Source organism: Canis aureus, chromosome X (assembly GCF_053574225.1).
Source record: "Canis aureus isolate CA01 chromosome X, VMU_Caureus_v.1.0, whole genome shotgun sequence".
Lineage (NCBI taxonomy): Eukaryota > Metazoa > Chordata > Mammalia > Carnivora > Canidae > Canis > Canis aureus.
This window is the reverse complement of record NC_135649.1, coordinates 63,633,754-63,705,842: the sequence shown is the minus strand read 5'-3', so window position 1 is coordinate 63,705,842 and position 72,089 is coordinate 63,633,754. Positions and strand designations below refer to the sequence as shown.

The 72,089-nt window shown below is 39.9% G+C and overlaps 1 protein-coding gene across 2 annotated transcripts; it reads right to left on the bottom strand.

The window, feature by feature from the left end:
• Positions 1 to 19,430: 19,430 nt before the first annotated feature.
• Positions 19,431 to 70,622, bottom strand: CYSLTR1 (cysteinyl leukotriene receptor 1). 2 transcript variants are annotated; one of them, XM_077887857.1, is made up of 4 exons: positions 70,320 to 70,622; positions 35,097 to 35,218; positions 31,600 to 31,676; positions 19,431 to 21,720 (listed from the first exon to the last, which is right to left on the bottom strand). In XM_077887857.1, exon 4 carries the CDS (start codon positions 21,689 to 21,691, stop codon positions 20,669 to 20,671), a length of 1,023 nt encoding a protein of 340 aa, XP_077743983.1. In that variant the 5' UTR covers positions 21,692 to 21,720; positions 31,600 to 31,676; positions 35,097 to 35,218; positions 70,320 to 70,622; the 3' UTR covers positions 19,431 to 20,668. The 2 variants fall into 2 exon arrangements, with proteins under 2 accessions (XP_077743983.1, XP_077743982.1); XM_077887856.1 differs by lacking the exon at positions 35,097 to 35,218.
• Positions 70,623 to 72,089: the final 1,467 nt, after the last annotated feature.

The window sequence follows — 72,089 nt, the reverse complement described above, 5'->3', positions numbered from 1 at the left end:
AAAAAAGGGGGTGGGGGAAGGAAACAAATCAAAAAGCAAAACAAAACAAAAACAAAAACAAAAACAAAAACAAACAAACAAACAAAGAACCACCGGGGAGTATCTTCTGATTCTGTGTTCTTTAAGTCCCTTGGCTTCTCCTGGAAGTTGTCCGTCTAGCTGGTGTTCTGGGGGAGGGGCCTGTTGTGCTGATTTTCAGGTGTTAGCAGTTGGGGGAGCTGCTGTGCCCCTGCCTGGTGCAGGGCTCGGTGGGGGTTGTTTACCCCGTGAGGCCGCAGGAGGAACAGCCCCAGTGGCGGGGCAGCTCTGGAAACCTGGATTCAGCTCCGGCAGGAACTCCGTCTGCAGGGCCTGGAGGCTCCGGGGCGGGGCCGCTGATGTGCTCAGCTGGGGCAGGGGCGTCCTCGCTGTCCTGGGCCCTCCCGGCCTCTGCCTGTCCCGGGGGAGGTGGGATCCTGGGCTGTGTCCCGGCGCCCTGTGCTCCGGAGCCTGCGCTGCTGGATTCGCGCTCCCGGGCCGCGCAGCCCCCTCCGCGGAGCCGCCGCCCAAGTCCCTCCGAGCTGCTCCTGGAACCGCGCAGCCCCCTCCGCACGGAGCCTCTTCCTCTGCCCGAGCCCCTCCGAGCTGCTCCCGGGGCCGCGCAGCCCCCTCCGCGGAGCCGCCGCCCGAGCCCCTTCAGCTGCTCCGGGTCCCGCCGGGTCCCGCCGTGCGCGCTGCAGCCCTTAGGGAGCTCGGCGCACTCTCCTGGGCGCGCAGTTGCTGTTACTGTCCCGGGGAGCCCGAGGGCATCCTCGCCCTCCTAGTTCCTGCTCCAACCCCCTGCGAGCCCCTTTCCCCCGGGAAGGTCGGTGCAGCTCCTGCTCCTCCGGGACGGGGCTCTCCTGTCCTGGGGACACTCGCCCCGGCCTCAGCCCGGCTCCTCGTGGCCCCTCCCCTTGGAGGCCTTTGTTCCTTTATTTCTTTTTCCCCGTCTTCCTACCTTGATAGAAGCGCGAACTCTTCTCACTGTAGCATTCCAGCTGGTCTCTCTTTAAATCTCAGGCCGAATTCATAGATTTTCAGGATAATTTGAAGGTTTTCTAGGTAGTTTGGTGGAGACAGGTGATTTGGAGACCCTACTCCTCCGCCATCTTGCTCCTCCCTCAAGTCAACTCATTCTTGATTGATTTTTGTATATGGTGTAAGATAGTGGTTCAGTTTCATTCTTTTACACATGGCTGTCGAGTTTACCATTTAGAAGAGATAAGCTATTTCCTCTTGTATATTCTTGGCTCCTTTGATATAAATTAATTGACCATATGTCCTGTTTATTTCTGGGATCTTTATTCTGTTCTATTGATTTATATATTGGTTTCTGTGCTAATACCATAGTGTTTAGATTACTATAGCTTTTAATACAGTTTGAAAGGTGGAAGTGTGATGTCTCTCCTTTTTTGTTTGTCAGGATCTTTGGTTATTTGGAGTCTTTTGTGGTTCCATAGAAATTTTTAGAATTGTTTGTTTTATTAATATGACAAATGTTACTAGTATAGATTCCATTATTGTTATAGCTATTCTTTTTTTTTAATTTATTTTTTATTGGTGTTCAATTTACTAACATACAGAATAACACCCAGTGCCCGTCACCCATTCACTCCCACCCCCCGCCCTCCTCCCCTTCTACCACCCCTAGTTCGTTTCCCAGAGTTAGCAGTCTTTACGTTCTGTCTCCCTTTCTGATATTTCCCACACATTTCTTCTCCCTTCCCTTATAGCTATTCTAATGTTAATTCTTCTAATCCATGAGCACAGAATATTTTTCCATTTATTTGTGTCTTCCTCAGTTTCTTTCAAGAATGTCTTAAAGTTTCAGTAAACAGATCCTTCACCTTGGTTAAATTTATTCCTAAGTATTTTATTTTATTATTTTATTTTTAAATATTTATTTATTCATGAGAGACACAGATTGAGAGAGAGAGGCAGAGACATAGGCAGAGGGAGAAGCAGACTCCTTGCAGGGAGCCCGAAGTGGGAATCAATCCCGGATTCCGGGATCATGACCTGAACTCAAGGCAAGCGCCCAACCACTGAGCCACCCAGGCGTCCCATCCTAAGTATTTTAGTTTTGAGATGCAGTCATAAATGGGATTGTCTACTTAGTTCCACTTGTAGATTGTTATTAGTGTATAGAAGCACAAATTATTTATTTAAGATTTATTTATTTATTTGAGGAAGGGTTAGAGAGAGAGAGAGAACACCAAGCAGACTCCCCAATGAACAAAGTGCAAAACAGAGCTCAATCCCATGACTGAGATCATAACCTGAACCAAAACCAAGAGTTAGATGCTCAATGGATTGAGCCAGAGAGGTGCCCTACAAAACTTAATTTTGCGTATTGATTTTGTTTGCTGTAACTTTACTGAACTCAGTGATTTCTAACAATTTTTTTTAGTGGAGTCTTTAGAAGGTTCTACATATAATGTATCATCTGAAAATAGGGGTTATTTTACTTCTTTTTTTTCCTTTGTTTTTATGGAGGTTCGATTTGCCAACATATAGTATAACACCCAGTGCTCATCCTATCAAGTGCCCTCCTCAGTGTCTGTCACCCAGTTACCCCAACCCCCTGCCCACTTACCCTTCTGCAACCCTTTGTTCATTTCCCAGAGTTAGGATTCTCTCATGGTTTGTCTCCATCTCTAATTTTTCCACTCAGTTCCTCTGCTTTCCCTTATAATCCCTTTCATTATTTTTTATATTCCCCGTATGAGTGAAACTATTTGAAGATTGTCGATCTCCAATTGACTGACTTCACTCAGCATAATACCCTCCAGTTTCACCCATGTCAAAGCAAATGGTGAATATTTGTCCTTTCTGATGGCTGAGGAACATTCCATTGCATATATATATATATATATATATATATATATATATATACCACGTGTTCTTTATCCATTCATCTGTCAAAGGACATCATGGCTCCTTCCAAAGTTAGGCTATTGTGACCATTGCTGCTATAAACATCGGGGTGCAGGTGTTACGGCATTTCACTACATCAATATTTTTCAGGTAAATACCCAGTAGTGTAATTGTTGGTCATAGGGTAGCTCTATTTTTAACTCTTTGAGGTACCTCCACACAGTTTTCCAGAATTGCTGCACCAGCTCGCACTCTCACCAACAGTGCAAGAGGGTTCGCCCTTCTCCACACCCTCTTCAACATTTGTGGTTTCCTGCATTGTTAATTTTCACCATTCTCACTGGTGTGAGATAGTATCTCATTGTGGTTTGGATTTGTATTTCCTTGACGGCAAGTGATGTGGAGCATTTTCTCATGTGCTTGCTAGTCATGTCTATGTCTTCCTCTGTGAAATTTCTGTTCATGTCTTTTGCCCATTTCATGATTGGATTTTTGGTTTCTTAGGTGTTGAGTTTAATAAGTTCTTTATGGATCTTGGATACTAGCCCTTTATCTGAGAGGTCATTTGCAAATATCTTCTCCCATTCTGTAGGTTGTCTTTAGTTTTGTTTCTTTTGCTGTGCAGAAGCTTTTTATCTTGATGAAGTCCCAATAGTTCATTTTTACTTTTGTTTCCTTTGCCTTCACGGTGGTATCTTGCAAGAAGTTGCTGTGGCCAAGTTCAAAAAGGGTGTTGCCTCTGTTCTCCTCTAGGATTTTGATGGATTCTGTCTCACATTTAGATCTTTCATCCATTTTGAGTCTATATTTGTGTATGGTGTAAGAGAATGGTCTAGTTTCATCCTTCTGCATGTGGCTGTCCAATTTTCCCAGCACCATTTATTTTTTATTGGTGTTCAATTTACCAACATACAGAATAACCCCCAGTGCCCGTCACCCATTCACTCCCACCCCCCGCCCTCCTTCCCTTCTACCACCCCTAGTTCGTAACCCAGAGTTAGCAGTCTTTACGTTCTGTCTCCCTTTCTGATATTTCCCACACATTTCTTCTCCCATCCCTTATATTCCCTCTCACTATTATTTATATTCCCCAAATGAATGAGAACATAGAATGTTTGTACTTCTCCGATTGACTTACTTCACTCAGCATAATACCCTCCAGTTTCATCCACTTTGAAGCAAATGGTGGGTATTTGTCATTTCTAATAGCTGAGTAATATTCCATTATATACATAAACCACATCTTTTTTATCCACTCATCTTTCAATGGACACCGAGGCTCCTTCCACAGCTTGGCTATTGTGGCCATTGCTGCTAGAAACATTGGGGTGCAGGTGTCCCTGTGTTTCATTGCATCTGAATCTTTGGGGTAAATCCCCAACAGTGCAATTGCTGGGTCATAGGGCAGGTCTATTTTTAACTCTTTGAGGAACCTCCACACAGTTTTCCAGAGTGGCTGCACCAGTTCACATTCCCACCAACAGTGTAAGAGATTTCCCTTTTCTCCGCATCCTCTCCAACATGTGTTGTTTCCTGCCTTGTTAATTTTCCCCATCCTCACTGGTGTGAGATGCTATCTCATCGTGGTTTTGATTTGTATTTCCCTGATGGCAAGTGATGCAGAGCATTTTCTCATGTGCATGTTGGCCATGTCTATGTCTTCCTCTGTGAGATTTCTCTTCATGTCTTTTGCCCATTTCATGATTGGATTGTTTGTTTCTTTTTTTTTTTTTTGGATTGTTTGTTTCTTTGGTGTTGAGTTTAAGAAGTTCTTTTTATTTTTAATTTTTTTTTTAATTTTTATTTTTTTTATGATAGTCACAGAGAGAGAGAGAGAGGCAGAGACACAGGCAGAGGGAGAAGCAGGCTCCATGCACCGGGAGCCTGACGTGGGATTCGATCCCGGGTCTCCAGGATCGCGCCCTGGGTCAAAGGCAGGCGCTAAACCACTGCGCCACCCAGGGATCCCGAGTTTAAGAAGTTCCTTATAGATCTTGGAAACTAGCCCTTTATCTTATATGTCATTTGCAATTATCTTCTCTCATTATGTAGGTTGTATTTTAGTTTTGTTGACTGTATCCTTTGCTGTGCAAAAGCTTCTTATCTTGATGAAGTCCCAATAGCTCATTTTTGCTTTTGTTTCTTTTGCCTTCGTGGATGTATCTTGCAAGAAGTTACTGTGGCAAGTTCAAAAAGGGTGTTGCCTGTATTCTTCTCTAGGATTTTGATGGAATCTTGTCTCACATTTAGATCTTTCATCCATTTTGAGTTTATCTTTGTGTATGGTGAAAGAGAGTGGTCTAGTTTCATTCTTCTGCATGTGGATGTCCAATTTTCCCAGCACCATTGATTGAAGAGATTGTCTTTCTTCCAATGGATAGTCTTTCCTCCTTTATCGAATATTAGTTGACCATAAAGTTCAGGGTCCACTTCTGAGTTCTCTATTCTGTTCCATTGATCTATGTGTCTGTTTCTGTGCCCGTACCACACTGTCTAGATGATCACAGCTTTGTAGTACAACCTGAAATCTGGCATTGTGATGCCCCCAGATATGGTTTTCTTTTTTAAAATTCCCCTGGCTATTCGGGGTCTTTTCTGATTCCAAACAAATCTTAAAATAATTTGTTCTAACTCTCTGAAGAAAGTCCATGGTATTTTGATAGGGATTGCATTAAACGTGTATATTGCCCTGGGTAACATTGACATTTTCACAGTATTAATTCTGCCAATACATGACCATGAAATATTTTTCCATCTCTTTGTGTCTTCCTCAAATTCTTTCAGAAGTGTTCTATAGTTTTGAGGGTATAGATCCTTTACCTCTTTGGTGAGGTTTATTCCTAGGTATCTTATGCTTTTGGGTGCAATTGTAAATGGGATTGACTCCTTAATTTCTCTTTCTTCAGTCTCATTGTTAGTGTATAGAAATGCCACTGATTTCTGGGCATTGATTTTGTATCCTGCCACGCTACTAAATTGCTGTATGAGTTCTAGCAATCTTGGGGTGGAGACTTTTGGGTTTTTATGTAGAGTATCATGTCATCGGCGAAGAGGGAGAGTTTGACTTCTTCTTTGCCAATTTGAATGCCTTTAATGTCTTTTTGTTGTCTGATTGCTGAGGCTAGGACTTCCAGTACTATGTTGAATAGTAGTGGTGAGAGTGAACATCCCTGTCTTGTTCCTGATCTTAGGGGAAAGGCTCCCAGTGCTTCCCTATTGAGAATGATATTTGCTGTGGGCTTTTCGTAGATGGCTTTTAAGATGTCGAGGAATGTTCCCTCTATCCCTACACTCTGAAGAGTTTTTTTTTTTTTATTTATGATAGTCACAGAGAGAGAGAGAGAGGCAGAGACATAGGCAGAGGGAGAAGCAGGCACCATGCACCGGGAGCCCGACGTGGGATTCGATCCCGGGTCTCCAGGATCGCACCCTGGGCCAAAGGCAGGCGCCAAACCGCTGCGCCACCAAGGGATCCCTAGTTTTGATCAGAAATGGATGCTGTATTTTGTCAAATGCTTTCTCTGCATCTAATGAGAGGATCATATGGTTCTTGGTTTTTCTCTTGCTGATATGATGAATCACATTGATTGTTTACGGGTGTTGAACCAGCCGTGTGTCCCAGGGATAAATCCTACTTGGTCATGGTGAATAATTTTCTTAATGTACTGTTGGATCCTATTGGCCAGTATCTTGTTGAGAATTTTTGCATCCATGTTCATCAAGGATATTGGTCTGTAATTCTCCTTTTTGGTGGGGTCTTTGTCTTGTTTTGGAATTAAGGTGATGCTGGCCTCATAGAACGAATTTGGAAGTACTCCATCTCTTTCTATCTTTCCATACAGCTTTAGGAGAATAGGTATGGTTTCTTCTTTAAACGTTTGATAAAATTCCCCTGGGAAGCCATCTGGCCCTGGACTCTTGTGTCTTGGGAGGTTTTTGATGACTGCTTCAATTTCCTCCCTCGTTATTGGACTGTTAAGGTTTTCTATTTCTTCCTGTTCCAGTTTTGGTAGTTTGTGGCTTTCCAGGAATGCGTCCCTTTCTTCTAGATTGCCTAATTTATTGGCGTATAGCTGTTCATAATATGTTTTTAAAATCATTTGTATTTCCTTGGTGTTGGTAGTGATCTCTCCTTTCTCATTCATGATTTTATTAATTTGAGTCTTCTGTCTCTTCTTTTAGTAAGGCTGGCTAATGGTTTATCTATCTTATTAATTCTTTCAAAGAACCAACTCCTGGTTCTGTTGATCTTTCCACAGTTCTTCTGGTCTCGATTTCGTTGACTTCTGCTCGAATCTTTATTAACTCCCTTCTTTTTTTGGGTGTAGGATCTATTTGCTGTTTTTTCTCTAGCTCCTTTATGTGTAAGGTTAGGTTTTGTATTTGAGTTCTTTCCAGTTTTTGAATGGATGCTTGTATTGCGATGTATTTCCCCCTTAGGACTGCTTTTGCTGCATCCCAAAGATTTTGGATGGTTGTATCTTCATTCTCATTAGTTTCCATGAATCTTTTTAATTCTTCCTTAATTTCCTGGTTGACCCTTTCATCTTTTAGCAGGATGGTCCTTAACCTCCACGTGTTTGAGGTCCTTCCAAACTTCTTGTTGTGATTTAGTTCTAATTTCAAGGCATTATGGTCTGAGAATATGCAGGGGACGATCCCAATCTTTTGGTATCGGTTCAGACCCGATTTGTGACCCAATATGTGGTCTATTCTGGAGAAAGTTCCATGTGCACTTGAGAAGAATGTGTATTCAGTTGAGTTTGGATGTAAAGTTCTGTAGATATCTGTGAAATCCATCTGGTCCAGTGTATCATTTAAAGCTCTCGTTTCTTTGGAGATGTTGCACTTAGAAGACCTATCGAGTATAGAAAGAGCTAGATTGAAGTCACCAAGTATAAGTTTATTATTATCTAAGTATTTCTTCACTTTGGTTAATAATTGATTTATATATTTGGCAGCTCCCACATTCGGGGCATATATATTGAGGATTGTTAAGTCATCTTGTTGAATAGATCCTTTAAGTATGATATAGTGTCCCTCTTCATCTCTCACTACAGTCTTCGGGGTAAATTTTAGTTTATCTGATATAAGGATGGCTACCCCTGCTTTCTTTTGAGGACCATTCGAATGGTAAATGGTTCTCCAACCTTTTATTTTCAGGCTGTAGGTGTCCTTCTGTCTAAAATGAGTCTCTTGTAGACAACAAATAGATGGGTCCTGCTTTTTTATCCAGTCTGAAACCCTGCGCCTTTTGATGGGGTCATTAAGCCCTTTCACGTTCAGAGTTACTATTGAGAGATATGAATTTAGTGTCATCATGATAACTATTCAGTCCTTGTTTTTGTGGAATGTTCCACTGAACTTCTTCTTAAAGGGGAATTTTAAGAGGCCCCCTTAAAATTTCCTGCAGAGGTGGTTTGGAGGTCACATATTCTTTTAGTTGCTGCCTGTCTTGGTAGCTCTTTATCTCTCCTTCCATTTTGAATGAGAGCCTTGCTGGATAAAGTATTCTTGGTTGCATGTTCTTCTCATTTAGGACCCTGAATATATCCTGCCAGCCCTTTCTGGCCTGCCAGGTCTCTGTGGAGAGGTCTGCTGTTACCCTAATACTCCTCCCCATAAAAGTCAGGGATTTCTTGTCTCTTGCTGCTTTAAGGATCTTATCCTTATCTTTGGAATTTGCAAGCTTCACTATTAAATGTCGAGGTGTTGAACGGTTTTTATTGATTTTAGGGGTGGATCTCTCTATTTCCTGGATCTGAATGCCTGTTTCCCTTCCCAGATTAGGAAAGTTTTCAGCTAGAATTTGTTCAAATACATATTCTGGCCCTCTGGCCCTTTCGTCGCCCTCGGGAACACCAATTAAACGTAGGTTTTTCTTCCTCAGGCTGTCGTTTATTTCCCTTAATCTATCTTCCTGGTCTTTTAATTGTTTGTCTCTTTTTTCCTCAGTTTCCCTCTTTGCCATCAACTTGTCTTCTATGTCACTCACTCGTTCTTCCACCTCGTTAACCCTGGTTGTTAGCACTTCTAGTTTGGATTGCATCTCTTTCAATTGATTTTTCATTTCTGCCTGATTAGCTCTAAATTCTGCAGTCATGAAGTCTCTTGAGTCCTTTATGCTTTTTTCTAGAGCCACCAGTAGCTGTATAATAGTGCTTCTGAATTGGCTTTCTGACATTGAATTGTAATCCAGATTTTGTAACTCTGTGGGAGAGACGACTGTTTCTGATCCTTTCTTTTGAGGTGAGGTTTTCCTTCTAGTCATTTTGCTCAGTGCAGAGTGGCCAAAAGCAAGTTGTATTGGGAAAAGGAGAAAAAGAGAGGAGAGAAAGAAGGAAGGAAAAGAGAAAGAGAAAAAAAAGGAAGAAAAAAAACGAAAAAAATAAAGAAAAAGAGAAAGAAAAAGAAAGCAAGGAGAAAAAAAGGGGGGTGGGGGAAGGAAACAAATCAAAAAGCAAAAAAAAAAAAAAAAAAAAAAAAAAAGAACCACGGGGGAGTATCTTCTGATTCTGTGTACTTTAAGTCCCTTGGCTTCCCCTGGAAGTTGTCAGTCAGTCTAGCTGGTCTTCTGGGGGAGGGGCCTGCTGTGCTGATTTTCAGGTGTTAACACTTGGGGGAGCTGCTCTGCCCCTGCCTGGTGCAGGACTCAGTGGGGGTTGTTTACCCCGTGAGGCCCCAGGAGGAACACCCCTAGTGGCGGGGCCAGCTCTGGAAACCTGGATTCAGCCCCTGCAGGAACTCCGGAGCTCTCCGTCTGCAGGGCTGGAGGCTCCGGGGCGGGGCTGCTGATCTGCTCAGCTCCGGGCAGGAGCGTCCTTGCTGTCCTGGGCCCTCCCGGCCTCTGCCTGTCCCGGGGGGAGGCCGGATCCTGGGCTGTGTCCTGGCGCCCTGTGCTCCGGAGCCTGCGCTGTTGGATTCGCGCTCCCGGGCCGCGCAGCCCCCTTTGCGGAGCCGCCGCCCCAGCCCTCCCGAGCTGCTCTGGGTCCCGCCGGGTCCCTCCGTGCGCGCTGCAGCCCTTAGGGAGCTCGGCGCACTCTCCTGGGCGCGCAGTTGCTCTGTTACCGTCCCAGGGAGCCCGAGGGCATCCCCGCCCTCCTGGGTCCTGCTCCAACTCCCTGGGAGCCCCTTTCCGCCCGGGAAGGTCGGTGCAGCTCCTGCTTCTCCGGGACGGGGCTCTCCTGTCCTGGGGACACTCGCCCTGGCCTCAGCCCGGCTCCCGCGGCCCCTCCCCCTTTGGCGGCCTTTGTTTCTTTCTCTCTTTTTCCCGTCTTCCTACCTTGATAGAAGCGCAAACTGTTCTCACTATAGCATTCCAGGTGTTCTCTCTTTAATTCTCAGGCCGAATTCATAGATTTTCAGGATAATTTGAAGGTTTTCTAGGTAATTTGGTGGAGACAGGTGATTTGGAGACCCTACTCTTCCTCCATCTTCTCTACCAAATATTTAAAGAAGAAATAATACCTATGCTACTGAAGCTGCTTCAAAAAAACAGAGAAGGAAGGAAAACTTCCATATCTGTTATATGAGGCCAGAATAACCTTGATCCAAAAACCAAAGACCCCACTGAAAAGGAGAATTACAGACCAATATCCCTGATAAATATGGATGTCAAAATACTCACCAAGATACTAGCCAATAGGATCCAACAGTATATTAAAAGGATTATTCACCAGGAGCAAGTGGGATTTATTCCTGGGATGCAAGGGTGGTTCAACATTCACAAGTCAATCAATGTGATAGATCACATTAATAAAAGAAAGGACAAGAGCCATATGATCCTCTGCATTGATGCAGAAAAAGCATTTGACAAAATACAGTATCTTTTCTTGATTAAAACTCTCCACAATGTAGGGATAGAGGGAACATACCTCTATATCCTAAAAGCCATCTATGAAAATCCCACAGCAAGTATTATTCTCAATGGGGAAAAACTGAGAGCTTTTCCCTTAAGGTCAGAAACACACCAGGGATGTCCACTTTCACTACTGCTGTTCAAAATAGTACTAGAAGTCCTAACCTCAGCAATCAGACAACAAAAAGAAATAAAAAGCATACAAATTGGCACAGAAGTCAAACTCTCACTCTTTGCAGATGACATGATACTTCATTTGGAAAATCCAAAAAACTCCATCCCAGAATTGCTGGAATTCACACAGCAATTCAGCAACATGGCAAGGATACAAAAGCAATGCAAAGAAATCAGTTGCATTTCTATACACTAACAATGCTGGAGAAGAAAGATAAATTAAGGAATTGATCTCATTTACAACTGCACCAGAACCCATAAGATACCATTAAAAATAAACCTCACCAAAGAGGTAAAATATCTGTACTCTAAAAACTAGAGAACACTGGGGCGCCTGGGTGACTCAGTGGTTGAACATCTGCCTATGGCTCGGATTGTGATCCTGGGATCTGGGATCAAGTCCCGCATCAGGTTCCTTGTCTGCAGATATCTCTGCCTCTCTTTGTGTGTCTCTCCTGAGTAAATAAATAACATCTTTTAAAAATCCCTACAGAACACCTATAAAAGACATCGAAGACACAAAGAGATGGAATGGAAGAAAAATCATTGTTAAAATATCTATGCTATCCAAAGCAATCTACACGTTCAGTGAAATCCTTTTAGAAATACCATGGACATTTTTCACAGAGCTAGAACAAATAATTCTAAGATTTTTGTGGAATCAGAAAGACCCTGAATAGCTGGAGGAATGTTGGAAAGGAAAACAAAGCTGAGAACCTCACAATGCCTTACTCCAAGCTCTATTACAAAGCTGTGATCATTAAGGCAGCATGGTACTGGCACAAAAGCAGACATATAGATCAATGGAACAGAATAGAGAAGCCAGAAATGTACCCTCAATGCTATAGTCAACTAATCTTGGACTAAGCAGGAAAGAATATCCAATGGAAAAAAGACAGTTTCTTGAATAAATGGTGCTGGGAAAATTAGATACATGTAGAAGAACAAAACTAGACCATTCTCTTAACACCATACACAATGATAAACTCAAAATGGATGAAAGACCCAAATGTGAGACAGTAATCCATCAAAATCCTAGAGGAGAACACAGGCAGCACACTCTTCGAACTCCACCACAGCAACCTCTCGCAAGACACATCTCTAAAGGCAAGAGAAACAAAAGCAAAAATAAACTATTGAGACTTCATGAAGATAGAAAACTTCTGCACAGTAAAGGAAAGAGTCAACAAAACTAAAAGGCAACCTATGGAATGGGAGAAAATATTTGCAAATGACATATCAGATAAAGGGCTAATATCCAAGATTTTATAAAGAATTTATCAAACTTAACACCCAAAAAACAAACAATCCAGTCAAGAAATGAGCAGAAAACATGAATGGACATTTCTTCAAAGAGCTACAAATGATCAACAGACACATGAAAAAATGCTCCACATCACTTGCCATCAGGGAAATACAGATAAAACCACAATGAGATACCGCTATACACCAGTGAGAATGGCTAAAATTAACAACACAGGAAGGAACATATGTTAGCAAGGATGTGGAGAAAGGGAACCCTCTTTCATTCTTGATGGAAATGAAAGCTGGTATAGCCACTCTAGAAAACAGTATGGAGCTTCCTCAAGAAGTTAAAAATAGAGCCAACCTACAACCCAGCAATTGCACTACTGCATATTTACCTCAAAGATAGAGATGTAGTGAAATGAAGGGGTGCATGCACCCCGATGTTCAGAGCAGCAATGTCCACAATAGCCAAACTGTGGAAGGAGCTGAATTGTCTGTCCTTCAACAGATGAGTGGATAAAGAATATGTGGTATAGATGTACAATAGAATATTACTTAGCCATCAGAAATGTTGAATATCTATCATTTACACTGATATGGATGGAACCAGAGGGTATTATGCTAAGTGAAATAAGTCAGTCAGAAAAACACAGTTATCATTATGGTTTCACTCAAATGCCAAATATGAGAAATAGTGCAGAGGACCATAAGGGAAGTGAGGGAAAACTGAGTGGGAAAAAAATCAGAGAGGGAGACAAACCATGAGAGATGCTCAATGATGGGAAACCAACTGAGGGTTCCTGAAGGAGCAGTGAGTGGGGTGAATGGGGTAAGTGGGTGATGGGAATTAAGGAGAAAGATGTGTTTTTAGGGGCACCTGGGTGGCTCAGTTAGTTGAACGTCTAACTCTTGATTTCAGCTCAGTTTGTGATCTTGGAGCTGTGTGATCCAGTACTGTACTAGCTCCATGCTCAGTGGAAAGTCTGCTTGATATTCTTTCTCTCCCCTTACACGGCACACATGCTCTCTCTCTAAAATGAATAAATAAATCCTTAAAAAAGAAAAAAAAGTCTTTTTAATTTCTCTCCATTATGAATAACATTAATCTATTTAAGATAAGTTTATTTATTTAATTACTTAAAAAAATCTATTCTCCAAGATTCTGCATAAGTATAATTCAGAGAAGTAGTGGAGGGGACTTCTATTTTCTATGTTTCACGTTTTTATTTAAATTATATTATTTAGCATATACTGTAATATTGGTTTCAGGAGTATAATTTAGTGATTCATCACTTAAATATAACACCTTGTTATACCTCCTTAATACCTATCACCCATTAGCCCATTCCCCACCCCTTCCCTCCATCAACCCTCTGTTTGTTCTCCATAGTTAAGAGTCCCTTATGGCTTGCCTCCCTCTCTTTTCCCCCACTTCCCCTATGCTCACCTGTTCTATTTCTTAATTTCCACATATGAGTGAAGTCCTATGGTATTTGTCTTTTTTCTGACTGACTTGTTTTGCTTAGCATTATATACTCTAGCTTCAACCATGTCATTGGAAATTCTTATGCCTATTTTTTAATTGGACTATTTTCTATTTTTGGTGTTGAGTTCTATAAATTCTTTTAATTTTTTAATTTTTAAGAATTCTTTATTTCTTCATTTGAAAGAAACAGACACAAGAGACAGCACAAGCGGGGAGGAGAGGGGGAAGCAGGCTGGGATCATGACCTGAGCTGAAGGCAGATGCTTGACTGACTGAGCCACTCAGGCACCCCTGTAAGTTCTTTTTATATTTTTGATAGTAATCTGTTATTGAATATATTATTTATATATATCGTCTTCTATTAGCATATTACCTTTTTGTTTTGTTAATGGTTTCCTTTGTTGTGGAAAGCTTTTTATTTTGGTATAGTTCCAATAATTTAATCTTGAACTTGTTTCCCTTGCCAGAGAAGACATATCTAGAAAAAATATTTCTATGGCTGATGGCAAAGATATTATTGCCTATGTTTTCTTTTATCCATTCAGTCACCCTATGACTTTTGATTAGAACATTTAAGCCATTTACATTCAAAGTAATTATTTGATAGGTATGTAATTATTGCCATTTTGTTACTTGTTTTATGAATGGTTTGTAGTTCTATGTTCCACTCTTCTCTTGCTCTCTTCCCTTATGGTTTAATGGTTTTCTTCAGTGATATGATTTCTTTCACTCTTCTTTATTTTTTGCATTTCTATTACATGTTTTTGATTTGTGGTTACCTTTAGGTTGATATGTAACATCCTATGCATAGAGCAGTCTATATTAGTTTGATGGTCAGTTAAGTTTGAACTCATTCTATAGCACCACATTTTTTTACTGTCCCCCACAATGTTTTATGTATATGATGTTGTATATTACATTCTTTTATTTTTTGAATCCCTAGAGTTATTCTTATAGGTATGATTTATTTTACTGCTTTTGTGCTTTAATGTCCATTCTAGCATTATAATTGATTAATCAACTATTTTTTATTATGTTTGTATGTACCTGTGAAATTTTTTCCTTTCCTAATTTTCTTACTCCTGATTATGGCCTTTATTTTCCATTCAAAGAATTATCTTTAAAGTTTTTTGTAAGGCTGGTTTAGTGGTGATAAACTCCTCTAATTTTTGTTTGTCTGGGAAACCCTATCTCTCCTATTCTGAATGATAGTTTTGCTTGGTAGAGTATTCTTGGTTGCAGTTTTTTCCTTTCAGTGCTTTGAATATATCATGCCACTCTCTTCTGGCCTGCAAATTTTCTGCTAAAAAAATCACCTGATAGAATTAGGGGATTTTCTTTGTATGTAACTGTTTTCTCTTGCTGCTTTTAAAATTCTCTCTTTTTCACTACTTTTGGCCATTTTGATTACTATGTATCTTCGTGTGGACTCTTGGGTTGGTTTTGTTGGGGGCTCTCTGTGCATCCTAAATCTGGATGTCTGTTTTCCTTCCCAGGTTAAGGAATTTTTCAGCTATCATTTCTTCAAATAAATTATCTGCTCCCTTTTCTCTCTCTTTCTCTTCTTGTATCTCTATAATGCAAATGTTATTTCACTTGATATCACTGACTTCCCTTAACCTGTTTTCATTTATTATTATTATTTTGTGCTGTTCAGTTAGATTGCTTTACGTTATTCTGTCTTCCTTCTTGCTGATCCATTCCTGTGCATTTTCTAGTCTATTATTTATCCCTTCTAATATATTGTTAATTTCTGTTATTCTTCATCTCTGATTCTCTCTTTTTTATATTTTCTATCTCTGTTGAATGTCTCACAGAGATCCTCATTCTTTTCTCAAGTCCACTGAGTATCTTTATGACCATTATTTTGAATTCTTTCTCAGGTATATTGTTTATCTGTTACATTTAGCTTTTTGGCTGTGGTTTTTACCTCTTCTTTCATTTAGGAAAAATTCTTCTATCTCTTCATTTTGTTTAACTTTCTGTTTGTTTTTATGTATTTGGAAAATCAGCCATGTCTCCAAATCTTGAAACTCTTGGCCTTAGGAAGAAGATGTCCTGTAGTGCTCTGTAGGCCATGTTCCCTGTGTATCAGAGCCAGGTACTTCAGTGATGTCTCCCGTGTGTATTGCATGTGCCCTTCTATTTGGCTAAGTTGTGTTTGCTTTCCATTCAGTCATATACAGTGGCCTTCTTTGCTATTGCAAGCATGGTCTGTTTCCTGTGCTTTTTAAATATATATATAAATTTATTTTTTATTGGTGTTCAATTTGCCAACATATAGAATAACACCCAGTGCTCATCCAGTCAAGTGCCCCTCTCAGTCCTGTCACCCATTCACCCCCAATCCCTGCCCTCCTCCCTTTCTACCACCCCTAGTTGGTTTCCCAGAGTTACGAGTCTCTCATGTTCTGCCTCCCTTTCTAATATTTCCCACTCATTTTTTCTCCTTTCCCCTTTATTCCCTTTCACTATTTTTTATATTCCCCAAATGAATGAGACCATATAATGTTTGTCCTTCTCCGATTGACTTATTTCACTCAGCATAATACCCTCCAGTTCCATCCATGTCGAAGCAAATGGTGGGTATTTGTTTCTACAATTCCATTGTATACATAAACCACATCTTCCTTATCTGTTTCCTGTGTTTTTAAGAGGCCAGTCTGTGGCACCTTGCACTTGTATTTGCATAAGACTAGAAGTCTGCCCTCAGACCATTTGCTGAGGCGTGGGTTGCATTGAACTTCAGGGTACTATTGCTGTGTTGTCTCCTGAGAGGCTTTATCGGTGGACAGGTCCTGTTGTTAGCCCCGGTACATCTGTTGAGTTTTCAGTGACCCCGAAAGACAGGGCTCTCTCCTTATGTTTCCTTTTGTGAGTCTTATGTTGGTGGGTAGGGCTGACAGTCAGTTCAGACATCTGCTCCCAGACTGCTACTGGGGCTGCAGTTTAACTGGTGTAGGGGGTTATCTTCCCTTCTTTTCAGGGCAAGCATCACTTTGGAGTGGTGCTAGTCACTGTTGGGGCTTATAAAATGAGAACTGTCCAGAGCCACTTTGGAGGAAATCCTGCCAAGTGGATTGGGTTGAATGGGGCAGGTCTGTAGGAGACTATGGATGTGGTGAGCTCAGATTTAGCAAGCTATGTGGCAAGTGTTTTTGCTGGTTCCTGAAGGTGTCTGGGTATCTAAGTTGGAGGGTGGGTTACAGAAATGGCACCTGCCAGCTTTTTTGTTCTTGGATATATCTCCTAAAGATCCTTGTCCTTCCAGTACAAGTTCTCAGATTAATAAGACCTCTCTTTTTCATATACCCAGGGTTTTTCAACCTGCTGCTTCTATGCTGTATCTTGCCAGAGTTGTTTATTATGCTGTTTCTTTAAGAGTAGGGACTCATTTTCCTATCATTTTCCTTTCCTAGAGCTCAGCCTGCTGGTTTTGAAAGTACCTGAAGTCAAGCCCCACTGATTGTAACAACTCATGAAGTTAAGTCCTACTGTTTTTACAAAGCCAAATGTTATGTGGGCTTGTCTTCCCATTGCAGGTCCCTCATGTCTGAGGTGCCTGGTTTGGGGTCTGTTCCTCTCCTTTCTTTGTACTTGTCCTATCCCTCCCATTTGTGGTTAAGTCTCACCAGAATTTTGGTTCCCAACTGGATCTCTGCCTCTCCTACCATTTTTTATGTGGCTGCCTCTCTACAGTTAGCTGCGGAGAGTCTGTTCTGCCAGCCTTTGGGACATTTTCTGGGTTAGTTGCACTGACATGGCTGTTATTTACATGTATCCCTGGGAAGAAGTGAGTTTAGGAACCTCCTACCTTGCTATTTTCCCAGGCTTTCCTCCATTTTGCTATTTTAGTATTAGACAAAGGCTATCCAGCCCAGGCTGTGCATATGAATAATAGAATAAATGAGCTTCTTTTCCTACCTCTAGTGTGGTGGTGCTTACTAAAAAGGGCCCACAAATTTACATTGCTCTGAAATCTAATTTCGCCTTTCAAGTTTCTGAATTTGCTGTTAGATTTATTAGAGGTTTAGTAAAGTTTGATATTGAGGTAGTTATTTAATTATCTCAAAAGACCATTTAAAAGTCAATTATAAATGAAAAGTCATATTAGTAGAGTGAAACCAGGAAATTTTGACAACAAAGAAAACCAAAGTTTACAGTCTGAGATGAGTATACAAAACCATTTATGTTTGTTCTGGATAATAAAATACAAAGCGTTGCCTTAATTGAAATTATTATTTTTTGAGATATCGAATCTATATTGGCTGAACAAAGTAAAAAGTCAAGTGTATAATGAAAATGAGCTTTAGTAACTTTTGAGTTTTCAAAGGACTTAGAAACCAAAGGAATACATGTGAACACGGTGGTATGGTGATGCCACAGGGTATTATACAGACATTAGAATTTATAAACATTAAAGTCCTTCTAATATCAATATTATAGGATAGAATACAATATTCTTAAGATGTTCTTCCAAATAAAATCATAGGCTTTAGTTCATGATTCATGTGTTCATGTAGTTAAAAAAATTAAGCATGTAGTTTATTTAAGTGTGTTTTGTAAAATAAACTAATAAATCACTGAAAAAAACTCTTCACTTCTACTCCTTATATTGAAGGTAGAAAATTGTCCAGCAGGGTATCACAGCAAATTAAGAAATTGAATTCTGGAGTCAGACTGTCTAGATTTGAACCCTGTTCTGATCCTTAGCTGTCTGACAATGGACAAGTGCCTCAGTTTTTAAAACAGCAAAACAGGGATAAGAATGGTATATATATTACAGGACAATTGTAAGCATTAAATGAGGTGATATAGGTAAGGTAATTAAAATAAAAGCTCAGTAATTGTCAGATAGCATGACTGATAGGCATATTTTTCAACCTCCAGGAATTGATAAGTCCATAAAGTGATGATTTCACTTCTGGAGAAAACACAACTATGGAAAAATTGGAAAATAATTAAGTATTAAATAGTTTTGTATAAGATATAAATATAAATGACATAAAGAATAACAAATTAGTGGTTAGCTTATGGGGATTGAATTATAGTATGTTTCTGTGTGGGAGAAAGTGGGATTGCTAGCAGAAGTAAGAACATAGGAGAACACCTAGAGTTGGGAATAAGTAAGACACAACCTTTTTTAAAAATGTGAATTAGAATTTAACTATGCCCATACTTTGTTCTAAACCTTTCAAAATTTAGAATCCATGTTGTAAATATGAATCAGTACATTTAAGTAACAAAACCATCTATAAGTACTTTAAAATTATTTAAAGGTAAAACTTTAACATATGTATATATGTTATGATCCCATTTGAGATTCAAAAGTGCCTTATAAAAAAAAAGGCAAGACAAGTATTATTGTTCCCATTTTGTAAATGAAGAAGCTGAGGATCAGAATTTATATCACTCAAAGTTACACCACAAGTAAGTAATAGAGACCTAACAACCAGGTCTTCTAGCTTCCAATTTAGTGCTCTTCTACCACATCATACTGAATAGCAAAAAGCTTAGAACATGAAAAATGAGGACTGAGTTTTTTTTTGATAGATATTATGTATGCTCCTCGTCTCAAAAGAGCAAAATATGGTATAGGATAAAAATGTTGATACTGCCAAATCTCAGGTATGTTAAAAATAGATGGGAACCAGTTAGTTATACTATGCTTTCGAGGTCCTCTTTCTTTCTGTTTTGAGTGTTTTCCTAAGGGGTTGCAACATTAGTAGTGAAATAGAAGTAACATACACATGGCAGATTCAGATAGAACTTTTCCTTTCATAGCTTTATTTTTTTCACCATTATCATTTATTTCCTCTGAGGTAACATGCCTTTTGAAACAGAGAATAAAGGAACAGACCGCACTTCAGCAAAAGCTTGCCCATGAATATTATATTTCAGCCATAATCAAGTTGTGTTTTAATAACAAAGCTTCCACTGTAATATAAAACCCACTGTAAACATATCCTTGATATTCCTGTTAACATGCCAATAGAGAAGAAAAAGTATAAAATAATAAGACTTATAATTAACTTCCACTCATAAATGCATATCATAGAGCAAAATCTCTGACATACTTACATAAATATAATTACTTCTTAAAACACCTTGTAATATGAACATTCAAAGTTTTATTCAGAAAAAACACTATAGCTAGTTTTGATCCCAATAATAAGCATATAGAAAAGTAGAACCCTTTCCCTCTTCTTTAGATAAATTTTAAATTACTTCTGTTCATTTATGGGAATGCCAGTTGTCTGGTTTTTAAGGAAGAATCGTATGTCATGTAGGGAGAGAATTCTCTGTAAGAACTTCAATAAGCAACAAAAACTCCACCATTCTCTTTTGAGGACCTGGGTCAGGAGCAGAAGAAAATTAGACACAAACTGGCTTTGGACCAAGTTCATATTCCTCAGTTTCCAGAATACACATTGCATGGAACCATTTGGGCCATTTGGCTGGATACTAGGCTGTTCTAGCACTTGCATATTCTGTTTTGGAAGAAATGGCCCTACTTTGCATAGTCAGTCAATACTACAAAGGAAGAGGGTGACAGGACATTTTATGTAGCTCGTGAACTGGGTAATTCTAGTTCTCATTTGGTGGCATGCATGCAAAGGAATATATTAGGATGATTGGGAAATAATTGCTAATTTTGTATCTTAAAGGGCTAGTTCTTATCCTTTGTGAAGCTTTTGAGAGGAAAACCTTTGGTCTCAGATCCATTTTTTACAATGCCAAGACAAAAATATTCTTCACCTTTCAGTGAATGATCAAAAAACCACTTATAATTTAGTTCATAGTTGTGGACTGAATTTTTAACACTTAAATATCTTTAGAACCTGTAACAGTGTGGATTCATAAATGCAATATATTTATAGGCACACATTCAGTTAAGTATTTGCAATTTATTAATGTAAATTCTCATTTTTATTGTAGATAATTTGAGATAATACTTATTTGGGAAACTTTTTTCATTGATTTTCATTGGAAATGGGTTTAAATTACTCTTTACATATTTCTTCTCCTTTTTCTGGCAAAGAGGCCTTTTTCTTGGGTACATAAGTCACACTGGACAAAGAATGCTTTCTAAATGTAGACAGTCTTCTCCTAAAGTTCCCCCCTGAAAAGAAATATAGGAGAGGGTCAAAGCAACAATTTGATGCAGCCAGAGACAAGGTTATGACCACTGACTTTTGCATTCTAAGAACAGAATCACAGGGTTTAGTTTCATTGTGTAAAAAATGAAGGTGGATGGTGCGTTGAATATGATATGGCATGAAGCTGATCAAAAAGGCAGCTGTCACAACTATTATCATTCCTATAGCTTTTTTACGACTTGATAGATTTTTCTTCATGGAATTTTTAAGTAAGGTTAAAATGATCATTGTATAACAGGCAATTATAATAACAAAAGGAATGATAAATCCTACAAACAATGACACATAATGCAAGACCAAAACATGATTTTTAGCCTGATTGTCCTGTGGAGGCTCAAAGCACTTGGTATTGTTTTTCTCATCTTTGTAAGATGTGGACAGCAAAAATGGAGAACTGGCCAAAATCACAAAAATCCAAATGCCAAGACACACAAACCTCGCTTTCTTCTGGGTAACCAAATTAATGTTCTGGACTGGGAAAACAATTGCAATACACCGGAAAAAGCTCATGGCTGTCATAAAGAAGATACTACAATAGAGGTTGACATACAAGGCATAGGTGCTGAGGCGGCACAAAAAGTCACCGAAAAGCCAAATGCCTTTGTGAACATAATAGACCACACGGAGAGGCAATGTACACACACACAGTAGATCTGCTACTGCTAAATTAATCATGTATACTTGGAAAGCTGACTTCTCATGATATGTTTTTATGAGGACATAGAGCACAAAGCTATTGCCAAAGAAGCCCACAACGGAGATCATAGAGTACAAAGTGGAATATACTTGATTGCGGAAGTCATCAATAGTGTCATTGCACTTGTTATTATTGGCAGAAGATACTGTCAGATTCCCGACTCCATCCATGTTTCTCTAGGAATGTCTGCTTGGTGCCTACAATATACACACAAACATATAATTCTTGTCAATTATTACCAGACAAAAAAATACAGGAAGCACTAAGATTTCACTTTATATTGTCATTATATATACTTTCTGATCATGGCAGGAAGCACAGGTGATGAGGCAATAAAGAGGGATTCAGCTGCATCTTGCCTACAGGGGAAGGGTTTGAATCTTACAGGCATTAAGAAAAGTCTTTTTCCTTCTTTTTCCACCCAGTTTACCTAACGAACTTCCTGTTAATCTTCAAGACTTAAATTAGCTCTCCTTTTTAAAGTCATATTACTCTAGTACTATTCTGTAAATCTTCCTTTTTTATTTTATTTATTATTTTATTATTATTTTTACATATTTTTTATATGGAGTTCAATTTGCCAACATATAGCATAACACCCGGGCTCATCCCATCAACTGCCCCCCTCAGTGCTCGTCACCCAGTCACCCCATCACCCTGCCCACCTCACTTTCCACTACCCCTTCTTCATTTCCCAGAGTTAGGAGTGTCTCATATTCTGTCACTCTCACTGATATTTCCACTCATTTTCTCTCCTTTCCCCATCATTCCCTTTACTATTTTATATATTCCTGAAATGAATAAGACTGTATAATGTTTGTCCTTCTCCAATTAACATATTTCACTCAGCATAATACCCCCCAGTTCCATCCACGTTGAAGCAAATGGTGGGTATTTGTCATTTCTAATGGCTGACTAATATTCCATTGTATAGATATACCACAACTTCTTTATTCATTCATCTCTCTATGGACACCGAGGCTCCTTCCACAGTTTGGCTATAGTAGACATTGCAGCTATAAATATTGGGGTGCAGGTGTCCTGCTGTCTCACTGCATCTGTATCTTTGGGGTAAACCTCCAGCAGTGCAATTGCTGGGTCATAGGGCAGATCTATTTTTAGCTATTTGAGGAACCTCCACAGAGTTTTCCAGAGTGGCGGGACCAGTTCACATTCCCACCAACAGTGCAAGAGGGTTCCTCTTTCTCCACATCCTCTCCAACATTTGTTGTTTCCAGTCTTGTTAATTTTCATCATTCTTACTGGTGTGGGGTGGTATCTCATTGTAGTTTTGATTTGTATTTCCCTGATGGCAAGTGATGCGGAGCATTTTCTCATGTGCTTGTTGGCCATGTCTCTGTTTTCCTCTGTGTAGTTTCTGTTCATGTCTTTTGCCCATTTCATGATTGCATTGTTTCTTTGATGTTCAGTTTCATAAGTTCTTTATAGATCTTGGATACTAGCCCTTTATCTGATATGTCATTTGCAAATATCTTCTCCCTTTCAGTAGGTTGTCTTTTAGTTTTGTTGACTGTTTCTTTTGCTGTGCAGAAGCGTTTTATCTTGATGAAGTTGCAATAATTCATTTTTGCTTTTGTTTCCTTTGCCTTCATGGATGTATCTTGCAGGAAGTTGCTGTGGCCAAGTTCAAAAAGGGTGTTGCCTATGTTCTCCTCTAGTATTCTGATGGAATCTTGTCTCACATTTAGATCTTTCATCCATTTTGAGTTTATCTTTGTGTATGGTGTACGAGAATGGTCTAGTTTCATTCTTCTGCATGTGGATGTCCAATTTTTCCAGCACCATTGATTGAAGAGACTGTCTTTCTTCCAGTAGATAGGCTTTCCTGCTTTGTCGAATATTAGTTGACAATAGAGTTGAGAGTCCCCTTCTGGATTCTCTATTCTGTTCCATTGATCTATTTGTCTGTTTTTGTGCCAGTACCACACTGTCTTGATGACCACAGCTTTATAGTACAACCTGAAACCTGGCATTGTGATGCTCCAGCTCTAGGTCTCTTTTTTAATATTCCCCTGGCTATTTGGGGTCTTTTCTGATTCCACACAAATCCTAAGATGATTTGTTCCAACTCTCTGAAGAAAGTCCGTGCTATTTTGATAGGGATTGCATTAAATGTGCACATTGCCCTGGGTAACATTGACATTTTCACAATATTAATTCTGCCAATCCATGAGCATGGACTATGTTTCCATCTCTTTGTGTCTTCCTCAATTTCTTTCAGAAGTGTTCTATAGTTTTGAGGGTATAGATCCTTTACCTCTTTGGTTAGGTTTATTCCTAGGTATCTTATGCTTTTGGGTGCAATTGTAAATGTGATGGACTCCTTAATTTCTCTTTCTTCAGTCTCATTGTTAGTGTATAGGAATGCCACTGATTTCTGGGCATTGATTTTGTGTCCTGCCACATTGCCGAATTGCTATATGAGTTCTAGCAATCATGGGGTGGAGTCTTTTGCCTTTTCTATGGACAGTATCATGTCAGCTGCGAAGAGGGAGAGTTTGACTTCTTCTTTGCCAATTTGAATGCCTTTTATTTCTTTTTGCTTCCTGATTGCTGAGGCTAGGACTTCTAGTACTATGTTGAATAGCAATGGTGAGAGTGGATATCCTTGTCTTGTTCCTGACCTTAGGGGAAAGGCTTCCAATGTTTTCCCATTGACAATGATATTTGCTGTGGGTTTTTCGTAGATGGGTTTTAAGATGCTGAGGAATGTTCCCTCTATCCCTACACTCTGAAGAGTTTTGATCAGGAATGGATGCTGTATTTTGTCAAATGCTTTCTCTGTATCTTTTTTTTAAACATTTTTATTTATTTATGATAGTCACAGAGAGAGAGAGAGAGGCAGAGACATAGGCAGAGGGAGAAGCAGGCTCCATGCACCGAGAGCCCGACGTGGGATTCGATCCCGGGTCTCCAAGATCGCGCCCTGGGCCAAAGGCAGGCGCCAAACCGCTGTGCCACCCAGGGATCCCGCTTTCTCTGTATCTATTGAGAGGATCACATCGTTCTTGTTTTTTCTCTTGTGGATATGATCAATCACATTGATTGCTTTATGAGTGTTGAACCAGCCTTGTATCCCGGGGATAATCCCAATTGGTCATGGTGAATAATCTTCTTAATATACTGTTGGATCCTATTGGCTAGTATCTTGTTGAGAATTTTTGCATGTGTGTTCATCAGGGACACTGGTCTATAATTCTCCTTTTTAGTGGAGTCTTTGTCTGGTTTTGGAATAAAGGTGATGCTGGCCTCATAGAATGAGTTTGGATGTATTCCATCTCTTCCTATCTTTTGGAACAGTTTTAGTAGAATAGGTATGCTTCTTCTATATATGTTTGATAGAATTGCCCTAGGATGCCATCTGGCCCTGGACTTTTGTGTCTTGGGAGGTTTTTGATGACTGCTTCAATTTCCTCCCTGGTTATCGATAGGCCTGTTCAGGATTTCTATTTCTTCCTGTTCCAGTTTTGGTGGTGTGTGGTTTTCCAGAAATGTGTCCATTTCTTCTAGATTGCCTAAATTATTGGCATGTAGCTGCTCATAATAAGTTTTTAAAATCGTTTGTAATTCCTTGGCATTGATGGTGATCTCTCCTTTTTCACTCATGATCTTATTAATTTGAGTCTTTTCTCTCTTCTTTTTAATAAGGCTGGCTAATGGTTTATTTATCTTATTAATTCTTTCAAAGAACCACCTCTGGCTTTGTTGATCTGTTCCACAGTTCTTCTGGTCTCTATTTCATTGAGCTCTGCTCGAATCTTTATTAACTCTCTTCTTCTGCTGGGTGTAGGCTTTTTTTGCTGTTTTTTCTCCAGCTTCTTTAGGTTCAAGGTTAGCTTTTTTTTCCAGTTTTTGGCTGGATGGTTGTGTTGCGATGTATTTCCCTGTCAGAACTCCCTTTGCTGTATCCAAAGATTTTGAATGGTGGTATCTTCATTCTCACTATTTTCCATGACACTTTTTAATTCTTCTCTAATTTCCTGGCTGACTGACCCTTTCATCTTTTAGCAGGATGGTCTTTAACCTCCACGTGTTTGAATTTCTTACAAATTTCTTCTCGTGATTGAGTTCAAGTTTCAAAGCATTATGGTCTGAAAATATGCAGGGGACAACCGCAATCTTTTGGTTTGGTTAAGACCTGATTTGTGACCCAGTAAGTCATCTATTCTGGAGAAGGTATCACGTGCATTTGAGAAGAATGTGTATTCAGTTGTATTTAGATGTAAAGTTCTGTAAATGTCTGCAAAACTGGTCTGGTACAGTTTATCATTTAAAGTTCTTGTTTCTTTGGAGATGTTGTTTTAGAAGATCTGTCAATTACAGAAAGCACCATGTTGAAGTCTCCCAGTATTAGTGTATTATTATCCAATTATGTCTTTACTTTGGTTATTAATTGATGGGTATTCTTGGCAGCTCCCACATTAAGGGCATAAATCTTCATGATTGTTAGGTCCTCTTGTGGGATAGGTACTTTAAGGATGATATAGTGTCCTTCTTCACCTCTTACTACAGTCTTCGGGATAAACTTTAATTTATCTGATATGAGATGGATGGCCAACCTTGCTTTCTTTTGAGGACCATTTGGATGGTAAAGGGTTCTCCAACCTTTTATTTTCAGGCTGTAGGTGTCCTCATGTCTAAAATGAGTCTCTTGTAGACAGCAAATAGATTGGTCTTGCTTTTTTATCCAGTCTGAAACCCTGCGCCTTTTGATGGGTTCATTAAGCCCATTCACGTTCATTAAGCCCATATTGAAAGATATGAATTTAGTGTCATCATGATACCTATTCAGTCCTTGTTTTTGTGGATTGTTTCCTTGGACTTCCTCTTTCTTTTACAGAGTCTGCCTTAATAGTTCTTGCAGAGCTGGTTTGGTGATCACATATTTTTTCAGTTTCTGCCTATCTTGGAAGCTCTTTATCTCTCCTTCTATTCTGAATGAGAGTCTTGCTGTATAAAGTATTCTTGGCTGCATGTTCTTCTCATTTAGGACCCTGAATATATCCTGACACCCCTCCTGGCCTGCCAGGTCTCTGTGGAGAGGTCTGCTGCTAATATAACAGTTCTCCCAATATAGTTTAGGGATCTCTTGTCTCTTGCTGCTTTAAAGATTTTCTCTTTATCTTTGAAATTTGCAAGATTCACTATGAAATGTTGGGTTGGAATGTTAAACGGTTTTTATTTATTTTAGGAGGGGGATCTCTCTATCTCCTGGATCTGAATGCCTGTTTCTCTCCCCAAGTTAGGGAAGTTCTCAGCTATGATTTGTTCAAATACACTTTCTTGTCCTCTGTCCCTTTCGGCGCCCTGTGGAACCCCAATTATACATATATTTTTTTCCTTCTGAGGCTGTCATTTTTTTTCCTTAACCTTTCCTCTTGATCTTTTAATTGTTTTTCTATTTTTTCCTCAGCTTCCTTCCTTGCCATCAACTTGTCTTCTATGTCATTCACTCATTCTTCTACCTTGTTAACCCTCATTGTTAGGACCTCCAGTTTGGATTGCATCTCATTTAATTGATTTTTAATGTCTGCCTGATTAGATCTAAATTCTGCAATCATGAAGTCTCTTGAATCCTTTATGCTTTTTTTCCAGAGCCACCAGTAGCTTCATAATTATGTTCCTGAATTGGTTTTCTGACATCGAATTGTAATCCAATTTCTGTAACTCCGTGGGAGAGAGTACTGTTTCTGATTTTTTCTTTTGTGGTGAGTTCTTTCTAGTCATTTTGCTCAGTTCAGAGTGGCTAAAAACAAGTTGTATTGGAAAAAGGAAGGAAAAAGAGAAACAAAAAAGGGCGAAGCCAACAAACAAAAAACAAGGCAGGGTATCCTCTGATTCCATATACTGTAAGTTCCTGGGCTTCCCCTGGAGCTTTCCAGCACTGCTTAGTTAATAACTTGCTCTTCCCCTGTCTTTCCAGCTGGTGTTCTGGGGGAGAGCCCTGCTGTGCTGTTTTTCAGGTTTGTGCACCTGGGGGAGCTGCCCCGTCCCCTGCCAGGTGCATGACTCAGTGGGAGCTGTTTGTCCTGTGAGGCCCTTGCTCCCTGGTAGCCCCGCTCAGTCCCAGGCACAAGGTGACACCAGGAGGAAGGAACAGTGGCAGTGGCCAGCTTTCCAGCCCTGGAGTCAGTTCTAGCAGTAACTACCGCAGTCTCCCAGTAGGCACTTGCCTGGATGCTCCGAGGCGGCAGACGCGGATCTGCACAGCTCGGGGCCGGGCGGCAAGAGCGTCCTTCTGCCCTGTGTCCTCCTGACCTCCGCCTGTCCCAAGGGGAGTGCCAGACCCTGGGCTGTGTCCCCCAGTGCTTTGGGCTTCGGGGTTTGCGCAGCTGGAATTGCTCTCCTGGGGCTGTGCAGCCCTGTCCCCTTGGAACCGCCGCCTGAGCCACTGCCTGAGCTGCCCCCAAGGCCCAGCCGGGTGCGCACTCCAGCCCTTTAGGGAGCTCGGCCCATGGTGTGTGGCACACTCTCCCCCAGGGTGCACTTCCTGTGTTAGTGACCCTGGGAACCTGGGGGCTCCACTACTCCTGGGATCCTGCCCAAGTTCCCTGTGAGTGCCTTTCCATCTGGGAAGATTGGTAAAATTCCTGCCTCTCTGGGACGGGGCTTTCCTGTACTGGAGGCTCTTGCAGCCTGGCCTTAGCCTGGCTCCTCGTGGTTACCACCTCCCCCCCACACACACACTGGATGCTTATTTATTTATTTATTTATTTATTTATTTATTTATGTCTTCCTACCTTGATAGAAGCACAAACTCTTCTCACTGTCACATTACAGCCGTGCTCTCTTTAAATCTCAGGATGAATTCATAGGTTTTCAGGATGATTTGAAAGTTATTTAGGTAAGTTGTTGGGGATAGGTGACTTGGGGATCCTATTTTTCCACCGTCTTTCCCTGCCCCCTATATCTTCCATTGAATTGGGTTTTTCTATTAGATCAAAGCTTTGAAGATGTAGTTCCATAAATATAAATATCCATCTAGCTGCCATCTAACCATCTATAGCTATTTATCTATCATCACCTATCTAATTTGGCAGAGCATTGAATTCTCTTGGGGAATAAAATCTATGTGAAAATGCTTGTTTCTTTCAAGACGAGGGCTTCCTAGGTAACATCTGTTGGTTGATGCTTATCTGATTGTTTTAATGAGGGGAAAAGTTCCAAAGAAGTAAAACACATTTATAAAATTTGCACCATAAGTTAAGTTTCTGAAGAAAGATGTAGCATACATAGTTGAAATTTATTTTCTGGGTAAAAATATTGTTGTAGATGTTCATCCTTATTCTCTTCATAGACTCACTCTCAAAGTCTTGCTATTCAACAATACATGGTCATTTCTCTTACACCAAGAAGCTGTTACTTGGTGTAGCTTAGTTAAGCTTTATCAAGACCGTCAATTATGGCAGTAACCAAGCTCTGATCAGATAGATCTAGGGATGAGACAACATAGAAATAATGATATTTAGTGTTCCTCAAGATTCTTTTATTCTTTAAGAAAGTGGGAGCAACTCACCAATGTAGAATATGGTGGATAATCTTTTTTTGTGGATAATATTTGTTCAAAATCTGATTTTTTGGGTTTTTACATAGCTCTTTCTCCCTAGTAAGAGACAGTTGGGGTTAGTAAGGTGTAAAGACTACTTGAATATGCAAGAAATCCCAACAATGGATGGGACTGATCTTGTCTCTGATTTATAGGTACAGAGACAGACGACTATCATAGTGGCTGTAGGTAGGATATAACTTCCACATTTACTACTGCTAACAACTTGACTAGTTGCTTCAATTTCCCCTTTAATGAAAAAAGGTCATTATTTTTCACCAAGAACTCTTGGTATGTGACAAAAAAACAGGATGAAATCATTCTGAAGGTGGATATCAAGATCAAAGAGAAAAATGAGTTGACTATTCTGAACTTCTGCATTATTTCTCAGTTTCCTTTCCTTTCACCGTTGATTCTCTGAACACAGATGCAATTGTGGAAAAGAACTGCCTAAACTGATTAAAGTCTCTGTTAACCTTGTTGCTAAGGTTTTCCACAAATTGGGCAGTTTTATGATGAGGCACTAGATGGTGCTGTTGAGATTTTTGATAAAACCTTTGTTTTAAGAACTACTCTTGACTATTATTTATAAAGGGAATATAAGGGAAGGGAGAAGAAATGCGTGGGAAATATCAGAAAGGGAGACAGAATATAAAGACTCCTAACTCTGGGAAACGAACTAGGGGTGGTAGAAGGGGAGGAGGGCGGGGAGTGGGGGTGAATGGGTGACGGGCACTGAGCGGGGCACTTGACGGGATGAGCACTGGGTGTTATTCTGTATGTTGGTAAATTGAACACCAATAAAAAATAAATTTATTATTAAAAAAAGAACTACTCTTGAGAGATAATTACCATCTGTCATTCCTACCACCATCAATTCTCACTACATACTTCTAAAAACTATAGAATAATTTTCCATATATTGGAGCTTCCAATTATGTCATATTCTGTTCTAAAGCCTTCAATGGTCCCTGAGGGATTTCAGAATAAAGTGCAAACTTCCTGGCCTGATATTTAAGGCTCTCTATAGTCTGGTTGCAACTAAATTTTTCTAGCTTCTCTCTCACTTTTCTCCTTTACACATCCTGTAGTTCAATGAAACAGATATTTTACTATGCTAGGGACATGTGCTACATGTTTTCTCACTTGACTGCCCCTTTTCATGGTATTTCTTTTTCCTGAAATATTCTTTCCTCCATCTATGTGTATGCAAAAATTACCTACCCTTTAGCTCAAATTACACCCTTCTTGACTAAGACTTTTCTCATCCTCTTTCCAAAGTAATTTCTATCATTTTCCTTTCTAGGGAACTCTAAATTTCTCTTTCAGATCAATGATTTGTATGCATATGTTATCTTCCCTTACAGACTATCTAGTTGACATATAAGAAGGCATGTCACACAGGGTTAACACATACGTACTTTAACCATAAATGCTCAATAAATGTTAACTGAGTGAATGGATAAATGGATGATGAAGTAGTTTGTCATTTTAAAGTATTATTTGTCATTTAAAACCACTTAGAATTATCTTTGCATTCCATTATAATTTAAAATCTTTTCAGCCTCAGACCCTAAAGTTGCTTCCTAAAATATTAAGAAAGGAACTAAATCTTAATACTAACTATAAGATTAAAAAACATTTGTATCTTGACATAGAATAATCACTTATTTATTTTTCTGTTAAATATTATAAATTTGACATTCCCAGATCTTAGTTTTTTGTTTTTTTTAATAATAAATTTATTTTTTATTGGTGTTCAATTTGCCAACATACAGAATAACACTCAGTGCTTATCCTGTCAAATGCCCCCCTCAGTGCCCGCCACCCATTCACCCCCACCCCCAGCCCTCCTCCCCCTCCACCACCCCTAGTTCGTTTCCCAGATCTTTGAATAAAAGATGTGAATGAAACTGATAAATAAATTAATGAAAAATGGATGGTCATTAGTCACATTAATAACTTTCCAGTCCTTAAAGGTCAAAATAAGCTTTGCTAGTAATGTTGTTATTTAGGTTCAATTGTTTATAACTTAGTCAAATCAATAACTTATATTGGTCGTAAAAAGAAAATTGTACAACTTTCAAACGAGTAATGAATCCTAGAGGGATAGAGATCACTTAGTCCAAGCCACTCATTTCATGAATGATGACTTTGCTTGTCTTAAACAGCATTTAATTCATTTTTATAGATTTTTTTTTGTGATCCTCAAATGATAAGACCCAAATCATATGGATTCAGAGATACCTAAGATCACCTACCTGCCTTCCAGCAGCTCATAGTCTGGTGAGGGGAGAGAAGTGATAACTCAGCAGTATAGAAAGTTTACAATACAGTATGGTAAGAACTATTTTAGAACAAAGCAAATGGGCTATTAATTGGTTAATATAAACAAACAATAAACACACATAAGATTACTTTTTGTACAGATGACAAAGGAAGTTACTTTGTTAGGATAATTTGCAAGTTGAAGAAACAAGATTGATTTAGAAAATTGAACCATACCTCTTTCTGACACTGCAGTGCCTTTCACGAATTTTCCTAGTTGGTGGTCAGCTCTTATGATGTAATTTCAGATGAAGCCTAAGCTGAAATCATAAGATTGAAAAAGGAAGTCAATGACCTTAGAAGCAATCCAGAAGGGTCATGGGAGCTTAGTGGCCTTAAGTATATATCCAGGGTGTGTCATAGGATATCACAGCCTTACTGACAGATTTAGAGCTAGCTATTAGATTCTATGCCTCTTTTATCCCCTCCATTCATTTTTAAATTCCCAGGGAAGGGAACTTGGAATACTGACCAGAGCTGATCACAGATATTTGTTGCTTTGTTCAGGAAGCTTCTGTATCTAAAGATGAACCCAGTATTATAAAAATACTCCTCTATGTAACCGTATTTTCCCTATTTTCTCTTCTAAACTGTTTGTTATTAAGTTCAAAGGGGAAATAATTTGGAAGTTCATATCGAAGGACCTAGTTTGCTAGCAAGAAGAGTTAGAACATTAAAAATATCAAATATATCTGTCTGGAATGGCTTAAGTACAGTTTTCCTTGAAGAAATGACAGATTAGGGGATCCCTGGGTGGCTCAGCGGTTTAGCACCTGCCTTCGGCCCAGGGCATGATCCTGGAGTCCTGGGATCGAGTCCCACATCAGGCTCCCTGCATGGAGCCTGCTTCTCCCTCTGCCTGTGTCTCTGCCTCTCTCTCTCTTTGTGTCTCTCATGAATAAATAAATAAAATCGTAAAAAAAGAAATGATGGATTAGAAGACTTTAGACTCTTCTCCCTAAAATCTCATAGTAACAGTTATTGTTTATATCAGTAATTTGACATATATTATATACCTTCAGAAATCAACTGTCTTGTAGTTTGTATTGTTAACTTTTCATAAGTATATGCTTCAATTAAACTATATCAGAAAATCTAACAAATTGTAACAAATCTTAAAGAAATGAACAAAGAAGGGATTTTCTGAAATGGTAGCAACTTGAACACTGAGCCCTCCCTCAATTTGTATTCCCCTATGGCAATTTTCATCCTTGTTTGACAGGGCGACACAGCCTGGCCACTTACATTTAGTTGTGGCCTAAGTACCAAAAAAATAAGCACCTTCTAATTTATTCTTAGCAAGTTTAAACACACTGGGCTTTTTAAAGGAACTCTGCTGAAAATAAAAGGAAATCAAAAGTTAAAGAAGATGTGGTTTATGTATACAATGGAATATTACTCAGCCATTAGAAATGACAAATACCCACCATTTGCTTCGACGTGGATGGAACTGGAGGGTATTATGCTGAGTGAAATAAGTCAATCGGAGAAGGACAAACATTATATGGTCTCATTCATTTGGGGAATATAAATAATAGTGAAAGGGAATAGAGGGGAAGGGAGAAGAAATGGGTAGGAAATATCAGAAAGGGAGACAGAACATGAAGACTCCTAATTCTGGGAAACGAACTAGGGGTGGTGGAAGGGGAGGAGGGTGGGGGTGGGGGTGACTGGGTGGTGGGCACTGAGGGGGACACTTGATGGGATGAGCACTGGGTGTTATTCTGTATGTTGGTAAATTGAACACCAATAAAAATAAATTTATTATTAAAAAAATAAAAAAAGAAGTACATAGGATAAAAAAAAGGAAATCAAAAGAAAAATAAAATTAAAAATATAAAATATAGACAAGTTTTAAAAGTAAAAATATGAACCTATAGCTATATTATTGCTGTGTGATCCCACTCTATATTCAGATAATCATTTTTTTAGATCTTCTCCAATTTCTTTTCCCTTTCTGAATTTCCCTCCTTCTCCCAGTAAGGAATTGACATAGGTAACCTGCTACTAGCAGTCTGGGTAAAGTAGGGTTTAAGCTGATTTTTATATTTTTTTTACTCAGTAAACCCTTTTTATTTAGCTTGTCCTAAGTCTCTTTAATCAATAAGGTATACTGACTGAATTTCAAATGAAAAAAAATCTCTGAGCCTAAAATTACATTATTTCACTCATCTATGAAGAAAATTAACTTTGACTCTGTCACAATTTTGTGTTTAGACAAAGCTTATATTTTTTTCCTAGTGTGGAAAGACAAAGTTTATCAATTTCTAATACCCATCTACGATAAGTGTAATATTACTAGTTATCCACATCCTTGGTAGCTGTACAATGATAGTTTAGTTCACAAGTGATTACATGTCACACTGGGTAGCAGTGTAGTGTTTCCTCAAGTTTGGGATTCTGGGGTATCTTCTATTATCTTTGCACATAGCAGGCACCCAATACTTTCACTCTTTGCCTTTTTTTTTCCAGTTTCCTAGAGGACTTTTGTCTCTGACAGCAGCTTCTGCCGTAATTGGATTCTACCATTCTTATCTATCTATCTATCTATCTATCTATCTATCTATCTATCTATCATCTATCTTCTTTCCTTCAGCCCTTAGCCTCCACTGAATTTATAAATAACCTGGTCAAGCCCCAGTGAATGAGGCAAATATGAGATCCAGAGATAATCTGAGAATACAAGGTCCCAATTTATATACCATACATACTTTTTATTTTTGCTGCATTAGAACTACCTATGAACAAGAATGACTTAGACACTTTGTGCTTTCTAAGTGTGGTCTGGGTACAGCTGGTGAAGCTGGTGATCTACAAGTATCCCCAGGGTGGTGCCTTCTATTTTTTAAAAGATTTTATTTTATTTATTTATGAGAAACAAACATAAAGAGAGACAGATACCTAGGCAGAGGGAGAAGCAGACTCCCTGCAGGGAGCCCTATGTGGGACTCGATCCCAGGACCGCAGGATCACGCCCTGAGCTGAAGGCAAATGCTCAACCACTGAGCCACTCAGGCGTCCCTGGTGTCTTCTTTTTTTTATTTTTTTTATTTTTTAAAGATTTTTATTTATTTATTCATGATAGTCACAGAGAGAGAGAGAGAGAGGCAGAGACACAGGCAGAGGGAGAAGCAGGCTCCATGCACCGGGGGCCCGATGTGGGATTCGATCCCGGGTCTCCAGGATCGCGCCCTGGGCCAAAGGCAGGCGCCAGACCGCTGCGCCACCCAGGGACCCCTCCCTGGTGTCTTCTTAAATGAAGATAGCAATAGTGCTTCTTTTTTATTTCCAGTTAAACAAAAAGATATTCTTTTCCTCTCAATCTAATTTAGTGCAGTTCTTCATAGAAGTCTTGCTGTTTTGTTTGTACTTTTCTTAATAATTGTTTTCATTTATTGTTTTGTGTCATAGTCATCTCTCTGGTTTTTCAATGTAAACTTCTTCATTATTCCTATCCCAATTCCACTAGACTTAAAGAGGAATAACCAAGTCTTATTCTTTTTGTATTTCATGCTGTACACACTTCAATGTATTTTAAATATTGGCTGATTTGAATTGATCAACTTATTATATGCTTTCATTAATGTCTTATCAAAATTAGTGGGAATCCTTGCATGGAAAAAGATAATGAACATGGAGGAAAGATTGCAGGAATGATAGGCACAAGACTTGGATCATACCTCAGGCTACGTTGGATTCATTGTGCGATCTGGAGTAAATTACTTTCTGTGATCTCTTCACTTATCTCCAATTCAATAGGTTTATATTATGTGATCTCTGAATTTCCATTTAGTTTGCCATTCTGTAAATGTATGAAGGTCATGGTATCATTTTCCTTAGTTTAGTTAAGTCTTAGAAAAAAAAACATGTAGTATGAGAAATCTATGGATTTAGTGAAGAGGGACATGGATAAAAATTGTTGCAAGCTTGATTTAAGACTAGTAGGTGACCCTGAGTTTTAGGTGAACATCTGAGAGATATACTCATTTACTCTTTGAATATATTAGCTGTTCTCAGGATACAAATTTGGTCAAGCCTTCTAAAGGCAACACAGAAGTTCTAGCTTTGACAGTGGTTTTTAAACTAAGTGCTAATCTTATGATGTGAAGTTGTCCCACTTTCTAGGGCCTCTTTCTCACTGGACTTACCCCTTTTGTTATACAATAACAAGTTAAAACATCTCTTGTTCTGTCAGTATTATCACCATTCTACAGATCTTCTAACAGAGAAACTTCTCGAGTCATCTTTGTTGTTTCCTTTTGTATGAGATACCCACCATGCTTGATCATATGGTGTTAAGAGTTCCAGGACCAACAATACATCCATCCATTTCTTAGCTAATACCTAAAATCTATCCTGCAGAGTATCTAACAAGCCTTAAATTCTGTTAAAATGACTTTATGTTTACATCAGTCAATTCCCGAATTTATTAGATTCTGTCATCTCAGTTAAATGGAAAGAGTCTGGAAAGCTTTTGCTAAAGCTGATAGGGACAAGATGAAAATAGCAAAAAGGTGTTGGGAATCTGAAACTTGAGGACACTGAAGTTAAAATTTTAGATAGGGAAAACAACACTGATCTGGGATGTTGGGGCAGGGAAAAGGGAGGAGGGATCTAACTCCATCTCAATTTGGCTCCAGTTCCAGCTAGTCTTTATCCAATCTGATACTTAGTATCAGATTCCTCTTCATTCCCTTTCATTGCTAATACTACTTCATCACTTCTGGCTCTCATTACCTCATACATAGATGACATAATTACCTAATTCTTACGTGTACCTAGCATTTTAGCTATGCCGAACTGTTTGTAATTCCGAGACATGTTTCTCATAACCCAATAATTTTATGCTTTTTTTCTCAAAATAATCTTACACACTACAGCCACACTAGTCACTCTGTTTTTTAATTTTTAAAAATATTTTACAAAAAAAGCCAAATTAAAAAAATAAAATAAAAAGGTTTTACTTATTTTTTCATGGGAGACAGAGAGAGAGGCAGAGACACAAGGAGAGGGAGAAGCAGGCTCCATGCAGGGAGCCCGACATGGGACTCGATCCTGGGTCTCCAGGATCATGCCCTGGGCTGAGGTAGGCACTAACCACTAAGCCACCAGGGCTGCCCTCCATTCATCTTTCGATGGACACCGAGGCTCCTTCCACAGTTTGGCTATTGTGGACATTGTTACTATAAACATTGGGCTGCAGGTGTCCTGGCGTTTCACTACCTCTGTATCTTTGAGGTAAGTCCCCAGCACTGCAATTGCTGGGTCCTAGGGCAGATCTATTTTTAACTCTTTGAGGAACCTCCACACAGTTTTGCAGAGTGGTGGGACCAGTTCACATTCCCACCAACAGTGCAAGAGGGTTCCCCTTTCTCCACATCCTCTCCAACATTTGAGGATTCCTATCCTGTTAATTTTCCCCATTCTCACTGGTGTGAGGTGGTATCTCATTGTGGTTTTGATTTGTATTTCCCTGATGGCCAGTGATGCGGATCATTTTCTCATGTGCTTGTTGGCCATGCTTATGTCTTCCTCTGTGAAATTTCTGTTCGTGTCTTTTGCCCATTTCATAATTGGATTGTTTGTCTCTTTGCATTGAGTTTAATAAATTCTTTATAGATCTTGGATACTAGCCCTTTATCTGATAGGTCTGTTCCAAATATATTCTTCCATTCTGTAGGCTGACTTTGAGTTTTATTGACTGTTTCTTTTTCTGTGCAGAAGCTTTTTATCTTGATGAAACCCCAATAATTCATTTTTGCTTTTGTATCCCTTGCCTTTATGGATGTATCCTGTAAGAAGTTACTGTGGCCAAGTTCAAACAGGGTGTAGCCTGTGTTCTCCACTAGGATTTTGATGGAATCTTGTCTCACATTTAGATCTTTCAACCATTTTGAGTTTATCTTTGTGTATGGTGGAAGAGAATGGTCTAGTTTCATTGTTTGCATATGGCTATCTAATTTTCCCAGCATCATTGATTGAAGAGACTATATTTTTTTCCCATGGATAGTCTTTCCTGCCTTGTTGAATATTAGTCGACCATAGAGTTGAGGGTCCCTACTGAATTCTATATTCTGTTCCATTGATCTATGTGTCTCTTTTTGTGCCAGTATCATACTGTATTGATGACCACAGCTTTGTAGTACAACCTGAAATCTGCCTTTGTGATGCCCCAGCTCTGGATTTCTTTTTCAATATTTCCCTGCCTCTTCAGGGTCTTTTCTTTTCTTTTTTAATTTATTTTTTATTGGTGTTCAATTTATCAACATACAGAATAACCCCCAGTGCCCATCACCCATTCACTCCCACCCCCCGCCCTCGTCCCCTTCTACCACCCCTAGTTCCTTTCCCAGAGTTAGCAGTCTTTACGTTCTGTCTCCCTTTCTGATATTTCCCACACATGTCTTCTCCCTTGCCTTATATTCCCTTTCACTATTATCTATATTCCCCAAATGAATGAGAACATATATTGTTTGTCCTTCTCCGATTGACTTACTTCACTCAGCATAATACCCTCCAGTTCCATCCATGTTGAAGCAAATGGTGGGTATTTGTCATTTCTAATAGCTGAGTAATATTCCATTGTATACATAAACCACATCTTCTTTATCCACTCATCTTTCAATGGACACTGAGGCTCCTTCCACAGTTTGGCTATTGTGGACATTGCTGCTTGAAACATCAGGGTGCAGGTGTCCCTGTGTTTCATTGCATCTGTATCTTTGGGGTAAATCCCCAACAGTGCAATTGCTGGGTCGTAGGGCAGGTCTATTTTTAACTCTTTGAGGAACCTCCACACAGTTTTCCAGAGTCGTTGCACCAGCTCACATTCCCACCAACAGTGTAAGAGGGTGCCCTTTTCTCTGCATCCTCTCCAACATTTGTTGTCTCCTGCCTTGTTAATTTTCCCCATTCTCACTGGTGTGAGGTGGTATCTCATTGTGGTTTTGATTTGTATTTCCTTGATGGCAAGTGATGCAGAGCATTTTCTCATGTGCATGTTGGCCATGTCTATGTCTTCCTCTGTGAGATTTCTCTTCATGTCTTTTGCCCATTTCATGATTGGATTGTTTGTTTCTTTGGTGTTGAGTTTAAGAAGTTCTTTATACATCTTGGAAACTAGCCCTTTATCTGATAGGTCATTTGCAAATATCTTCTCCCATTCTGTAGGTTGTCTTTTAGTTTTGTTGACTGTATCCTTTGCTGTGCAAAGGCTTCTTATCTTGATGAAGTCCCAATAGTTCATTTTTGCTTTTGTTTCTTTTGCCTTCATGGATGTATCTTGCAAGAAGTTACTGTGGCCAAGTTCAAAAAGGGTGTTGCCTGTGTTCTTCTCTAGGATTTTGATGGAATCTTGTCTCACATTTAGATCTTTCATGCATTTTGAGTTTATCTTTGTGTAAGGTGAAAGAGAGTGGTCTAGTTTCATTCTTCTGCATGTGGTTGTCCAATTTTCCCAGACCCATTTATTGAAGAGGCTGTCTTCCTTCCAGTGGATAGTCTTTCCTCCTTTATCGAATATTAGTTGACCATAATGTTCAGGGTCCACTTCTGGGTTCTCTATTCTGTTCCATTGATCTATGTGTCTGTTTTTGTGCCAGTACCACACTGTCTTGATGACCACAGATTTGTAGCACAACCTGAAATCTGGCATCGTGATGCCCCCAGATATGGTTTTCTTTTTTAAAATTCCCCTGGCTATTTGAGGTCTTTTCTGATTCCACACAAATCTTAAAATAATTTGTTCTAACTCTCTGAAGAAAGTCCATGGTTTTTTGATAGGGATTGCATTAAACGTGTATATTGCCCTGGGTAACATTGACATTTTCACAATATTAACTCTGCCAATCCATGAGCATGGAATATTTTTCCATCTCTTTGTGTCTTCCTCAATTTCTTTCAGAAGTGTTCTATAGTTTTTAGGGCATAGATCCTTTATCTATTTGGTTAGGTTTATTCCTAGGTATCTTATGCTTTTGGGTGCAAGTGTAAATGGGATTCACTCCTTAATTTCTCTTTCTTCAGTCTCATTGTTAGTGTATAGAAATGCCACTGACTTCTGGGCATTGATTTTGTATGCTGCCACACTGCATAATGGCTGTATGAGTTCTCGCAATCTTGGGGTGGAGTCTTTTGGGTTTTCTACGTAGAGTATCATGTCATCTGCAAAGAGGGATAGTTTAACGTCTTCTTTGCCAATTTGAATGCCTTTTATTTATTTTTGTTGCCTGATTCCTGAGGCTAGGACTGCTAGTACTATGTTGAATATCAGTGGTGGGAGTGGACATCCCTGTCTTGTTCCTTATCTTAGGGGAAAGGCTCCCAGTGTTTCCCCACTGAGAATGATATTGGATGTGGACTTTTAATAGATGGCTTTTAAGATTCTGAGGAATGTTCCCTCTATCCCTACACTCTGAAGAGTTTTGATCAGGAATGGATGCTGTATTTTTGTCAAATGCTTTCTCTGCATCTATTGAGAAGATCACAGGGTTCCTGTTTTTTCTCTTGATGATATGATCTCTCACATTGATTGCTTTCCAATGTTGGACCAGCCTTGCATCACAGGGATAAATCCCCCTTGGTCATGGTGAATAATCTTTTTAATATATTGTTGGATCCTATTGGCTAGTATCTTGTTGAGAATTTTTGCATCTGTGTTCATCAGGGATATTAGTCTATAATTCTCCTTTTTGGTGGGATCTTTGTCTGGTTTTGGAATTAAAGTGATGCTGGCCTCATAGAACGAGTTTGGAAATATTGCATCTCTTTCTATCTTTGTGAACAGCTTTTGTAGAATAGGTATGGTTTCTCCTTTAAACATTTGATAGAATTCCCTGGGAAGCCATCTGGCCCTGGAGTTTTGCATCTTGGGAGGTTTTGGATGACTGCTTCAATTTCCTCCCTGGTTATCAGCCTGTTCAGTTTTTCTATTTCTTCCTGTTCCAGTTTTGGTGGTGTGTGGTTTTCCAGAAATGCGTTCATTTCTTCTAGATTACCTAATTTATTGGCATATAGCAGTTCATAATATGTTTTTAAAATCATTTGTATTTCCTTGGTATTGGTGGTGATCACCTTTTCATTCGTGATTTTATTAATTAGAGTCTTTTCTCTTTTGTTTTTAACAAGGCTGGCTAATATTAGAAACAGCAAATACCCCCCATTTGCTTCGACGTGGATGGACCTGGAGTTTATTACGCTGAGTGAAGTAAGTCAATCAGAGAAGGACAAACATTACAGGGTCTCATTCATTTGAGGAATATTAAAAATAGTGAAAGGGAATAAAGGGGAAAGGAGAAAAAATGAGTTGGAAATATCACAAAGGGAGAACATGAGAGACTCCTAACTCTGAGAAATGAAGTACGGGGTGGTGGAAGGGGTCGTGGGCGGGGCGTGGGGGTGACTGGGTGATGGGCACTGAGGGGGGCACTTGATGGGATGAGCACTGGGTGTTATTCTATATGTTGGCAAATTGAACACCAATAAAAAATAAATTTATATATATATATAAAACAAGGCTGGCTAATGCTTTATCTATCTTATTAATTCTTTCAAAGAACCAACTCCTGGTTTTGTTGATGTGTTCCACAGTTCTTCTGGTCTCTATGTCATTGAGTTCTGCTAGAATCTTTACTAACTCTCTTCTGATGAGTGTAGGATCTATTTGCTGTTCTTTTCCAACTCTTTTAAGTGCAAGTTTAGCTTTTGTATTTGAGTTCTTTCCAGTTTTTCGATGGATGCTTGTATTGAGATATTTTTCCCTCTCAGGACTGCTTTGGTGTATTCCAGTGATTTTGAACAGTTGTATCTTCATTCTCATTAGTTTCCATGAAACTTTTTAGTTCTTCTCTAATTTCCTGGTTGACCCTTTCATCTTTTAGCAGGATGGTCTTTAACCTCCACATGTTTGAATGTCTTCCAAACTTCTTCTTGTGATTTAGTTCTAATTTCAAGGCATTATGGTCTGAGAATATGCAAGGGACGATCCCAATCTTTTGTTATCGGTTTAGACCTGATTTGTGACCCAGTATGTGGTCTATTCTGGAGAAAGTTCCATGTGCACTTGAGAAGAATGTGTATTCATTTGCGTTTGGATGTAAAGTTCTGTAGATACCTGTGAAATACATCTGGTCCAGTGTATCATTTAAAGCTCTCGTTTCTTTGGAGATGTTGTGCTTAGAATATCTGTCAATTACAGAAAGCACTGTGTTCAAGTCTAATAAGTATATTATTATCTAAGTATGTCTTAACTTTGGTTATTAATTGATTGATATACTTGGCAGCTCCCACATTAGGGGCATAAATATTCATAATTGTTATGTCCTCCCATTGGTTAGATCCTGTGAGTACGATATAGTGTCCCTCTTCATCTCTTAGTGTAGTCTTTGGGATAAAATTTAGTTTATCTGATATGAGGATGGCTACCCCTGCTTTCTATTGAGTACCATTCATTTGGGGAATATAACAATTAGTGAAAGGGAGTAAAGGAAAAGGAGAGAAAATGAAAGTATCAGTGAGGGTGACAAAACATGAGAGACACCTAACTGTGGGAAATGAACAAGGGTTAGTGGAAAGGGAAGTGGATGGGGGTTTGGGGTGACTGGGTTATGGGCACTGAGCGGGGCACTGGGCAGGATGAGCATTGGGTGTTATGCTGTATGTTGGGAAATTGAAATCCATTAAAAAATAAAAAAAAAATAAAAGGCAAGAATCACAGAAGTAGTAAAATACTATAACATACACCAAAAATGTGATAAGGAGAGGAAAATGGAATAGTTTCAAACCTGAATGACCATCAACTTAATATAGACGCTATATGCAGAAGAGGATATTACACATATAATGGTAACCATATATCAAAAGCCACTAATAAATCTGAAAAGAATAAAGAGAAAGAAAATATATCACTAAAGAAAATCAGCAAAATATGAAATAGAGACAAGAAAGAATTATAGAAAATCTCTAGAAATAAGCCTCCCCAAAGTAATAAAATGGCAATAAATGGCTATCTATCAATAATTACTTTGATGTAAGTGGACTAAGCACTGTAATCAAAAGACATAAGGTGGGAAGTATGGTTGGCTTTGGCTTGGAGTCTACCGAGAGAGCGAGGACCGGGGGCGCGTGCACGTACCCGTGCCCGGAAAGTCCACCACGCCACTCACTCTTTCGTCTCCCGCCTCATGCCACAGTCTTATTCAGGCCCCTCAGCCCTTCCACCTGCCTCCAATCGCTGGCCTGCAGAAGCAGACCTGGAGATAAGGATTCAGGTGCAAGTGGTATATATGCAAGGTGACTCCATGAAGCACTGGTGAGAGTGAAGAAGTGAAGCAAGGAAAGAAAGACAGTCAGAGGGGCATTCATGAGTCCTTTAGCACAATGAACAGCCCACTGGGGAACTCTGGGAGTGCCTCAGCATTACTACCCCTTTCCCTGGGTGCTGAGAGATTTTATTTATTCGAGAGAGAGAGAGAGAGAGAGAGAGAGAGAGAGAGGAAAGAGAGAGAGAGAGAGAGGGAGAGAGAGAGAGGGAGAGGTGGAGACACAGGCAGAGGGGGGAGAAGCAGGCTCCCTGCAAGGAGCCCAATGTGGGACTGGATCCCGGATCCCAGGATCACGCCCTGAGCCAAAGGCAGATGCTCAACCGCTGAGCCACCCAGGTTCATCTTGTATATATCCTGCCACAGATCTGGAAGCAGCCATTTCTCTTCAGTTCTTTCAGTGGGGAGTGTTGTCTGGAGACCACGAAATCTAGATACAGAAAAGTTTATCAAATGATGTCCCAATGTTAGGAAAATATTCAGAGCCACAATGACTCTTGGGCCAAAGGTGAATAAGGATCTCCCTCTGACCAGAACATTGCTTCTTCCTCTGTCATGTTCTGGTGCTCTGGAAGTGAGACATAATGAGACCCATGTGGCACATAAGTAAAAAAGATGAAAGACAATAATAGCTTCCTATTTATATGATGTTTATTACATTGATATAAGCTCTACGTTTGGGGAAGGCGGGGCAAGATGGCAGAAGAATAGGGTCCCCAAATCACCTGTCCCCACCAACTTACCTAGATAACTTCCAAATCATCCTGAAAACCTACGAATTCGGTCTGAGATTTAGAGAGAACAGCTAGAATGCTACAGTGAGAAGAGTTTTCACTTCTATCAAGGTAGGAAGACTGAAAAAAAAAAAAGAAATAAAAACGCATCCAAGGGGGATGGGCCCCCACGAGGAGCCCGGCTAAGGCTGCGCAGCGAGTGCCGTCAGGACAGAAAAGCCCAGTCGCGGAAAAGCAGGAGCTTCACCAATCTTCCCAGATGGAAAGGCTCTGGCAGGGAGCTCAGGCAGGATCCCAGGAGGGGCAGGGATGCCCTCAGGGTCCCAGGGGCACTAACAGAGGAACTGCGCCCTGGGGGAGAGCGCGCCACACACCACGTGCCAAGCTCCCTAAAAGGCTGCTGTGCTCACCGGGCCTGGAAGCAACTCAGGTGGCGGTTCAGGCAGCGGCTCTGCACCGAGAGGGCTGCATGGCTCCGGGAGCAGCTCTGGCTGTGGCTCAGGCAGTGGCTTCGCATGAAGGGGGCTGCGGTGGCCCCGGGAGTGTGATTCCAGCGGTGCATGTCCTGGAGCCAAGGGCGCTGGGAGACATAGCCCAGGATACTGCGCTCCTCCAGGACAGGCAGAGGCCCGGAGGACGCAGGACAGCAAGGACGCTCCTGCCCCAAGCTGTGCATTTCGGCGCCCCCTGCCCCCGGAGCATCCAGGCCCCTGCGGACTGGGAGGTGTGGTAGTTACTGCAGAAGCTGACTCCAGAGTTGGAGAGCTGGCCGTCAACAATATTGTTCCTCCTGGTGTCACCTTGTACCTGGGACTGAGCAGGGGCCTCACAGGATAAACAGCTCCCACCGAGCGCTGCATCTGGCAGGGGGCTAGACAGCTCCCCCAGCTGCACACATCTGAGAATCAACAAAGCAGGCCCCTCCCCTAGACCAGCTAGAAGGACAGGGGAAAAGAAAGTTATTGACCAAGCAGCACTGAAAAGTTCCAGGGGAAGTCGAGGGATTACAGAATATAGAATCAGAGGATACTCCCCCTTCTTATTGTTTTCAGTTTGTTTACCCCCCTTTTTTCTTTCTTTTCTTTTCTTTTTTTTCTTTTCTTTTCTTTTCTTTTCATTTCTTCTCTTCTCTTCTCTTTTCTTTTCTCTTTCCCCCTTTTTCCCTCTCTTTTTCTCCTTTTTCCAGTACAACTTGTTTTTAACCACTCTGCACTGAGCAAAATGACTAGAAGGAAAAACTCACCACAAAAGAAAGAATCAAAAACAGTCCTCTCTCCCACAGAGTTACAAAATTTGGATTACAATTCAATGTCAGAAAGCCAATTCAGAAGCACAATTATAAACCTACTGGTGGTTCTAGAAAAAAGCATAAAGGATTCAAGAGACTTCATGACTGCAGAATTTAGATCTAATCAGGCCAAAATAAAAAATCAATTAAATGAGATGCAATCCAAACTGGAGGTCCTAACAACAAGGGTTAACAAAGTAGAAGAATGAGTGAGTGACATAGAAGGCAGGTTGATGGCAAGGAAGGAAGTTGAGGAAAAAAGAGAAAAACAATTAAAAGATCATGAGGATAGTTTAAGGGAAATAAATGACAGCCTCAGAAGGAAAAATTTACTTTTAACTGGGGTTCCACAGGGTGCCAAAAGGGACAGAGGTCCAGAAAATGTATTTGAACAAATCATAGTTGAGAACTTCCCTAACATAGGAAGGGAAACAGACATTCACATCCAGGAAATAGATCCCCCCCTAAAATCACAACAAACCGCTCCACACCTTGACATTTAATAGTGAAACTTGAAAATTCCAAAGATAAAAAGAAGATCCTTAAAGCAGCAAGAGACAAGAAATCCATAACCTTTATGGGGAGAAGTATTCGGAAACAGCAGACATCTCCACAGAGACCTGGCAGGCCAGAAAGGGCTGGCAGGATATATTCAGGGTCCTAAATGAGAAGAACATGCAGCCAAGAATACTTTATCCAGTAAGGCTCTCATTCAGAATAGAAGGAGAGATAAAGAGCTTCCAAGGTAGGCAGAAACTGAAAAAATTTGTGAACACCACCCAGCTCTGCAAGAAATAGTAAGGGGGACTCTGTAAAAGAAAGAGGAAGTCCAAGGAAACAATCCACAAAAACAGGGACTGAATACGTATCATGATGGCACTAAATTCATATCTTTTAATAGTCACTCTGAACGTGAATGGTCTTTATGATCCCATCAAAAGATGCAGGGGGTCAGACTGGATAAAAAAGCAAGACCTCACATTTTGCTGTCTGCAAGAGACTCATTTTAGACATGAGGACACCTACAGCCTGAAAATGAAAGGTTGGAAAACCATTTACCATTCAAATGGTTCTCAATAGAATGCAGGGGTGGCCGTCCTCATTTCAGATAAATTAAAGTTTATCCCAAAGACTGTAGTAAGAGATGAAGAGGGACACTATAAAGCATCTATCCAATGGGAGGACATAATAACAATCATGAATATTTATGCTGCTGATGTGGGAGCTGCCAAGTATATCAATCAATAATCAAAGTTAAGACATACTTAGATAATAATACACTTATACTGGGTGACTCGAATATAGAGCTTTCTACAATCGACAGATCTAAAAACAACATCTCCAAAGAAACAAGAGCTTTAAACGATACACTGGGCCAGATTAAATTCACAGATATTTACAGAACTTTACATCCAAACACAATTGAATACACATTCTTCTCAAGTGCACATGGAACTTTCTCCAGAATAGACCACATACTTGGTCAGAAATCAGGACTTAACCAATACCAAAAGATTGGGGTCTTCCTGTGCATATTTTCAGATCATAATGCTTTGAAATGAGAACTAAATCACAAGAAGAAGTTTGGAAGGATTTCAAACATGTGGAACTTAAAGAGCATTCTGCTTAAAGATGAAAGAGTCAACCAGGAAATTAGGGAAGAAATAAAAAGACTCATGGAAACTAATGAGAAAGAAGATACAACTGTTCAAAATCTTTGGGATACAGCAAAATCAGTCCTGAGGGGAAAATACATCGCAATACAAGCATCCATCCAAAAACTGGAAAGCACTCAAATACAAAAGCTAACCTTGCGCCTAAAGGAGCTGGAGAAAAAACAGCAAATAGATCCTACACCGAGCAGAAGAAGAGAGTTAATAAAGATTCGAGCAGAACTGAATAAAATAGAGACCACACGAACTGTGGAACAGATTAACAAAACCAGGAGTTTGTTCTTTGAAAGAATTAATAAGATAGATAAACCATTAGCCAGCCTTATTAAAAAGAAGAGAGAAAAGACTCAAATTAATAAAATCATGAATGAGAAAGGAGAGATCACCACCAATACCAAGGAAATACAAACAATTTGAAAAACTTATTATGAGCAGCTATATGCCAGTAAATTAGGCATTCTAGAAGAAATGGACGCATTTTTGGAAACCACAAACTACCAAAACTGGAAAAGGAAGAAATAGAAAACCTGAATAGGCCAATAACCAGGGAGGAAATGAAGCATTTACCAAAAACCTCCCAAGACACAAAAGTCAAGGGACAGATGGCTCCACAGGGGAATTCTATCAAACGTTTAAAGAAGAAACCATACCTATTCTACTAAAGCTGTTTGGAAAGATAGAAAGAGAAGGCGTACTTCCAAATTCATTCTATGAGGACAGCATCACCTTACTTCCAAAACCAGACAAAGACCCCACCAAAAAGGAGAATTGTAGACCAGTATCCCTGATGAACACAGATGGAAAAATTCTCAACAAGATGCTAGCCAATAGGATCCACCAGTACATTAAGAAGATATTTCACCATGACCAAGTGAGATCTATCCCAGGGATGCAAGGCTGGTTCAACACTCTTAAAGCAATCAATGTGATTGATCATGTCAGCAAGAGAAAAAACAAGAACCATATGATTCTCTCAATAGATGCAGAGAAATCATTTGACAAAATACATCATCCATTTCTGATCAAAACTCTTTAGATTGTAGGGATAGAGGGAACATTCCTCAGCATCTTAAAGGCCATCTATGAAAAACCTACAGCATATATCATCCTCAATGCGGAAACACTGGGAACCTTTCCCCTAAGATCAGGAACAAGACAGGGATGTTCACTCTCACCACTGCTATTCAACATAGTACTAGAAGTCCTAGGCTCAGCAATCAGACAACAAAAAGAAATAAAAGGCATTCAAATGGGCAAAGAAGAAGTCAAACTCTCCCTCTTCGCTGATGACATGATACTCTACATAGTAAACCCAAAAGACTCCACCTCAAGATTGCTGGAACTCATATAGAAATTCAGCAGTGTGGCAGGATACAAAATCAATGCTCAGATGAGTGGCATTTCTATACACTAAGAATGATACTGACTAAAGAGAAATAAGGAGTCAATCCCATTTACAACTGCACCCAAAAGCATAAGATACCTAGGAATAAACCTAACGACAGAGGTAATGGATCTATACCCCAAAAACTACAGAACACTTCTGTAAGAAATTGAGGAAGACACAAAGAGATGGAAAAATATTCCATGCTCACGGATTGAAAGAATTAACATTGTGAAAATGTCAATTTTACCCAGGGCAATTTACACATTTAGTGCAATCCCTATCAAAATACCATGGACTTTCTTCAGAGAGTTGGAACAAATCATCTTGATATTTGTGTGGAATCAGAAAAGACCCTGAGTAGCTAGGGAAATATTAAAAAAGAAAACCATATCTGGGGGCACTACAATGCCAGATTTCAGGTTGTACTACAAAGCTGTGGTCATCAAGACAGTGTGGTACTGGCACAAAAACAGACACGTAGATCAATGGAACAGAATAGAGAATCCAAAAGTGGACCCTCCAGTTTATGGTCAATTAATATTCGACAAAGCAGGAAAGCCTATCCACTGGAAAAAAAGACAGTCTCTTCAATAAATGGTGCTGGGAAAATTGGACATCCACATGCAGAAGAATGAAACTAGACCATTCCCTTACTCCATTCACAAAGATAAACTCAAAATGGATGAAAGATCTAAATGTGAGACAAGATTCCATCAAAATCCTAGAGGAGATCACAGACAACACCCTTTTCGAACTTGGGCACAGCAACTTCTTGCATAATACATCCATGAAGGCAAGAGAAACAAAAGCAAAAATGAATTATTGGGACTCTTCAAGATAAGAAGCTTCTGCACAGCAAAAGAAATACTCAACAAAGTCAAAGACAACCTACAGAATGGGAAGAGATATTTGCAAATGACATATCAGATAAAGGGCTAGTATGCAAGATCTATAAAGAACTTATTAAACTCAACAGCAGAGAAACAAACAATCCAATCATAAGATGGGCAAAAGACATGAACAGAAATCTCACAGAGGAAGACATAGACGTGGCCAAGAAGCACATGAGAAAATGCTCCACATCACTGGCTATCAGGGAAATCAAATCCAAACCACAGTGAGATACCACCTCACACCAGTGAGAATGGGGAAAATTAACATGGCAGGAAACCACAAATGTTGGAGAGGATGTGGAGAAAAGGGAACCCTTTTGCCCTGTTGGTGGGAATTTGAACTGGTGAAGGCACTCTGGAAAACTGTGTGGATGTTCCTCAAAGAGAACAAAATCGATCTGCCCTACGACCCAGCAATTGCAATGCTGGGGACTTACCCCAAAGATACTGATGCAGTGAAACCCCAGAACACTTGCACCCCAATGTTTATAGCAGCCCTCTCGTCAATAGCCAACCTGTGGAAGGAGCCTTGGTGTCCATTGAAAGATGAATGGATAAAGAAGATGTGGTATATGTACACAATGGATTATTACTCAGCCTTTAGAAACAACAAATACCCATTATTTGCTTCGACATGGATGGACCTGGAGGGTATTATGCTGAGTGAAATAAGTCAATTGGAAAAGGACAAACATTATATGGTCTCATTCATTTGGGGAATATAAAAATTAGTGAAAGGGAATAAAGGGAATGGAGAGAAAATGAGTGAAAATATCCGTGAGGGTGAGAAAACATGAGAGACACCTAACTCTGGGAAATGAACATGGGGTAGTGGAATGGCAAGTGGGTGGGGGTTGTTGTGACTGTTTGATGGGCAATGAGGGGGGCACTTGGCCAGGTGAGCATTGGTTGTTATGCTATATGTTGGCAAATTAACCTCCAATGTAAAAATTTAAAAAAAAAGTCATAAGCTGTCAGAATGAACCAAAAGAAGACCCAGTTATATGCTGCCAACAAAAGACTCATTTTAGGCCTAAAGACACTTGCCGGTTGAAAGTGAGGGAATGGAGCACCCAGGTGGATCAGTGGTTGTGCTTCTGCCTTTGGTTCACGTCGTGATCCCAGGATCCTGGGTTTGAGTCCTGCATGGGGCTCCCCAATGGAAGCCTGCTTCTCCCTCTGCCTACTTCTTTGCCTCTCTGTGTGTCTTTCGTGAATAAGTAAATAAATAAAATATTTAGAATACCCAAAGAGAGCAAATGGAGAAACTATCATGCAAATTAATGTCAAAATAAAGTAGGAGTAGCAATACTTATGTTGGACAAAATCGACTTCAGAACACAGACTGTAACAAGATACAATGAAGGGCAGTGTAAAAAAAATAATTCTGGCTTTGAATTAAACTAAATTTACTTATATTCAGAACATTCCATCCTAAAAGTGTAGAATACACATTCTTTTCAGGTACACACAGAACATTCCCCACAATACATCACGTATTAGCCCAAAGCACAAGCCTCAACAATTGAAAAATATCGAACTCATGTCATGTATCTCTTCTGACAAGAATGCTATGAAAATAGAAGTCAACCACAAAAACAAACAAACAAACAAACAAACAAACCAAACCACTGTGGACAGACCGCAAATACATAGAGGTTGAACAATATGAGGGGCAGGGCATGATGGTGGAGGAGTAGGATCCCCAAGTCACCTGTCCCCACCAACTTACATAGATAACTTTCAAATCATCCTGAAAACCTACGAATTCAACCTGAGAATTAAAGAGAGAACAACTGGAACGCTACAGAGAGGAGTTTTTGCTTCTAACAAGGTACGAAGGCAGAAAAAAAAAATCAAGTTGGGGAGTGGCTCCCGCGAGGAGCCAGGCTAAGGCCGGGCAGCAAAAGCCTCTAGGACAGGAAAGCCCATTCTCGGATGAGCAAGAACCTTAAGAATCCGCACTACATTCTTCCTGGGCAGAAAGTCGCTTAGCAGGGAACTCGGGCAGAATCGCAGGAGGGGCAGTGGAGCCTCCAGTTTCCCGGGGTCACTAACAGAGGAAGTGCACCTCGGGGTAAAGCGTGCCACAGACTGTAGGCCGAGGCCGCCGGAGAGCGATTCCAGCAACACAGGCCCCGGATCCCAGGGCGCCGGGGATCACAGCCCAGGATCCTGGGCTCCCTCCGGGACAGGCAAAGGAGAGGAGGGCACAGGATAGCAAGGACTGTCCTGCCACTGGGTGGCCCCAAGCTGTGCAGATCAGCACCCCCGACCCTGGAGCATCCAGGACAGTGCTGACTGGGAGATTGCGGTAATTACGGTAGGAGCTGACTCCAAGCTGGAGAGCTGGCCGCCGCCAGTGTTATTTCTCCTTGTGTGACTCTGTGTCTGAGATGGAGCGGGGCTGCCAGGGAACAGGAGCCTCACAGGATAAACAATTCCCATTGAGCCGTGCACCTAGGCACACATCTGAGAATCAGCATAGCAGGCCCCTCCCCCAGAAGATCAGCTGGAAGTACAGGGGAAGAGCACGTTCTTGACCGAGCTCCAGGGGAAGTCGAGGGATTTACACTATATAGAACCAGAGGATACCCCTCCTTTTTTTTTCCAGCACAACTCGTTTTTATACCAGACTGTAAATTTCCAATTTTTTTCTCTTTTCCCACACGAACTACAATATTTTACAACCTCTTCATTTTTAAGATTCTTCTTTTTGACTTTAATATTTCTACAATTACAGGTTCTAGATATATTTTCTACTTCTAGATTCCCTTCAACATACTCTTAATTGGGAGATATACAAGATCTGTTTTTGTTTTGTGTTTTTTTTGCTTTCTCTGCCTCATTTTGTTCTACAATGACTGAAGTTAACACCTTCTAAAACATGACCAGTATGCACCCAGAACCAAGAGGTATACTGTGCTGGTTCATTGTGTGAGATTTCTTTTTTTTTAAGATTTTATTTATTATTTATTCGAGAGAGAGAGAGAGAGAGAGAGAGAGAGGGTCCATGCAGGGAGCCCGATGCGGGACTCGATCCCGAGACTCCAGGATCACGCCCTGGGCCAAAGGCAGGCGCTAAATCGCTGAGCCACCCAGGGATCCCCATTGTGTGAGATTTCTCATTCCATTATGCCTCTCTCTTTTATCTCATTTATGTTTTGGTGGTCAATGTTGGGGCCCGCTACAACTATTTCTGGTTTACATAAATTTGGGACTGACATCTTCTAATATACAGAACGTAATATACTCAGAAACAAGAGTATCACCCTCAAGAACCCCTCAGGTAGACTACATTCTCCCTCCAGTACAACTTCTTTACCACCACCATCTCCCATTCCCCCCTTTTTTCCTCTCCTTTTTTTCTTTATTCTTTTCCTTTCTTTTTTTCCTTATTCTTTAGGATTCCTGGCCTTTTATTTTCTACTACTTTGTTGTAAAATTTGTTTTTCAGAGGAGGGGCAAGATGGCGAAAGAGTAGGGTCCCCAAGTCACCTGTCCCCACCAAATTACCTAGATAACCTTCAAATCAACCTGAAAACCTAGGAATTCGGCCTGAGATTTATTTATTTTTTTTTAAATTTTTATTTATTTATGATAGTTACAGAGAGAGAGAGAGAGGCAGAGACACAGGCAGAGGGAGAAGCAGGCTCCATGCACCGGGAGCCCGATGTGGGATTCGATCCCGGGTCTCCAGGATCACGCCCTGGGCCAAAGGCAGGCGCCAAACCGCTGCGCCACCAGGGATCCCGGCCTGAGATTTAAAGAGAGAACAGTTGGAATGCTACAGTGAGAAGCGTTCATGCTTCTCTTTTTTTTTAAAAAAGATTTTATTTATTTATTCATAGAGACACACACACACAGAGGCAGAGATACAGGCAGAGGGAGAAGCAGGCTCCACGCAGAGAGCCTGACATGGGACTCGATCCAGGGCCTCCAGGATCACGCCCTGGGCTGCTGGCGGCGCTAAACCATTGCGCCAATTGGGCTGCCCAGAGTTCATTCTTCTATCAAGGTAGTAAGACGAGGAAAAAAGAAATAAAGAAACTAAAGGCATCCAAGGGGGAGGGACCCCGCGAGGATCCGGACTAAGGCCTGGACGAGTGTCCCCAGGACAGGAAAGCTCCGTCCCGGAGAAGCAGGAGCTTCACCAATCTTCCCGGGCGGAAAGGCGCTCACAGGGAGTTAGAGCAGGAGCCAGGAGGGGCGGGGATGCCCTCAGGCTCCCAGGGACACTAACAGAGCAACTGCGCACCGGGGAGAGTGCGCTGAGCTCCCTAAAGGGCTGCAGCGCAGACGGCTGGACCTGGGAGCAGCTCGGAGGGGCTCGGGTGGAAGCTCCGCGCGGAGGGGGTTGTGCGCCCCGGGAGCAGCTCGGAGGCCGCTCCGGCAGAGGAAGAGGATCTGCACGAAGGGGGCTGCACGGCCCTGGGAGCAGCTCGCAGGGGTTCAGGCCGCGGCTCCGCGGAGAGGGGGCGGCGAGGCTGGGAGCATGAATCCAACAGCACAGGCCCGGGAGCACAGGAACCCTGGGACACAGCCCAGGATCCGGCCTCCCCCCGGGACAGGCAGAGGCCAGGACGGCCCAGGACCACAAGGACGCTCCTGCCCCAAGCTGAGCAGATCGGTGGCTCCACCCCCAGAGCATCCAGGCCTCTGCAGACTGAGAGCTCCGTAGTTACTGCGGGAGCTGAATCCAGGGCTCTAGAGCTGGCCACCGCCACTGTGGTTGTGCCTCCTGGGGCCTCACAGGGTAAACAGCCCCCACGGGGCCTCACAGTGGCCTCCCCGGATAAACAGGATACATTACTCACTGAGCCCTGCACTAGGCAGGGGGCAGAGCAGCTCCCCCAAGTGCTAACTCCTGAAAATCAGCACAACAGGACCCTCCCCCAGAAGACCACCTAGATGGACAGGAGAAAAACAAATTATTGACCAAGCAGCACTGGAAAGTTCCAGGGGAAGTCAAAGGACTTACCATATAAAGAATCAGAGGATACTCCCCAGTGTTTTTTTGTTTTTGTTTATTTGTTTTTGTTTCTTTGCTTTTTTAAAATTTGTTTGGTTCCCCCACCCCATTTTCTTCTTTTCTTTCTTTTTCTTTCTCGTTTTCTTCTTTTTTCTTCCTTTTTTCTTTTTTTCTCTTTTCCTTCCTTCTTTCTCTCCTCTCTTTTTCTCCTTTTCCTAATAAAACTTGTTTTTCACCACTCTGCTCTGAGCAAAATGACTAGAAGGAAAACCTCACCTCAAAAGAAAGAATCAGAAACAGTCCTCTCTCCCACAGAGTTACAAAATCTGGATTACAATTCAATGTCAGAAAGCCAATTCAGAAGCACTATTATACAGCTACTGGTGGCTCTAGAAAAAAGTATAAAGGACTCAAGAGACTTCATGACTGCAGAATTTAGAGCTAATCAGGCAGAAATTAAAAATCAATTGAATGAGATGCAATCCAAACTAGAATTCCTAACGACGAGGATTAACGAGATGGAAGAACGAGTGAGTGACACAGAAGACAAGTTGATGGCAAAGAGGGAAACTGAGGAAAAAAGAGACAAAAAATTAAAAGACCATGAGGATAGATTAAGGGAAATAAATAAGAGGAAGAAAAACCTACGTTTAATAGGGGTTCCTGTGGGCACCGAAAGGGACAGAGGTCCAGACTATGTATTTGAAAAAAAAATCATAGCTGAAAACATTCCTAATCTGGGAAGGGAAACAGGCATTCAGATACAGGAAATAGAGAGATCCCCCCCTAAAATCAATAAAAACCGCTCAACACCGTGACATTTAATAGTGAAGCTTGCAAATTCCAAATATAAAGAGAAGATCCTTAAGGCAGCAAGAGACAAGAAATCTCTGACCTTTATGGGGAGAAGTATTAGGGTAACAGCAGACCTTTCCACAGAGACCTGGCAGGCCTGAAAGGGCTGGCAGGTAATATTCAGGGTCCTAAGTGGGAAAAACATGCAACCAAGATTATTTTTATCATCAAGACTCTCATTCAAAATGGAAGGAGAGATAAGAGCTTCCAAGACAGGCAGGAACTGAAAGAATATGTGACCTCCAAATCAGCTCTGAAAGAAACTTTTAGGGGGACTCTCAAAATTCTCCTTTAAGAAGAAGTCCAATGGAACAATCCACAAAAACAGGGACTGAATAGATATCATGATGACACTAAACTCATATCTTTCAATAGTAACTCTGAACGTGAATGGGCTTAATGACTCCATCAAAAGGCGCAGGGTGTCAGACTGGATAAAAAAGCAGGACCCATCTATTTGTTGTCTACAAGAGACTCATTTTAGACAGAAGGACACCTACAGCCTGAAAATAAAAGGTTGGAGAACCATTTACCATTCAAATGGTCCTCAAAAGAAAGCAGGGGTAGCCATCCTTATATCAGATAAACTAAAATTTACCTCAAAGACTGTAGTGAGAGATGAAGAGGGACACTATATCATACTTAAAGGATCTATCCAACAAGAGGACTTAACAATCATCAATATATATGCCCCGAATGTGGGAGCTGCTAAATATATCAATCAATTAATAACCAAAGTTAAGACATACTTAGATAATAATACACTTATACTTGGTGACTTCAATCTAGCACTTTCTACACTCGATTGGTCTTCTAAACACAACATCTCCAAAGAAATGAGAGCTATAAATGATACACTGGACCAGATGGATTTCACAGATATCTACAGAATTTACATCCAAACGCAACTGAATACACATTCTTCTCAAGTGCACATGGAACGTTCTCCAGAATAGACCACATACTGGGTCTCAAATCAGGTCTTAACCAATACGAAAAGACTGGGATCGTCCCCTGCATAATCTCAGACCACAATGCCTTGAGATTAGAACTAAATCACAACAAGAAGTTTGGAAGGACTTCAAACACATGGAGGTTAAGGACCATCCCACTAAAAGATGAAAGGGTCAACCAGGAAATTAAGGAAAAATTAAAAAGATTCATGGAAAGCAAGAGAGTTTAGGATACAACCATTCAAAATCTTTGGGATACAGCAAAAGCAGTCCTGAGGAGGAAATACATCGCAATACAAGCATCCATCCAAAAACTGGAAAGAACTCAAATACAAAACCTAACCTTACACCTAAAGGAGCTAGAGAAAAGACAGCAAATAGATCCTACATCCAGCAGAAGAATAAAGATTCGAGCAGAACTCAATGAAATAGAGACCAGAAGAACTGTGGAACAGATCAACAAAACCAGGAGTTGGTTCTTTGAAAGAATTAATAAGATAGATAAACCATTAGCCAGCCATATTAAAAAGAAGAGAGAGAAGACTCAAATTAATAAAATCATGAATGAGAAAGGAGAGATCACTACCAACACCAAGGAAATACAAATGATTTTAAAAACATATTCTGAACAGCTATACACCAATAAATTAGGCAATCTGGAAGAAATGGACGCATTTCTGGAAAGCCACAAACTACCAAAACTGGAACAGGAAGAAATAGAAAACCTGAACAGGCCAATAACCAGGGAAGAAAATGAAGCAGTCATCAAAAACCTCCCAAGACACGAAAGTCCAGGGCCAGATGGCTTCCCAGGGGGAATCCTATCAAACTTTTAAAGAAGAAAACATACCTATTCTACTAAAGCTGTTTGGAAAGATAGAAAGAGATGGAGTACTTCCAATTTCGTTCTATGAGGCCAAAATCACCTTAATTCTAAATCCAGACAAAGACCCCACCATAAAGGAGGATTACAGACCATGTTATCCCTGATGAACATGGATGCAAAAATTCTCAACAAGATACTGGTCAATAGGATCCAACAGTTCATTAAGAAGATTATTCACCATGACCAAGTAGGATTTATCCCCGGGACACAAGGCTGGTTCAACACTCGTAAAGCAATCAATGTGATTGATCATATCAGCAAGAGAAAGACCAAGAACCATATGATCCTCTCATTAGAGGCAGAGAAAGCATTTGACAAAATACAGCATCCATTCCTGATCAAAACTCTTCAGAGTGTAGGGATAGAGGGAACATTCCTCAACATCTTAAAAGCCATCTGCGAAAAACCCACAGCAAATATCATTCTCAATGGGGAAGCACTGGGAGACTTTCCCCTAAGATCAGGAACAAGACAGGGATATCTACTGTCACCACTGCTATTCAACATAGTACTGGAAGTCCTAGCCTCAGCAATCAGACAACAAAAAGACATTAAAGGCATTCAAATTGGCAAAGAAGAAGTCAAACTCTCCCTCTTCACCAATGACATGATACTCTAGATAGAAAACCCAAAAGCCTCCACCCCAAGATTGCTAGACCTCATACAGCAATTTGGCAGCGTGGTAGGATTCACAATCAATGCCCAGAAATCAGTGGCATTTCTATACAATAATAATGAGACTCAAGAATGAGAAATTAAGGTGTCAATCCCATTTACAATTGCACCCAAAAGCATTAGATACCTCGGAATAAACCTAACCAAAGAGGTAAAGGATCTATACCTTCAAAACTATAGAACACTTCTGAAAGAAATTGAGGAAGACACAAAGAGATGGAAAAATATTCCATGCTCATGGATTGGCAGAATTAATATTGTGAAAATGTCAATGTTACCCAGGGCAATATACACGTTTAATGCAATCCCTATCAAAATACCATGGACTTTCTTCAGAGAGTTAGAACAAATTATTTTAAGATTTGTGTGGAATCAGAAAAGACCCTGAATAGCCAGGGGAATTTTAAAAAGAAAACCACAGCTGGGGGCATCACAATGCCAGATTTCAGGTTGTACTACAAAGCTGTGGTCATCAAGACAGTGTAGTACTGGCACAAAAACAGACACATAGATCAATGGAACAGAATGGAGAATCCAGAAGTGGACCCCGAACTTTATGGTCAACTAATATTCGATAAAGGAGGAAAGACTATCCATTGGAAGGAAGACAGTGTCTTCAATCAATGGGTCTGGGAAAATTGGACATCCATATGCAGAAGAATGAAACTAGACCACTCTCTTTCACCATACAGAAAGATCAACTCAAAATGGATGAAAGATCTAAATGTGAGACAAGGTTCCATCAAAATCCTAGAGGAGAACACAGGCAACTCCCTTTTTGAACTCAGCCACAGTAACTTCTTGCAAGATACATCCACGAAGGCAAGAGAAACAAAAGCAAAAATGAACTATTGGGACTTCATCAAGATAAGAAGCTTTTGTGCAGCAAAGGATACAGTCAACAAAACTAAAAGACAACCTACAGAATGGGAGAAGATATTTGAAAATGACGTATCAGATAAAGGGCTAGTTTCCAAGATGTATAAAGAACTTCTTAAACTCAACACCAAAGAAACAAACAATCCAATCATGAAATGGGCAAAAGACATGAAGAGAAATCTCTCAGAGGAAGACATAGACATGGCCATCATGCACATGAGAATATGCTTTGCATCACTTGCCATCAGGGAAATACAAATCAAAACCACAATGAGATACCACCTCACAGCAGTGAGAATGGGGAAAATTAACAAAGCAGGAAACCACAAATGTTGGAGAGGATGCGGAGAAAAGGGAACCCTCTTACACTGTTGGTGGGAATGTGAACTGGTGTAGCCACTCTGGAAAACTGTGTGGAGGTTTCTCAAAGAGTTAAAAATATACCTGCCCTACGACCCAGCAATTGCACTGTTGGGCATTTACCCCAAAGATACAGACGCAATGAAACGCTGGGACAGCTGCACCCTGATGTTTCTAGCAGCAATGTCCACAATAGCCAAACTGTGGAACAAGCCTCAGTGTACATCAAAAGATGAATGGATAAAGAAGATGTGGTTTATGTATACAATGGAATATTACTCAGCCATTAGAAACAACAAATACCCACCATTTGCTTCAAAGTGGATGGAAGTGGAGGGTATTATGCTGAGTGAAGTAAGTCAATCGGAGAAGGACAAACATTATATGTTCTCATTCATTTGGGGAATATAAATAATAGTGAAAGGGAATATAAGGGAACGGGAAGAAATGTGTGGGAAATATCAGAAAGGGAGACAGAACATAAAGATTCCTAACTCTGGGAAACGAACTAGGGGTTGTGGTAAGGGAGGTGGGCGGGGGAATGGGGTGACTGGGTCACGGGAAGTGATGGTGTCTCTTGTCGGGATGAGCACTCATTGTGGTGCTATATGTTGGCCAATTGAACTTAAAAAAATACAAAAAAAATAGAAATATAGAAAGAAACAATATGCCACTAAATAATGAATGGATCAACAAGGAAATCAAAGAGGAAATTAAAAGGTCATGTAAACATATGAAAATGAAAATACAAACCTTTAGAATGCAGCAAAAGCAGTCCTCAGAGGAAAGTTTGTAACAATATAGGTCTACCTACAGAAGTAGAATAATATCTCATAAGTAACCTAACCTTATTCCTGAAGGTTCTAGAAAAAGAACAACACACAAAGCTTAAAATCATAAGGAGAAAGGACATAATAAAGACTAGAGCAGAAATAAGTTATATGGAAACTAAAGCAATGATAGAACAGATCAATGAAACCAGGAGCTGGTTCTTTGAAATAATCAATAAAATTGATAAGCCTTTACTCATACTTATCAAAAAAAGGAGAAAGGATGCAAATATATGTATCAGAATTAGAGGAGAAATAACAACCATCATCACAGAAATGTAATCAGAATATCATGAAAAGTGTATGCCAACAATTGGGTCAGTCTGAAAGAAGTATATAAATTCCTGGAAACATAAAAATACCAAAACTGAAACACGAAAATTAGAAAAACTTAGAGACTGAAAATCAGCAAAGAAGTTGATTCAGTAATCAGTTCCCAAGAAACAAAACTCCAGAAGCAGACAGCTTCACCCTCTCTTCTGTCTGGGTTGTCTGCCTACCTGGCAGCACATTGTATATACGTTCTACCCTAGGCAGGCAAACTGAGTTTTAAAACTGCAAGCTTTAGGGACTAAGTATCATGGGGACCCATACTGGTCCTCTGGGGGAGGGTGTTGCCATGCTGTGTGTGATGCACGTTTGTCCCAGAAGGGCAGTGATACCAAAGTGCAGAGGCCTGGAGTTTGGAATAAAGCAAAGCAAAGAGCCAGTGTTCAGGTTAACTGCCCTCAGTAGGTGTTTCTGCTCCTATGCTAAGGGGCAGAGGAGGGTAATGCCTCCTGTTTGCTCTTTTGTCTCCAGAGAGGCAATGCCATCTCTCGAAGATGCACTGCAAGAAGGGGGAACTGTCTTTCCCAGTGTGTTCCAGGGGATTCTCAGATTTCATCATCTGCTATGGGCTATCTGCCCTCCTACTCCACAGGAATAGTGCAGCGCCCTCAAGGTTCCACACAAGCCATGCCATGTATCTGTAAAACTCCAGTCTTTGAACCTTACTGGTTGTAAATCTCATGAAAATCAGCCCCTCTTGTTTTCCCAGTTAATGGTTTTGGAAGTGTTTTCCTTGTGTGATCCCCTATATGCTCCTCACTCTCTCTTTTTCTCTTTCTCTTTATTTCTATTTACCCTCTCCCTGTGACCAGGGCTCTCTTCCTTTCACAGCACCTGTGATCTATTTCTCTGTCAAATCACATCTCTGTACCTCCTACCTTCCACAGTGTGGCCTCTACTTTCCCTCTATTTTTTCAGTTTGTTCTGTCAGTCCTCAGATTGATTTCATGGGTATTCAGAATGATTTGATATTTACTTAGTTGTGTTTGTGGGATGAGGCAAGCCTAGGGTCCTCCTACTCTTGGCTCCTGCTCCTAAGTTTGGGTAGTTTCTTACATGTGAGTCAAGAAATCTACTGTTTTATTGAATTTAGAACTAAAAAGAAAGAAGGAAAGGATAAAAGAAAGGAAGGAAGGAAGGATGAACGAATGAACGAGAGAAAGAAGAGGGATCCCTGGGTGGCGCAGCGGTTTGGAGCCTGCCTTTGGCCCAGGGCGCAATCCCGGAGACCCGGGATCGAATCCCACGTCAGGCTCCCGGTGCATGGAGCCTGCTTCTCCCTCTGCCTGTGTCTCTGCCTCTCTCTCTCTCTCTGTGACTATCATAAAAAAAATTTAAAAAGAAAGAAAGAAAGAAGAGAGAGAGAAAGAAAAAGAACAGACTAGGTATACGTGTGGAAAGCAAGCTTTAATTTGTTCATAAATGAGCAGTGAGGAAGTGGCTCTCACTAACACCATCTTGATCATGCATTCTCCATTCTCAGAGTCTCCTGATTGCCTAGAGGAGCAAATATAAATTTCTTCCCACTATTCTGTACTAAATTTCTTCTTAAAATCTCTTCTGTTACTGTAAATCTGTTAGCATAATATCAATTTTGCTTCTCTAAGGTGTATTCAATTGTTTGAAGAATTCTACCGGTGATATCTGGGCACTCTTTACCATATGAAATGACAGGACAAAAAGTAACTTAGCTGTGTCCTAGTTTTTAGGCTTTCATGAGGATGTGGAACCAGACATGATCACAGAGTGTGGTACACTGGAGTTTAAGATTTCAGTCGTGTGATAATAAATGAGGCTCTGAGTGTGGCCATAGAATGAGTAGGTAAGGTGGAATGCGAATGGATGTTCTAGATAAGGAGGTCAAGAAATTTGAAGTCAGTTTACTAGGTTGGTTGTTTATATGAAAGGTGAAGATACAAAGGTGATAGCAGGGTTTAGGGTAGAGAGGGAGACTATAAGCCAAATGCTAAATTATTCAGTGAATTAAGAAAAAATAACTAGGAGGTCAATAGATGGTGATATTAATAAGGAAGATTAAAGGGTGGCATAGGTGAATGGCATTTGCCTTATGGTAGAAGAGTAATGGTTAAACTTGGCACTAGAAAGCCAGAAGACATCCAACAGTCTCTTGAGGTCTCACAGTAGATGGGATGTAGAAAAATAAGCAGTTTACTTTTGATGGGGAGGATCAGGTTTCACATAAGGCAATGAGGTGGTGGGAGAATTATTTGAAGAGATTTGGGATAAGGAAAGGAGGCTCTCAAGGGCATAGTGAAGAGAGGGTTAGTAGAAAGGTTAGATGTGGAAGGAAGAAGTAAGAGGGGTAAGTACAGGGTATTCTCAGGATGTTAGAACCTTGGAGAGCAGTTGAGCACAGTGGCCAATGGTTCAACTAGAGTATTCAGTTTTGTATTTCTGCTCCTTTTTATTTTTTCTTATAGTACTTTGTATATTTACATAATCTCTACTACTGAATTATAGACTTTTTTGAGGACAAAGACCAGATCCAATTAATATGAATAGTTTCTATAAAACTTAGCAAGGAACATTACACTTTTTGCTCAATGAATGTGTTGAATCAGACAAACTCATTTCAAAATTGTTTTATTGAATCACCTTAGTGTATAGTTCTTTTATTATATTACTTCTTATTTTTCCTTTGGTGTAACTTTTGAAACAGGAACAGGAATTTTTCTCAGAATATTTTACCAAAGCAAAAAAATTAATAAGGACAACTTTGTATGAGAGCTAAATTTAAACTGATTGTTTCTCCTCCAACTAAAGTGATACACAAGTCTGGCAGCAGAATTATGACTTACTGTAAATCAACTGAAAGTGAAACCAGTAAGTTCACCTAGATTGCAAGTTCCTTGAAAACAGGGGCCATATCTTTATGTTTTATTTTTCCCATTTTACTTCCTATTTTATACTTCCCCAGTTTTCTTCTAGAGTGGTTAGCATAGTACTTTGCATACATGGCAGGAACATAATTAATGTCTGGAGAGATTCTATGCCATTCTTTAAAAAAATTATATTATTCAGCCATGTCAGCAGAATGTGCCTTTTTGTTATTCCAAGAAGTGTAGTACGAGGCAGAAGTGATCTTTAAAATCCTGTTCCAATGGACTTCTACATGTGAAAAAATGAAACCTGGGAATGTGAGTGGAGTGGTGATGACTTGCTCAAGAACATATGGTTAATGGCAGGGCTGGAACTAAAACCCAGGCATTACAAACTTCAGTCCAGTTCTGCTACCACACTGCTACTTTTCTTTTTGGTCTCCCTTCATCAGTGATAGGTTTTTCAGATAGACAATTGAGGTTGTTAGTGTATCCAAGGTCTCTGATATGCAAATGTTTGATGTTTAGCTCTTTGCTTCTCTCTTTCCCTTGAATAACTATCAACTCCCATGGTTTAAAAAGACCACTTTCATGTGGATGACTCAAATGTCTGTCTCACCCACAAACTACTCACCTGAACTTTAGTCTCATTTTCAACTGCCTATAAGATTGCTCTTCTTGGATCTTAGGCTTTTTTCTCAATTTTAACATGCTTAAAGACATATATATTATCTTCCCTCCCAAATAAACTGTTCCAACTGACTTTTATTTATTTTTCATTAACATTAAACGTCTTCCAGTTACTTCAGCAAATATGATCAGGGTAGACATATTTGATCTTCTTTGACCTCATTCCTCATGTGTGAACTCAATGTTCTATTGATTATTATTTTACAGTATCTCCTGGCCTTCTCCCACCAACTTAGATCAGGTTCCTTATCATGCCTTGTCTACTTGAGGATACTCAAACTATGTATCCTCTTTCACCCTTACATGGTCAAAGGGGTGAACTTGGCAAATTTCTACATATACTCCAAGATTCAAGTTGAAGTTGTTATTCTTTACAAATGTTCCCTTGTTCATGGTTCTATTATTTATTACAGGGCTGTAATCACTCTTTTTGATTGCATGTCTGACATACCCATTTAGACAGTGGCCCTATTAATGACAGTGAGTCAGTTTATTCAGTTCTGCTTTCTTCCTCTCATAATTGAGCAACTTTGAAAGAATAATTGTGGTAGTAGGTGCTTTTGAGAAATACAGTATTTGATTTCCCAAGGTGTGGGTCTAGGGAGGTGGAGGTAGAAACAAGCTTTTGATGTGGAAGCATTGGTGCTATTGTGCAGGCATCTAGAAAATGGCATAAAGTTGGAGTGAAATATAGACTTCACTAGCAGGGTAAAGTCTATTAAAAAGAAATCTGAAAAATCAGGTGTAGTATAGAGGACCGTGACCTCTGGATGAACACTACAAATCACTAGAAAAGAAAGTAAGGGGAGTGAAGCAGATGAATCCACACATTTAAGAAACTAAAGAAGGCAAAGGGCTTAAAACAAAAAAAGCAAAAGTAGTTTGTTGGGGCTGAAGCAACTTTGGAGGAATAACTGTGTGGTATTGGTTTCAAAGTGGTGTAGGTCAGAGATTGATGAGAATCCAAAGACCCAAGGATGTGTCTGACTATAAGGTTTCGGTGAAACTGATGATGAGTGTTTTTTAATTGACTCAACAGGAGCAACTGAAAGATTAAATCAGTACTTGGATGGAATTTTATGATTGTACTAAATTTGATGCCTCCCCCAAGACTTCCTTTACCTTTCTAGTAAATGCTAGCATGCACCGGATGGTCTGTATCTGTTGGATGATTGCCAACAGGGATGGGGAGATGAGGGCAGGGCTAAAGCAGAAGAGGAAGTGGGGGAGGTTGTGACTTGGGGCTCAGTCTTCTAAAGCAGATACTTCTGCTGAGCAGTGGCAAGATGCAGGAAGCTTGTTTTTCATGAAATTACAGCTCAAAGGGGCCCTACTTTTATTTGGCCAACTCCCCAGTGCCCTTTTTGCTATCCTCCATGTATCTTATTGTCAAATGGAGAAAGTTATTTGTGATGCTTATCCTGTAAAGGTAAGCTCAGGGAGGTGAGAGATAATTTTTCCCCAGCTTTATTGAGGTGTAATTGACATATAAAATTGCAAGATATTTAAAGTGTACAACTTGATATCAAAGTACACACACACACACACACACACACGTTGCGAAGGGATTTCCCCCCAATCAAGTTAATAAGCTGGGACAATGTTTTATTAATGTTTTGATACAACAAGTGTTTGTTGAATGGGTGCATAATAAATAGGAGAATGAGCAAATATAACTGTTTTGTAAAATATAAAGCAGTATACAATTGTAAATTTTTATGAATCTGTTTCCTACTAATACTAAGCTCAGCTCAGGTTCCGCTTCCTGACACTTACTTTGACCACCCCATTCTTTTATTTGTTTATTTTTAATTTTTTTATTGGAGTTCAATTTGCCAACATATAGTATAACACCCAGTGCTCATCCCGCCAAGTGCCCCCCTCAGTGCCCATCACCCAGTCACCCCAACCCCCTACCCACGTCCCTTTCCACTACCCCTTGTTTATTTCCAGAGTTAGATGTCTCTCATGTTTTGTCACCCTCACTGATATTTTCACTCATTTTCTCTCCTTTCCCTTTATTTCCTTTCATTAATTTTTATATTCCCCAAGTGCATGAGACCATATAATGTTTGTCCTTCTCTGGTTGACTTATTTCATTCACCATAATACCCTCCAGTTCCATCCATGTCAAAGCAAATGGTGGGTATTTGTCGTTTCTAATGGCTGAGTAATATTCCATTGTGTACATATACCACATCTTCTTTATCCATTCATCTTTCGATGGACACCAAGGGTCCTTCCACAGTTTGGCTATTGTGGACATTGCTGCTATAAACATTGGTGACCACCCCATTCTATACTCCTATCTCTCTTCTTTCAACTTGAATTATGTTTATCACCGGTACCAATTATATGTCAGTCAGTATTCTACTATCTTGTAGCTTGTAATGTGTAAGAATCTTCTTTCCCTAGGTAGATTGTGAATTCCTAAGCTCTGTGAACCAATAAGCTCGCTTATCACAAACTTTTGGACATAGAAAATGTGCAATAAATGTTTATTGAGTGAATGGCCATAATTGGAGCAAAGCTACATGTCCTCTATCAGGTTTTAATCTATAAACAACCAAGCTTGCAGTAATAATTTCAGTGGCTTTATTCCATGGCAATAAATAATTTTGGAGAAGGGAGTAGAAAGACCAACCTGTCATCACAATAGCCTTATTATCCAATAATTAGCTTTTAAACTTGGCATTTCCATGAAAATGCTTAACAGCATTTGCACTGGTATTAGAAAGTACAGGGGAGTCAATACTGCATTGTTGACAACTCAAAGATGTTTTTTCTCAGATAGCTTATTTATTGATAAGGGGCGAACATTATATCAATCAAATTGGGACACTCTTGTCAGACAGCTGGATTCCAAACCAAAGAAAGAGTTGAGCCTGAAAAGAACCTGGACTGTGGCATTCAGAGCTAATGACACAGTGTGTCCCTTTACATAATACTATGACACAAATGTTTTATCCTGTATAATCAGAATAAAGTGATGCATGAAAACAGACTTGAAGGGAAATGCAAGTCGCAAAATAGCAATAGAGGTATTAAGGAGTGCATGAGTGTTTGTGGGACTGCACAGTCACAAAATAGCAATAGAGGTATTAAGGAGTGCATGAGTGTTTGTGGTAGAAGATAGTTCTACCCTTAGTCTGAGTGATAGAAATATGTTACAGGCAGCTTATATGCTTTTGAACTTTTTGTAAAGCATTAACTAGAGGGTCTACTTTCTGAGAGGGATACTTGTTTTCTACCGAATTACCAGCAACTTGGAATCCACCTAAGTTCTGAGGCCATTGCTCACAGTTGATTCTGAGGCCTGTATCTAACTTCTTGGAATTTAGATGCCTGGATCTTAGAAGCAGGATAATTGTTCTCTAGGGGACTGCCTTGTATTGAAGGCCTTTGTCTTAAGTAAGAATTCAAATTCAGATTAAACATAATAGGTAACTAATTTGGAATGAAAAGAAGCTTTTTATATTTTCTGAGGCCTGAACTTCCTAGGGACTTTACAATAAGTATATAAGATGTGTCAGAGATGTTTTAGTGTTGTCATTGTTAGCTTAATTCCACTTAATGCTAAATCCATGACAACACAAGGACAACCGTATGTAAAAACAAAGTTAATCTGAGATAGAGGAGAAATCTCAGTAAGTCTTACATGTTAGATTTCTCAAAATGTGATTCCAAATTGGATTTTTTCTTTCCTTTTTAAAGAGGGATTGATAAAAAATAAAAGAAAGCCTGAATGTTCCAGGGGATTCTGAGTCTAGACTTCAGCTCCTTTTCCTTTTCCATTAGCTACATTTAAGTAGAAGCTCAAATGTCTGGGATGTATTGATTACACAAACACTGTAAATATGGTAATGATATTTTATTCATCAAAAGGAAAATCAACTCTAAGTGTTCAAGGGTCTATGTTTACTCTTCTGTTTTGTCTCTTTCCCCTTATTTCTGCCAGGACCCCTCTCTTACTAACTTTTCTCAAACATTTAAAGATTTTTCTCTCTATTTTTCTCTCCTAAATACAGAAGAAAAACTGGTGGCCCCCAAAAAGAGGAATTATGATGGAATAGGGTGGAATGGGATGAAATGAGGAAGCAGGGTAGATGAATTCTGTAGTGTTTATACAGTGGTCTTTTCTACCAAATATGAAGAATTACCAGTTGAAAGCAAAAGTAATTATAATCGGCACCAGTACTGTAACATGAATTAACAGAACAAAGATGTCTGGATTTATTGAATCAGGTTAATGGCTTACTTTGTTGCCTTTTCTGTAAGGATGAGGATGTACTACCACCTGCTATGAGTACATCAGACTTCTTAGCAGTTGTATTTCCTCAATGCAAATGAACAAATTGGCATTCACATTGAGGCTTGCACCGGTATGGTAGAATTAGTGGTAATCAGAAGGTTGGCTCCTACTTACATCTTAAAAGTAGGATAAGATTGCTGATGCTTACTTTGAGTGAGGTCCCTGTTTAAAGGTGCAATATTGGGAGCAGAAAGTAACAGGGTCTACTCCCTCTACATGCAATCAGTCTTGTTATGTGTCTTATTCTCCTAGAGTGGAATTTAAACAAAATCTTTTTGGATGATGGTTTTTATTTTCAAGTTGCTTTCATATTTATCATTTTAGCAGATCTGAAAAATATCTCTATAAGCTCATTATTGCATTGGATATATGAGGAAATCAAGAAATAACTTGCTAGAGAACATATAGCTGATTAAAAGGCAAATCTAGGAGGAAGTCCCAGTTATCCAGGCCCAGTTTCCTTCCCATTGAAATCTATGCAGGAAGGTAGTTTAAAGATGCAGAGTTTATGACAGAGTCCAATTTGAAAGATACTTGAAGCAAAATATCTCCTTGCTTATTTATATTAGAAAAACTTAATAGTTATTCGGTGCTCATGGTATGTCTAAGGCACTATGCTAGTTACTATTGGGGAGATGAAGTTTAAAAGAACAAATAACCTAATACTTTCTTCCAAAACTCTTGGTATATTTTGCAGAGAAGAATTTTATTTCTGTGGCTCTTAATTCTCAGGACTTCTTTCTCTTAACCAAAAGTGTATGAACTGTATAGGTTTCAGCCCTTGGTCATCTGTTAGATTTGTTTTCTCTAGAATGAGCCAATCTTATGGCATTGGCTGTTACACTCCTCAGATTTAACTTTGGCCTCTACCATTTACCCATCTTTCACATTCAGGGCCATTGTTTCCAATCATCCATAAGACATTATTTCTTGGAATTTTTGCCATCTCCTTAAACTCAATAGGTCAAAAACAGAACTCATCATGTCCTACACTCCACACTTCCATTCCCAAATTACCTAATTCTATGAATAGTAGTAGCAACACTGCCCAGATACCACAGGTTCAAAATTTCAGGGACAGATCTGACTTTCCTATGCTGCCTATATCTAATCACTCACCAACTTCTCCATATCCTAGATATTATTTTAGGCCTATCTCATTTTTTCCTCCTCTATGAAACCTTCTCCACTTAACCCAGCCCACTTCTCTCTTTCTTCTCTAAACTCATTAACCATTACAAATATAACACTGGTTTACTGTCTCATATTTTTATGTTCTGTGGGTCTTGTATGCCCACCAATATTGTAAATTCCCCAACGGCAGGAACTACATTTTACTTTTGTGCCACATAATGTGTTGAGCTTAACTGACACTTGCTTAACTGGATTACAACAGATTTGAGATTTTTTTTCAGATTTGAGATTTTTAATAAGAACATAAGAAATAACAAAATGGATCAAAGTAGAGGTCTATGCAGAGCTAAATTATTTAAGGGATTATGATAATTAGCTTTCATGGCATCAAATCCACAAGATTAGATATGTTTTTTAAGGATCAGTGCCCTCCTTTTAATACCTTATTAGCCAGTGATACTGCACAGGCAAATTTATAATTTTATGTACCATGGTAGAATCTTGCTTTTATGCCAGACAAGTACTTCTTAAACACATCAAAAGTTTGATTAAGGTAAGAGAGAGAAAGTAGAAAAAATGAAATTGATGATTCTGGGCTAGGAAGACACTAAAATGCTGGGTTTGTACTGGACTCAACCTGAAAACTTTCTTTAACCTATTCTGTTTGGGTTCACTGACTCCCAGGGTGATTTATGCTATTTGCAGGAATTAATTAACTAGTGCAGTCATTTAAATATTATGGGGATCTGGGGAGCAGTTTATATTAAGTGTATATTAAAGACATAAATGTAGTACCTGAGGTCATTTATTTTCTATATAAACAGAGACCACTTTTAGTTCTAATTAGGCAAGTAAGAGTAAAACAATAGAAAATATTTTTGAATGATTGCAATAGATACTATAAACAAAATTATCTAGAAGCAAATTTCGCTAATATATTTGAAAACTATGCAGCCTCAAGTCCTGGTTTACTTACATTTTGTTTTAGAATACTCAGTACATAAATACATGATGTCATGGCCTCTTTCTAGTCTTCAAAACAATCAGAGCACTGAAGGGCAGAACTACTAAATTTAAGGATTTTCCCCCTTTTCTCTAAGGATGGTACTCACCAATCCATTTGTTTACCCTTGAAAAGAGCTGCTTTGCTGCTAAGTAGAATTATGCTCCTGGCCAAAGATTTTGATCGAAATGTATGAAGTGTTGGCTCTGCATAGACCTGGTCTATGTCAGATATGTCTAAGTTATTAAATAGATCATGCAATTTCCTTATATTCATTTATAGTTGTGAGAGCTATCTATTTGCAGTAGCTAGTTACAACTTGTCGATTTCTAGTTGTATGGTGTTTGTTAGAAAATTTGTTAATGCCTCTATTTCCTTATTTGCAAAACAGGGATTGTCATACTTACTCTGTATAAAATGCAGGATGTTGAGAGGTTCAAGTAGGATAATGAATGTGAAAGTACTTTGTAAATATACCAGGTCATTCTTCACTATTTGTTTAACTTTTATCAGTCACTATTTTCTTTCCACAATGAAGGACACCATCACAACAGATTAGAGAAATCTCACTGAGCCCTTAAAATAGGATTCTAAAGTATGTCTTATATCTCTAACTTAATTGTGAAGGTGCTGGAGGCTTGAGTAGTGTCCCCTCTATATTTTGCCACATCGAGCCCCTAGCAGAAGCACTAAGCAATAATTGTTGACAGACTGATTAGATTATCAAATATCTGGCCAATAAATAAAGGAGAGAGAATTCACGGTAGCAGCCTAATTGAAAGCAGGCAAGGCAGATTAGTTATCCCTAAACTGGGAATTTGCTAAAATCTGCCGATAGCAGATTTTACTACATACTGTTTTAGTCATAGCAATTGAAACATCAAATCTTACCTGCTACCTTCAAGATTGAGAGTTTGGGGTCCTTTTGCATTTATTCTGAGAAGCAAGCTCCAAGTCTTCATTAAATCCAATCTACCCGTCCCTTGTAGAGCTAAACTTCTTGGTGAGCTGTACAATGAATCTGAATACCCTGAAGGGCCTCAAAGCACACTCCATTTACAGAGTGCCTGTTCTTTAGGCAAGCTTCTTTGAAAAGATGAGTTGCTGCAATTTTCAAGAAGAAAGAGGCAAGGGCACATATGCTAGCCAGTGTACAGATTCTTCTTCCGCTTTTCAGATTAGTCCTCAAACTGTAAAGCACGCCTGTTTGACTTTCCTGGTGCAAAATGGGGGAGGGGAGGGTAGAGGGAAGGAGGAAGAATAGAAACTGGAGACTTGCAAGTTGTTGTGTATATAAATAAGCTTTTATGTCTAGCTCCAGCAACATAATCCTCAGGAAATCTTGTAGCTGCTCTGAGATAGGAAGCAGGAATGAGTATACTCTGTTCAGCTTAGTTCTCTCTAATTTTTATGGTTAGAGTATTTGTAGGTGGAGAAAGACAATCTTACCAGTATATGCTAATCTAACTGCCATTATGTGAAACTTGATTTTAGGCAAAAGAAATTTCACTCCCCCCCCCCCCTTTCTCTGTCTCTCTTTCCTTTATTACACTTGTGGCTCTATCCACATTCTAAAGAGCCTTTTTCTTTTTGGTGCCTTATGTTCTGGAAAATAATTTTCTTAGTTTGAGTTTCATTTCACAAAATCCCCATAACAGACATTGCCTCCACTAGATTAAAGGTAGTTTTGTTTCTGTCACACCGGCAATGACCTGGAATCAGTGGGCTTGCTGTCAGTGGTCCTGTGTTAGGAGTTTGGAAGGCAGGTAAATACTCATAGATTTTGGCTAGGCTCTGGGGTGTTGGAATAATGAGATGCTCTGTCTGTCTTCTGGAGAATAAGGATATAGCAGTCTGCTAGGTCTTGATTGGAACTTGGGGTGGCACCTTGATGTTATGAACAAAATGGATGAGACCCTGGTGTGAGTTGATTACATCAATTATATAGAGTTAAATAAAGGTGGACTATATGGGGATGGGTATAAGTAAGTTCACTTTAACACCTTTTAAACATGGTCCCATAACTACTAATTAATAATTAATTAGGTACTCAGTAAAACATGAGCTCAGCAATATAGCCCACTGGCTTGCTACTTGCTCCAGAAACAAAGACATTTACCCAAACTTTGCATCTGTAGGTACCTGAATTATATTACAGGAAACCTGAGGCCAGGGAACTAAGAATTTTGAAATCTTCTTTTTGTTTCATAGAATTCTTAGTTTTGGTGGTTGATGGAGGAAAAGGCCATCCAAGTAAATTTAAGGGGGAGATAATATTTGGATCCAAGACCAGACTCTTTAATCCTCCCCTGGGGAGTTTTACTAACTAAAGTGACAGTATAATTGGAATTTCTTCAGCTGAGTTTGGATTCTTAGAGACCAAGGGAAAAGGTAATAAGGGAGGCAGAGGATGAGTTGTCACTTCCCTTCTAGACTGGACTTTTACAGTCATCTTGAGCTATGGTGGAAAAGAAGTTTATACTCAGGTAAGGAAGAAAAGAGAGAGGGGTTATATATTTGATCTTCAAGATAGGACCACAATAGTTGTGACAGAGAGGGGATGCCCTGTGCTGATTCTGTGTGCTCCCCTACTTATCTCTTTCCTTAACTCCTTCTCTGCTTCCTGAGTGATGGGAAGGACAGTGCCCCACCCATACCCAT

Coding starts and splice junctions, on each gene's coding strand:
- CYSLTR1 (XM_077887857.1), bottom strand. CDS start 21,691: ATGGATGGAGTCGGGAATCTGACAGTATCTTCTGCCAATAATAACAAG.